Source organism: Bidens hawaiensis, unplaced genomic scaffold (assembly GCF_021521415.1).
Source record: "Bidens hawaiensis isolate Kalapana, Puna unplaced genomic scaffold, B.hawaiensis_p1.1 tig00018425_1, whole genome shotgun sequence".
Lineage (NCBI taxonomy): Eukaryota > Viridiplantae > Streptophyta > Magnoliopsida > Asterales > Asteraceae > Bidens > Bidens hawaiensis.
Window position 1 is genome coordinate 40267 of NW_027492783.1, and position 72089 is coordinate 112355.

Consider the following 72089-nt stretch of genomic DNA (forward strand, 5'->3'; position numbering starts at 1 on the left):
AAAAAGATAAAATTATACACAACAAAATACAAGAAGAAATAAGTACATGCAATAATAAATGCTTTAAAAGACTTGATCGTTAAAGTTAAAACAAGGGAATGCATGAAAGGGATTTTGTCGTGTAGGAAATTTCGACAGGTTTATTATGTTACATATTACAGCTGTCACAAAACAAAGAACACAAAGCCAGCAACACTTGTTGTTAACCGATTACCATTGTCCCAAGAACCAGTTGTCATGGCCGAATACAACACTACCGGTGGTGGAGCTGACATAGGACTGGTTCACCAGCGGTAGCGCCTCGACGGTGGCTGGAAGCAGCGGACTGGTGGCCGTGATTTCTATCAACAAGTATGACGTAACGACAGTGGCAGATCCAGAAATGTTTTCAATTGGTTCATGGTTCAGGTCAGTTTTAAGGTCCGGGCCGTTCCGACTGTTCGGATCGCTTCGATGGTTCGATTGATTAGACGTTTCTGGTCAATTCAGTGTAACAAGATTGAGATTTTGCTAAAGATTCTTTTAGAAAGGCTAGCTTATCGATCTCTCTTTCTATGTAATACATAATATTTAAATTTGCATGCTAGCTAGTTGCTACATATACTCATATAGCAATTATTCAAATTGTTTTTATTTTAGTTGACAAGATGTGACATAATTTTGTGCAAAGTAAACATAGTTTAACTAATCAAATGGATGTCACAACATTTGAACTTAGCCCAAGCATAAGATATTAAGATACAAGCACCAATTAAGCATCCAGTTATATATAAAAGATTATAGAAACTGCTACAAGTGGGAATTGAACCCGGGTTATCACAATAATAAAGCAAGGTGTTTACCATTAGACCAAGGTTCAACTTTGCTTATGGGTTCACTCGTAATTTTTATGTGGTTCACTCTCATATTTTATATAGGCATTCTTTATAAAATATTAAACTCAATGGTTCCGTGAACCCACACCCAATTGCCTAGATCCGCCCCTGGGTCATAATGTTGACGATGATTGGGAGCGCCAATTTAGGGTGAGCTATAAAGGCACTAAAGTAACGAAATAATGACACAGTTTAACTTTATTCGGTTTAATTTGACCAACTTCTGCATGTTGCAACTAGAGAATACTCCGTACTATTTATGATGTGAATGATTTACAAAAGCCGAAACATCTATATAAAACACCAGGATTAAGATTTCAAGGTTTCATACAAAAAAAATCAAAAACATGCCAACTTACCATTTAACCATGTCACGGTTTTGCGAAGCCTCTACCCAACATAATGGTGGAATATGCGAATAAATAGTGATACATGTTATTGTGTCATAGTTAATTATATCGGTGTATTTTTTTTTTGTTCGATTACTGTATCTAAAAAGTATGATTGACTTTTTATTAAAACAAACATACTTTTATCAGTTTATGGGACCTTTTGCTCTTTAACCGTATACTTATACTAAAATATGACCTAGAATGTGCTCCCTGAGTCTAGAGTACCCGAGCCACCATACGATTTTTAAATTGTTTGGAATTACCTCTAGTATCTTTGAAAGTCTTTCTAACTCTAAATGTTAACAGTTCATATTAATTCTAACATTACAGACCTAGTTCACACATAAATACTAGCAATGAGAAACTTAACCCACAATTAAAAAGAATTCTTCAAGTCAGAACTTAAACATGTAACCATAATAGCAAAGCCAATCTTTATTTTCAAGTTTTAAGATGGCCTTAAAGTTATAACCAATTTGTTAGCTATTTAGGGGGTGCTTTGGATTCCTTATGTTGCCTCCTTATAACTTTTCATTAAGTAAATAAGTTACAAAAGTGTAACTTATTGAACTTTTCATTTCATAATATAAACAATCCCAAACACCTTATTTATTTTTAAAAAGTTTATAAGTTATAAGTTAGTAAAAATAAGTAATTCCAAACACCCCCTTGAAGTCAACAAAAGACAATGACGTTTTAGACCATCCAACCAACCAAGTAGCTAGATAATATGAAAGAAAACATTTAAATATAGGTGGGGCCCACACGTCACTAGTTCTTGGTGGAAACGTGTCACCCCAGTGAGCCCAGTCGTTTAAAAAATTAGGTTGCCGATCGAACGGGAGATACTTTCCCATTTAGATATTAGAATCCAGTTCTATGATATAATAAACTATAAAAACTATATTATTGATGTGTATGTTATTTCTACTCAAGGATATGTTCCTAACTTGACTGCATTCTCCACTTAGGCTAAGGGGTGTGGGGGGCGCGAGAGGGGGCGCGAGTGGAGGCTCCAGCCAATAATATTGTGACGTGTGGCAGAGAAAGAAACTTGATAAGATGGGTGTTGGAGCCCCCGTTGGAGCCCCTGGCCCTGGTGTGGAGGGGCGCGAGCAGGGGCTCCAGCGGATTTTTTTTTTATTTTTTTATAAATGTATTAAAAAACGTATTATTAGAAAAGGTAAAGAAAAAAAGCTTGCTGTATAAGATAGCCCACATCGTTTCCATCACACACTCAACAAAACCCAACCACCAAATCTTGAAGGCCATGGCGACCGATCACCGGAAGAAGAACGCCACCGGTGCTTTCTTCTTCTTCATGGCCACTTTAATCATGTGGGCGGTCTCTGTTTTCTTCGAAATTTTATTCAACCAACGCACCGAGCTTCTCCCACTCCTATTCGGCTTCTGCTTTTACCAATTCGCCAACTGGGTTTGCCGGAAGTTTATTTCCAGAGACCCGCTTTTATTATATGTTATGCCTTTGTTTGTTGATTTGGATAATAAAGATGATTAACTTATTATTAATATAGGAAAAACTTCTCCAACGGCTCTATTTCACTTCCCAATACCCCTTTACGCCCATTTTCACCCGCTAGCCCTCTTGCGCCTGCCTGGATTTCCGCGCTCGCGCCCCTCTCGCGCCCCTCTCGCGCCTCGGTGGTGTGGTGCTCGCGCCCCGGGGCGCGAGCGGATGGGCTCACGCGCCCCCTCTCGCGCTCCACACCCCTCAGCCTTATAGTAATTACATTATTATTTTACATTCCTCTATCCCACGTGCCTTTCTTTCATTCAACCAAAACTAGAAACTATTTTGATAAATGTTCAAAATACATATATATGTTTGATGGTTTTAGAAATATTTTGGATAAAAATAAAAATATATTTCTTATAATCATAATATATACGGTTTCAATCGAATACAATTGGTAACCATGCTGCTAGTTTACAGGTAGCCTAATTTAATTACGTTACCTGTCTTTTTATAGTTTGATCGTAATTATGTTATACGTATAATTACCAAATTGTCGCCGCATAACTCTATCTTCTCGTTTCACACACTTTAAACGATTGTTTCAATTACACAGTAACACGTCTCTCTCTCTCTATACACACACACAAATAATTCTTTATATTATGTTATATCATGTGTTTTTACTTTTTATCGATAAAAGTCATTGGCTAAATAATCTGACAATTTTAATAACTTATCACAAATGGATCATACCAATTTCAAAAGAAAAAACTAACATTTTAAGATTGTGGATGATAAGTTGGTGACCACCAAGGAATTAACATCAAATTATTAAACAACTTACCCAATGCCAAAAGGACAAAACGGATAGATTTCAACAATCCGTTGGTGATACATAGGTCATGATCATTAACGGATCTTCGAATGACGTATACAGTATATACAATTAAACCTTCATTTCTTTTTAATCAAACATTACATAAAATAATAACGAAAATTTAAATTTGTGTGGATAATTCGTCAAGAACCTGTCTCGGGGATGATTGACATCCGTTTGTGAAGTCTTTACCCACGATCAAATTTTCCGTTCACCAACTGTTCAAATAACACAATGTAGCTAGTTCACATAGCTATCTTCTTGTTATATAATACAGTTTTGATTTGATGCATCAAATACATATTGATGTGATAATATATAGATTTGAGATATAATAAGAGTATTATTTCTTAAAGAAATATATAGCATCATCAAATAACCATCATTTTCTTCATTTTGGTTTTCACTCCACATCTTCAATACCTGCAAAAAAAAACTTTCAAATTATTAATCTAAAAAAAACATTTACAGATAATTAAATAAAGAAATATTATCTTTAAAATCATTTCTATCTACTGTTCCACCAACACATTACCTCTTTTGATATTAATTCATCCATCAACTTTATACAAATTAAAACATAACATAAAATACTGTATAATTAGTGTTGTAATTAACTGCAACTTAATTTACTAGTAACATATGTAAATATACATACAAATACATACATTTATACACAACAGATATATTTACCTGTTCGGATAACTGGTTTTGATCCGATTAATTCCGATTAATTCAACCTCCCCAAGCTCAAAGCAGCTTTGACATCAAGCCGCCATGCATACCCGCCTGAACCCATCTTCCAAACGTCACACGGGACCGTCATCTGCATCTTCTTCTTCTCAGACAAATCATACACCAGTCTCACTCTGCATGAGAAAGCTGGCCAATACTCGAAATCAATTTTTTCAACCTTTACATACAACCACACCGACACCTGAGGAGGCGGTGATCCGCCCTCAGGATTCAGATCCACCATCCTCCGGTAGGCCAGATTGACCCACCGGACCTCATCAAAACCATCAGATATGAAACATGGACAACTGTCCATCTCCATATCTGTATACCCCAACCCCCTCCCACCGTCATCACACGAGCCGATAACCGACTCCACCGTGATCCACGACTGACGTGAACTCAACACCGTCGATAGGTCTGCCTCATGCAGACCTATCGACAGTGTTATCCACCTACTCATAATATTGTTAACTTTACTGGTACTGGTACTGTTACTGATACTGTTTTTTCCTGACACGTCAAAACTAATCCACTCTGGTACTCTCTGTACCTGATTCGTAGCAAACTCGCTTCGATCCAAATTAGTATAATTATAATTATAATCTTCATTAATTTTCTTTTTTTTTTATTATTATTTTTTACGCGAACATATTTTCGCTTTACTCTCTTCTTCACAGGTACCAATCCGGCCGAACGCTCTACGGCTATAGTCCGTGGAGCGATCGGCCGAAATCTCAGCATCAGCTGATCAATAACCTTTTTGTTCTCCGGATCTATTCCACCTCCCATACTGGCTTCAGCCTCTCTCTATATAATAACACATTAATACTAACCGGAGATTGTGTGAATAATATGATGGGTTTATAGAGGGAGAAACGTGGTCGCCGGTGACTGGGACACGTGTCCAGGACAATTGATTTAAATGTAGAAGCATCAGCTATGGTGATTGGTTGTTTTAGATTAGACTGGGCCTACATAAAAAGCAGCGTATAATTTCCTGAAGCACTTCCGATAAAGAGGACACGTATATTATTATTATTATTATTATTATTATAAACGGTGACTTTTAAGAGATCGCACCCTGTAAATTTAAAGAGCGTCGTTAATTCACTCTTGTCAGACTATGTTGTTTTAACTGGGTTAACAGTTGGAGTTTGGCTTGAACGTTCTCAGAAAAATTATAACATCGGATGTCACTTGATAGTCTTTGCGCCGACACAAGAGCATAATTCTCTGGTGTAACACACGGTGAAATACAACTCGGGTGGGCTCGAGATTCGAACCGACATCTCAAGTCCTATCTCATATACTTTATTGTCATATTCCACTAAAGATAACACGAGAGAGATTCAAACTTGGGTATTTACCGAAAAACCCAAGCCTCCTACCTATTGTTGTAAAAATCGTTTGTCGCTAATTGGGCGATGGGATGGGACTATCGATTAATCAGATCAGACATTAATGTATATTTTCCAGTTTTATATATATACACACACATTTTTATATGTAATTTTCAGTTTTACACATATACAAACATATTTTGGCCGGAGTTTGATCGGAATCTCGCTGAAAACCGCTGATTTTTGCTGGAATATCACCGGGAACTGCTAATTTTGACCGGATTTGATCGTTTATTGATTAATTGACAACTTACCCAAAATTAATTTGTGAAGTGAGAACTAGCGTAATTAAATAGTCGAAATTTTTGCAACACTAAAACTACCACTATTATTATTATTATTATTATTATTTAATAATAGTAGTGATTATTATTTAATATTTTATTTTTAAAAAAAGGTGGTGAAGTGGTTGTTTGTCAGCTATTGAGACGCGTGTCCCTTGTAAAGTACTCGTATTTGAATCTGGTCACGCGCGTGTACGGGCACGTGAGATTGACCGCTAGGGTTTGTGAGCACCAATCAGTTTACAGGAATCATGTGTACACACTCTGGGCGGTAATTAAAAATTGGTAAATCTTTTTTTAATTTTTTATTATATTATATACATATTTGGAAAGAAAAAACAGACGAATATTCTTTTGAGTTTTATATGTATCGTGTATAATTAATCTTCGATGGTACCATATTAATTAAGGTGATGTTATTTAATAGTTTTTGGTAACGCCATTTATAGGCATATTTGACCTTTCAAGGTACCAAATAGATGACGATGTTCATATTAAAGTTCATAGATTCTTGTTTTTTTTAAACGATGATGAAATTTCAATATTTCCACAAGAAGCTGCTAGAATCAAAACAAATATAAGTGAATACTTAATAGAAGTGAAGCTCTACTATCTATAATGATTGGATTACCCATAAGAAGCATGACCCTTAATGTTTTCGCAATCTCTTGAAATTGATATATTGCTAGTATAGAATAACCAATCATCCGATAACCACAACCAGTTACGCTGTAGTTCATTACATTTATCTATGATTGGATATGAGTTGATAAACTCTTGGAATCTTAAATATATCATGTCGTTTAACGTTAATGGATTATCATTTATTGTCACGTGACAAAGAATATGATATGATATGACACACTTTGTATGTTTGTAGCTAATCAACCATATAAACTAATATATCAACCAAACCTTTCAGACTTTCTGAATACTCCTTATCATCCAGATGCCCATGTTAGAACCACGTATAACTCTACACTCATTTGTGAAACCATATTTCTATTGACAAAACTAATAAAATGAGAAAATATTTTCATAATAAGTTTAGTTAATTTTGAAGGTAAAAGAGAGATGTGATTAAAATGATGTGTTTTTCATATAAGCACGCACGTGCGTGAAAATACTGGTTCTTGACCTAAAGTGGACTAGGTTTTAAATCTAAGTTAAATTAATCTCGTATATAATTTTGTGAACTCGTGGTTTCTAACCACAATTGGTACTTCTTTTTTCCATAAGAAAATTAAACAAACTTACGTACACGTGACTTCACTTAGAAATGGAGTAAGAGCGCTCACATTGAAATTCCTAATTCCTATTTCCTTGTAGGCTTGCATATCTTAAACTTTGAGAAGTAACAATGCTTTCGATCAATCTTCTTCTCTTTCTACAAAAAGTTAAATAATACAAGACATATAAAAAAAGACAGGTATTAAACTATTTATTTCACAAATTAGAGGTTATGTGCTTTCTTTTTTGTATATACTAATAAAATTTATATCATAATGCATGTTAAATTGTTAAAAAAAAGAAGTAAAACTGGGTATTTCGTTTATATAACGAATACAAGTTACTTTAGAAAAAAATAAGAATAATTGTTAAATTAAAAATTATATAAAACAATTTTAGAAAACATATGCGTAAATGCCATTACGTAGTTGCCTTATTGAATCCACCATTTGTGGCTTAGTAATGGATATAATTATGTTTCTGGTGGAGACTCAGCTAGTTTGATCTTCACTTGTGTCGTTTTTTATGAATTATGACAATGAAAGATTTGAATAGGTCTTATGAGATTGTAAGTTCAAATCCCGAGCCCACCCGGGTTTTCATCCCACCATGTTGTTAAACGTGTCCAACACCAAATCAGATCAGAGACTCCTAGAATCTTGGAGAATATTTAATATAATAATTAGTTTATTATTATAAGATAAGTTAGTCTTATTTTATTTAATCATATATTTTTTGGATTCAAATTATGTATTTGAGTTAGTATAGGATTAGTCATGTATGTGCTCTATATAAGCCATACATTGTATCATAATTATTAAGTTTTTCACGTGTGTCGTTTTCTTAATAAAAGAGTTGATCGTGTGCTGATCAAATCTCGTGTTCGTGTTCTTGATTCACCCGCTCAAAGTTTAACAAGTGGTATTAGAGCCAAGGGATCGTATCGGGAAGCGTTTTGAAAATCGGGGCAGCCTCCACCGGCGAATGCGTCCGTCGGTGGAGGGTAGGCGTGAAAGAAAGACTTGGGTCACAACTAAAAGACTAACAATGACACAGGAGAAAGCGGCTGTGAGGTGTTTCACGTCAATCATTGTCGTGTGGTAGTGCCGCTTATGACGACACGGGTGACTGGTAATGAATATATGGTTTTCTTTTTCGTAGGTCGATTAATAAGAAAAGCTATTCGAGCGAACCGTGAGTCGGTACGCGTATGTTGCGTTGTTCTAGATACCCACTTCCAAGTTCAAGAAATCAATAATCAAGTTAAAAAGTATAAGGTGTGTCCAATCTAAAAGTTTTTTCCCATTAGTTGGTTTCCTTAATAAATCGTTCCAAGGTTATTTGTTTGTCAAATATTAATCAAGGTAATTGCTCCTGCCCCATCTGTTTATTTACTTCGTACAACAAGAAAAAGGAAGAAAAGGGACATAGTCTAGAAAAGCATTATCGGACTCTTTGTCTTGCAGTTCTTAATTATTAAACAAGTTGGTTCCTCTTTTTCGTCCAGAACGCTCTACGGTTTAACTTGTGAATCACTTGTTTGAGTTCGTCTTGATCGTCATCTTCACAAGGGATTGAAAAATATGTTTTCTTTCAATCGAACAGAAGGGGATACCATGTGATGGTTTATTAGTTTGGTTTAATAAAAACAGTAGCAGCCAAAGAATTATTTGATTTTCTTTTGGTTTGATTGAAAGAAAAAGAGAGTACTTGCAACCTTGTGTTCTCGTTTCGAGTTCGTTTTTTTTTGGAACCGAACCGACCACGGAAAGTTTCCAATCGAAGGTTGTCCGTGTTTCGATTGTGGTAGTTTCCGATCCAACAAAGGTGTGTCCCGGTTCTGATCGAGGTGAGTAAGTTTCAAATTTAAGGTGTGTCCTGGGTTCCGATCGTGAAAGAGTTGCGACCTGTTTGTTGGGTTAGTGATTGAACCGATCGAAGTCGACTGAAGCAAAGGTTGGCTGTTTTAGTTCGTTTAAAACAAAGAATCTGATCGAATGTGTGTCCATGTTCCGATCGCGGTGAGTTTCCGATCAAACCGATTGCGGTGAGTTGATGGTAGAACGATGGGGTGTTAGTGTTCCGATTGTCGTAAGTTTCCGATCGAACATGTCCAGGTTTAGTGGCGAACAAGTGATGGTGAGGTAGTTACAAGGTGGTAACGAGGTTGTGTGTCAACTTGGTTTTGGTGTTCATCGAGTTGAAGGTCTCGGTGATGATGTGCCATCACCGTGTGTCGGGATGGGTAAATCTCCGTGTGTCAGACATTAATGATTTGCCATGACAGTGTGTCGGGATGGTAAGATCCTCGTATGTCGAGATGATTAAATTTATGTGTGTCGGAGTAGCTTAGTAGGCTGAAACCGGGGATCAAGTGATACCAAGTACTAGTGGTTTTGTGCTGCCAATTAGGACCACAAATGGAGAACATGTTCGGTAAGATCGGTGGGATATCGGGGCTGATTCGACGTGTATGAACCATGTATTCATAGGAGGGCATCGAATATGATCAAGGAATGCGACAAGGCTGTTATTTGGAGGAGAGTTGGATATGTCTAGAATCTTGTGTGAATTAAGGAGTAACCGAACGAGACGCAACTTCGTGTGAAGGCATGTGACGAGTCCAAGAATTAAGTCCAAAGAGAACGAGTGTTGCGGGTTGTGAAAGACCCTAAGAACAAGTATGAATCTAGAGGGAGTGTTGGAATTCAACATTTAAGCCGATGTCGGAAAACGTGACCTGTTGTGTTGAGTCATGGGCTGTTTCGAGTCAAGGTGCTTCGTGTGTGTCACGGTTTGAAGAAGTTTGGTGTTGAGAGGGAGTGTTAAACGTGTCCAACACCAAATCAGATCAGAGACTCCTAGAATCTTGGAGAATATTTAATATAATAATTAGTTTATTATTATAAGATAAGTTAGTCTTATTTTATTTAATCATATTTTTTTTTGGATTCAAATTGTGTATTTGAGTTAGTATAGGATTAGTCATGTATGTGCTCTATATAAGCCATACATTGTATCATAATTATTAAGTTTTTCACGTGTGTCGTTTTCTTAATAAAAGAGTTGATCGTGTGCTGATCAAATCTCGTGTTCGTGTTCTTGATTCACCCGCTCAAAGTTTAACACATGTGTTACGCTAGATAGTTCTGCTCTTGTGACGGCACAACGATAATTAGGTGTGGCAGTCGGCGGTATGGTTTCTCAGAGGAATGACCAAGCCAAACTCTGAAGTTAGCATGAGCCCGGTTAAGATAACATTGTCTGAGCTGAGTGGGACAATACGACTCTTCAATTCAGAAAGTATGATAACCTAAAAAAATCACTCTGTTCATTGAATCTGAGTTGATACAAGTAAACATAAATGTAAGAATTCACTTTAGCTTTTCCTAAATATATATGAGGATATATTATGAGAAGTGGTATTTAACTATTTTTAGAATGAGATGGGAATAGGATGGTAGTTCTTGACACGATACAAAATAATTAAATAAAAAGTTTATATTCATATTATAAAGATGAAAAATATTAACATTTGAAGTAAGAATTTTAATTCATCTTCTTCTCTAATATTTCAAACATACATATTTTGCAAGTGAAGTATCCGTTCTCCAAGTTTGTAATCAAGAATGAGAGATAAGAAAACAAAAACAATTAACTAAACCACACAAACTACAAAAAAAATCAACTGAATCAGTGTAAATGTTTAAATTGTTACAGACTCGTTTGCAATTACTAAATAGTCACAAACAACATTACATGAGCCGACATAATTCATGACTTGAACACGACAAGATTTCAAATATATTGTTCTTGTTAGGGTTCAATAGTTTTAACCCGCCAACTTGAAGGCTGAAGCCCACCAGCATGAAATAGGGGCGAACAATAACCGAATCAAAAATTGACGATATTAACCGTAAGTTGAATTCATCGAAGATCATATATCTGTTATTTTTTGTACCCATGGTTGACGAAATTAACCGAACCAGATCATTCATACTATAATGTATTTTAGCTTTTATACCTCTATTTCATGTTTAATACCACTATTTCTTATAGTTATGCCTCTGTTTCATTTATTTAGATCTCGATTTCATGTATTAATCTAATCATCCACTTCATGTACTTGCAAGTAAATTTTTTAACCCAAGTTCGATTTTAGTCACTCAACAAAAATTTACATAACCGAACCTAAAATAAAAAAAAAAAACATACCAAATAAACCAAACCGATTAACCAAAAACCAATAAATGAATTCAGTTGTAACTAAAATGAACCGAACCAAACCTAACCGAACCGAGCAAACCATAACATGCAATACCACACTTGACCCCAAGCCCCAAAACATATCAACCAATATTCCCATCTGTAGCTCTCGATCTGGTAAGTTTTATTTTGTTTTACTCGATCTGATTCATCTACACCTGTACCATTTCAATTCGATTATTATGCTACAACATATCCATCATAATTGAAATTGATATATTATCTATAAGATCCAATCAACGTTAATTTTGAGTATGCCATATTATACGGTTTAATTCAATTGTGAGGTTAATATTAGGGTTCATTTCAGATTTATTATTATTATTATTTTGGCAATTGAGCATAATAATTAGTAGTAAACTATTAACTCATCGTCATCAACGTAGTCAGTAAATTGCACCAATAGCGAAACTATCATAGGGTCTGAGGAGGGAAAAATGTAGACAACCTTAACTCCTCTACCATGTAGGAATAGAGAGGCAGCTGCCGGTGAGACCCCGGCTCGATATTAGTTTTGCATCAAGCAGGATCGTCTCTGAGAATTTAAATACCTCGGTCGAGAAAAATAAAAAGGCACGTATGCCTTAACGAAAATTTTTATTCGCTAGCGTACATGGATAAAACTTTTATTGATTGGTATATTATGAGTAGAAACCATTTCGAGCTTGTACTTGTCTCAAAAACCATTGCAAATAACCTTATTTTTAACACCAAAAACATATATACGTAATATATATGAAAAAGTATGTGCCCCCGAACCTTATGTGCCCTAGCCGATGGTGCAACTCGCACACCCTTCGAGCCTCCCCTGGCATCAAGCATAGCACTCAACCATCGGGACACCGGCCAATTGGTGCATGCATGATTAACCTTCCGCCACTTTTAACGTTATTTTCACAAAATGAGTTAAGACTTAGGAGTGAGCAATAACCGAAACCGAATCGAAAACCGAATTAACCGAAATTAACCGAACCGCACCGAACTCTTCATTTTTTTTTCTTCATATTTTCAAAGCCATTTTCCCTCTATTTCATGTATTATATGTATTAACTGTTTAATACTATCATTTTCATGTATTTATATCACCATTTCATGTACTAATATTTCAATTTCATATATTTATACCGTCATTTCATGTATTTAAGCATTCATTTAATGTATTTTTACGCAAAATTTTAGCCCAAGTTTAATATTGGTTGTTAACCGAAATTAACCGAACCGAACCATGCACACCCCTAAGTTAAGTTACGTCAAAATTAGTGCAAATTCACTTTTGCCCAACGAGGGCCTACACACTCATACATTATATGTGCACACTGCAAGCAGGTAGTAAAATTATTAATGAAAGCATTTTAATGGTTTATATCATGAATAAAAATATGAATAAAATGTATATATCTTATTTACATATTTTCTCTTTTGATAGTAAATAAAAGATCAATAGTACACAATAATGGCGGACTATCACTTTGTGTACAAAGATGTTGAAGGATCAACAACTCAATGGGATGATATTCAAAGAAAGCTTGGAAATTTGCCACCGAAGCCGCCTGTGTTCAAGCCCGACCCGTTTACTCCTGCTGAAGATGAAGATTCCAAACCAAAAGACACGAATTGGATTGACAGCAAGACCGAAGAACAGCTTGAAGATCTTGAAGATGATCTTGATGACAATTGGTTTCTCGAAGAATACAGGTACGATTCTTAACGAACTGAATGTTTAGTGAACTGAACTGTTCGTTTATTTAATAAATGAACAAACATGAGCAGAGCTTTTTGTCCATTTTAGGGGTGTGCGTGGTGCAGTTCGGTGCGGTTTTTGGTTAAAACCGAACCGAAAGCCGAAACTTCGGTTTTAGTATTTGAAACCGTTCGGTTTCTTTTTTTTTTTTCCGTTTTGGTTTCGGTTTGGTTTCGGTTTTTTCTTTTTTTTTTTTAATTTGATCTTGAAAATTTTAGGTCAAAAGAAAGTTTTAAAAAAATAAATAATTTAGGTATAAATAATTATGTTAGTTGTAAAATAATAGACTATTAAACATTTTACCAACAATATTTAAGTTACATGTTTATTAAATTCTTATAAATTACTTAATATAAAATATAAAATAACAAATATTTAGGAATTCGGTTTTTATTATATAGCAAAACCAAAACCGAACCGTTAGTTCCTTTTTTACAAATAATAAAACCTAACCGTCGGTTTTTGTTTCGGTTCGGTTTTTTTGGTTTGTTTTTTTTTTGGTTTTTTCGGTTTCTTGCACACCCCTAGTCCATTTAGTTAAATGAACGATCATGAACACAAACACATGTGTCGTTCGTTTATGTTCGTGAACGTTTGTTTATTTAATAAGCGAATGAATGTGAACAAAACTTTTTGTCCATCTAGTTAAACAAACAAACATGTAGGGATGTATGCAACCTGTTAAGTTTCGGGATAAGGCCAGAGTTGACATCTGTTGTTTCTGCAATATGCATATAATCTATTAAAACTGTGATATCTAAAAAGTCGCATCACTGAATATAGAATTTCAAAACATTGTAAGACCGGGTGTAGTGGGCGTTTTGCCCACCCAAAAAGCCCCAAAGCGCCCGGGAACATCGCCCCCCGGGGCGCTTTGGGTTGAAGTTTGGTGATGGGCGTTGTGTGGGAAGCACTGGATGGGGGGAAGATGGGGGAATGTGATTGGTGGGTTTTTATTTGTTTTTTTTTATAATTAATAATAATAAAATAATAATAAGGTAATGACTGGTTAGGGCTCCATCCACTACACCCTTTTTTTTGAAAACGCCCCTATGGTGACGTGGCGCCACATGGCGCAAAACGCCCCCATAGGGGCTCCATCCACTACACACGGTCTAATAAAAAACATAAACGAAATAAGGTGAAGGAAGATTATAGAATCACAAAATGCGATGAAAAAAGTACTTGAGAGGTGAGAGGCGGGATGTTTGTGAGATATGATTAAAGGTTTGTGGGTTTTTAAGGCATGTTGAGGGGGGGGGGAAGAAATTCACCAGAAAAGTTTCGAACACGGGTCATGGCAGTTTAACAAGCAATAGATAAGCTACTAGGCCAGCACAAACTTTTGATTTATTCTACCCAACTTTGTTATTGGGTTCAGTGTTAAAAAACAATGGGTTCGCCTGAACCCGATATTATGAATGTTGCCCTGCCCCTGAATTTTGTGGACTTGCTACAATTTAGTCTTGTTTTTTTGTTTTTTCCCTCCCCAACAGATTGATGTCCATGTTTACTTTTAATAAGTGTTCACTCGCTTATGTTTGTACATCTATGTTTAGTTAGGTATTTTCGTTTGTGTTGTTTATGACTGCTCGTTTATACTATTAAGCATAGTTGTCAGTAGCGATGATAGCGGGCACTATAGTGCGCTACGTAGCGATGCGGCTGTAGGCCGCTATATATTAAATATCGGTCATTTGGCGTGATTATAGCGGTATTTAGGGTTTTTTTTTTAATTTTTATTTCATTTTTTAATATAAACAAAATGTAGAAACCTATTTTTTGGGCTTGTTTTTAGGCTTGTTTATCAACCAAACAGCTGCACCTTCCACAAGTTCCATCGTAAAAGCTTATTTTGTGAATATAAACCCTATTTATTTGCTTAAAAATTTTCTACTCCTTTATTGGTAAATATGAAATAGAGGTCACTATTTACCGCTATTCGCTACGCAGCATATAGGTGACCCGTCGCTATTTACCGCTATTCGCTATTGACAATTGTGCCATTAAGTAACAGGCGAACATGAACACACTTATTTTCTTAATGAACAAACAAGAAAACCTTGTTCGTTTATTGTTCATGGTTGATTGTTTGTTTGGTTAAGTAAAACCGTTTACAAGCCTAAATACAGGTGCTTAAAAATTATACAGTGTTCATTACCAAATTTCAAGCTTAAAAATTATATAATTATGGCTTTAAATTATTTGTTCTTATATTTATTTTCTTCTTAAAGGAGAAAGAGGTTAGCAGAGATGAAGAATAGGGTCAAAGTCCCAAAGTTCGGGTCAATCAAACCCGTTTCCGGGTCAGATTTTGTGCGTGAAGTGTCACAAGCCCCGTCAGATGTGTGGGTGGTTGTTATCTTATACAAAGACGGGTATCCTTATTTAACTCGTGTTTTAAACTTTTAGTTATATTGATTTTATTTTGTTTGTTATTAGTAGTTAATTAATATTTAAATAGGTACCCTGAATGCGGTGTCCTGTTGCAATGTATGGAAGAACTGGCAACAATGTACCCCGGAACAAAGTTTGTTAAAATAATATCAACCGACTGCATTCCTAATTACCCGGATCGTAATCTCCCAACAGTATTGGTTTATAATAATGGTGCTGTGAAGGCAAATTACGTTGGTTTATATACTTTTGGTAGAAGATGCACTCCTGAAGGTACATTTTCTTTTTGACAATTTGATATGTTATTCACAGTTATCAAATGCGCTAGGCGCACTCAAGGTGTGTAGGCCTTGCATGGGGCCTAGGTGCAAGGCGCCAAAAAAGTGAGGGCCTGAGAAAAAAAGAGCGCACTTAATTAAAAAAATTAAAAAGTATATTATGTATATGAAAAATAATACTACTATTCTTCAAAACAATTCAATGTTGTAAAACTCGCTAGGCGGTCCCTAGGCTGCCGACCCCCTTGTAGGGAGTACTCCTGGAGTACTCGGCTTGTACTCGGACATGATAAATATAACATAAAATGATTATTGGATATTATATATATGTTAAGACAAGCATAATTCATATGAAAAAAAAAACATAATTCAAAAAATTCATGTTTTGTTGTTATTTTTAATTTTTTATTAAAATTAAAAAATAAAAATTGGTGGCCGAGTTGACCTTGGAGGCCGAGTAATCCCGAACCGAGTTGGACCTTGGCGAGTAATGGTGGCCGACGGCAAGGTTGATGACCGAGGACCTTGGAATCGCCGATTCCTAGGCCTTGGAATCCGACTTTTACAAGTTCAAATACAGTAAACAAAAGCTATATAACATTTAATATCATTTATTTAGTACCAAAGTTTTTCCAAGATAGTCAAGGTTCAAATGTAATTATGCTATAACTTGAATAACAAAATGTTCAATGTAATTCCTTTGACCTCTTGCGTTTCTTTTGCTTGGCTTTTATCTTCTCATGTTCTTATCGTAGGCGCCGAAGCGCTCACCTAGGAACTACAAGCACATTTATTGCGTTTCTTTTGCTTGGCTTTTACAAGCGCTTTTAATAACTATAAATAATGTTATTATTTTATTGTCTTTAAATTGCTAAATTTATTGTGTATGTGTAGGTGTTGCTATGGTTCTGTGTCAGTCAGATCCTGTGCTTAATGATGGGCAAAGTGAAGGTGAAGCTTCTCGAGAAGCGGTTCTAGAAGGAGTTCGGAGGAGGTTTATTGAGAATGTGGTAGCACAACATGAAAATGATGATGATGGGTATTCAAGTGACTAGAATCTTGGTCTGTTTTTTTAGTTTTCGTGTTGAATCTTCGGTTGTTGGTACGATGTTTAAGGTTATTGTTATGTACTGGATTTTTGTTTGTTGTTTTGGAACTATGAACTTTTGCTTTCTGCATAAAGATGATATTTGCTAACCAGTTTCCTGTTTAACTAATATTTTTACTTGTTTGACACATCATCAAAATACAACCATTTTAAGGAATGACATACATTTGAAACTAATGATTCAAATAAACTCGCCAGCTGCAGGCGAAAGCTGATACATGATTTATGTTTGACGCAATTGAAGTACTTGTGTACGCTGTATGTGGCATCACAAATGGTTCAAGTAGCTTGTTGCCAAACAGGTACTCACGGCCTGAAAATTATTCTTAGTTTGCAATCTCCTGTAACAATATCACACCATACTCAACTACTGCATGTAAACTGATAATAATATGTGACCTCACCTGTAACATCCCGTTTTCTAGTTTTGGTTAATAAATGAAAATACAAGTTATTATGAGTCGGGCTAGTTGGGTAAACGGATATGGGTTATGGACTTGCGTTAGGAAAGAAAGAAGGAAAGACCATGGGCTTAAGCCCATGATCCATAAATATATAAACCATTAATCACCATTTAATCCTCATTCTCACATATTCCTTACACTACCAAAACACACACTTAAACTTCTCTCTAGCTCTCTCATTTCTCTCTAGCCGAAACCAAGAAAGAATCCGAGCACCGACCTGAGGTAATGATAGTATGTTGATGTTTTAGCTTAAACCCGTTAGATATAGCCACGAAACAACAATCCGACACCGACACCGTTAAACCGTTTAAGTCACGAGATCCGGGTGGAATCGGGTATAAACCGAACCTATGATGAGCTTAGGGGTCACCCTAGCTCAGATCTGGATCGAACGGGACGAAAAATGGTGAAAAAACGAGTTAAAACTCGTTTTTTCCGGCGAATCCGCGGTTTTCCGGCGGCTTTCCGGCAATGACGACGCCGGAAAAGTGTACGAGGATAATAATATGTCAGGGAATGTTCTCTACATTCCCTGACACTCTGACCTAACCCTAGTTCGCTATGGGAACTTAACGAATTGGAAGGTGATTCGTTAGTGGAGCACAACGAACTAGCTCTAGTTCGTCTCTGATTCGTTAGGGAAAAAGGGTAACGAATTACCCTTGATTCGTTGTGACCAGTTCGTTAAGGGAGATAACGAATTAGATGGACTAATTCGTTATATGGACTGGTTCGCTATGGAACTGATTCGTTAAGGAGTCCAGTTCGCTATAAGGTCCAATTCGTCATAAGGACCAGTTCGTTATGAGGCCTAATTCGTTACAAAGCCAGATTCGTTATAATAGTTAATTCGTTATGAACTCTCATTCGCTAAGGACTTAATAACGAATCAGAACTTTGAAAGAATGACAGAACAGTCCCTGGACTTAGAAAAGAATGAATTAATTACAATTAGACCCTTGAACTTTTGAGTTAGCGAATTAAATAATGATTCAAATTGTAATGGAAAATGTGTTACAACGGTTAATGGAAATAAATTTTTTTCAAGCTGACGTGGCAGCTCGACCCCAGCCAGGGGCTCTGCCCCTTGGACCTTGCTAGGGGCTGCCGCCCCTAGAACCCTGCTGCCAGGGGCACTGCCCCCCGGACCCCTGTTCGTTGTGGGTTATATTAACACTAGAAAGACGATATAAGTAGTGATATTTAATTGATACGTGTAATTGTTATACAGTTAGTCGTGCACAGCTCAAGAAAGGAATTACCATAAACGGTGAACGTAACCGCATTCAGGTGAGTTTCTAGCCCCATTCCTTGTTATGTTTTCGGGGCTGTGTGCATGCTCGATGTGATTAGTTAATACACTTATCCTAAGTGATAAGTGTATGCCATATATGTGTTATGTGAAACGTATGAATGGTTTCTTGCTAGTACATGAACGATCTTCGGAATTTCATGTATTGCCAGGAAATGGTTAATGTTATATGTATGTTGTAAGATAAAGAATGAATGATGTATGTATGAAACTTACAATTATGTATATAGAAAAGTATGTTAAAAATTTATGGAAGAAAGGGTACCGGACCCTAATAATATCCGAGGATGAAGGGCACCGGACCCTAATAATATCCGAGGATGGAGGGCACCGGACCCTAATAATATCCGAGGTATGTAGGGCGAATGCTCTTTATAACGTAAGGTTAGATATGTATGTGTATGAAAGATTGATGGACAGGTTAAGTATGTAATGCGTACCTACGGGCACGTGTATGTGTATGTAAAGTAAGTTGTGTGATTAACTAGAACTCACTCAGCGTAGCTGACTTTTAGTATGCACGCAGGCAAATAGGTTGAGGCAGCTAGCATGATTGAAGACACATGGCATGGAATCGAAGATACTGGCATCTCGAAGAGATGTTGTGATGTTTTAAAGACTATGTTTCATGTTTAAATAAATTTGAATGTTTGTTAAGACAAGATTTGACAGTTTTGTAAGATATTATGGTTGAAGTTTTATGTTCCGCGCAAAGTTTTAATTAACTCTGATACTTAGAACTGTGTTTATTAGTAAATCCAACACCAAATTAGGGCTACCGGTAACGGGCCTTACATCACCTCCTGAAACCACCTCGCATTCAAACCATTTTGAATTGGAAGGTTTAAAATAAGGAACCGTTCGACAACTTGGGGGCGTGCTTATGAATCCGGATTTCCATCTGTATTTACAAATGATGGTAAACAAATTCAGAATGGCAGCGGAAGTGATGGAATTGTACCTTAAGATTACCACTGAGTTGATCCTGACAATTTCCAACACCGGATCCGTTCCTACAATGTCAAAATAAAAGATCAAGAGATGCCAGAACAAGCTTCGATTCGCACCCGTGGGCTGTTCTTTACTGCATTATCGACGATGAACGGCCCGCACCTGTTTTACTTGCCTTCTGCATTGAAAGTTTGAAACGGGCCTCGACTTACCTATTGGTTTTATAAAGTTATTTGCTTATTAATTACTCGTAGTCAAAGTTATTTATAACGCGCAGAAATCATTTTTTTAACGTTATTTGTGAGCAAGAATCTTGTTTTACTCATATGGGAGTTAAAAGTCATGACAGCAGACGAAAACTGAAGTAACTAAACTTAAAAGACAAACTTACAACACGTCTGTAACGTTCAAGTCATTGTATGAAGTAGTCATCGCATTGCGTATATTGTACGTTTAATAACGGTATAAATGGTTGTAGGAAAGCTGTTTTTATTTGATATAACAGAATACTTCAAGATGAAGTATTTCATACTTTTATAATCCCATATCCATATCTATACATACAAAAGCTTTAGAGAAACAAATGCCAAATCTCTAATCATTTTTTCATACTCATGGCTTCTCTTGTCACAAGCTTTATCCCCCTAACCCACAACTTGGCAATTTCTAACCCGCCATCACAAACAAAATGCACCTCTTTGTTCTTCACCGTCACCACCCGAAACACCCCTGCCATGTCAGCACCACTCTTCTTCCTCCGACACCTCACAAAACCAACACTGGGTCCCACCTCCGCTTCTCGACAAACCACATTTCGACTACTCGACTCTCCCCATCTTAAAACACCTTCACTAGTCATTCTCAAATCCTTCCTATGCAACCCGCCTCTTCCTCCCTTCGTATATTTCAACACGCTCTCACCACGAAGAACTAGCGCCCTGGCAAGCTCGTTTAATATCACACACTCTGCGGTGTTCTCAGTGTGTTTTCTCGCAAGCGAGAGTGCGGTTTCCCCTTTCGAGTTCTTGTAACCACAAACCGATCCACACGAGATCAACACTTCACACATTTCACTATTGTTTTCCCTTGATGCTAACATTAGAGGCGTGTATCCGTCCCCATCGGGGACGTTTACATCATACCCTCTACTGGTCAACAGTTTGACCGCATGCACGTCACCATGACGTGCAGCATAATGCAGAGGGTAAAACCCTCTAGCGTTTTCGCTACCCTTTTCTAAAGTAAACTCAATCATTACTTTCTCAAACATATCCGAATTCTCGTTTATTTTCGATAAAGAAATCGCGGTCTCACCCATTTTATTCATTAGCTTAACGTCACACCCCGCGTAGATTAAAACCCTAAAGCTTTCTATATACCCTTTCATTGCAGTCACCATAACCGCGGAAAACCCCTTTTCGTCTTGCTCATCGAAATCAACATCGTCTCGGGAAACCAAAGCTTTTAAAGCGTGTACATCGCCCGAATGAGCGACATACATCAAAGGCGAAAACACTGATAAGTTACTAGACACGGGTACTGTACCCGATCTAGTAACATCCAACACGGCTTTTTGAAAGCCGAACGACCATCGGTTTGACTCGGCTATAGACCGAGCGGACTGCCCGGTCAAGTTAGTCAAACCGAGGTCCGCACCAGCTTTAGTCAACACTTGTAAACACTCTTCCTGTTTATATTTAGCACATATCATTAGAGAGGTGTTACCATTGTGTTTGGTTTTAGAATTAATATCACACCCAGAGTCTATTAACACTTGAATGATATTATTAAACCCAAGACGTGCAGCCAAGTGTACGGGTTGGGTTTCGTCTTTACGGGTGGTTTTGATCGGGTATTCTATGTGGGACCCACATTTTATTAAGGTTTTAACCGCTCCTATGTTGTTGCAAAGTACTGCGTGATGTAAGAGAGTTCTACTGTTGTGACACGTGTCTATGGACAAGTGTTGCAGTAACATTTGTAATATGGAACCAGTAGCTTCAAAGTACTCCACTGCACACCAGGTGATTGGATACGGGTCGGATAGTCCGGTTCCGACCCGTATTTCGTCACCTGATGTTGGATCCCAGGACCATGCTCCTAGTTGGACCTTGATGTTGACATTTACACCCATCTGAAAATAAATAAATAAATAAATAAATAAAATTAATAAAACATGCATGTGGCAGAAAAAGACAAAAGTATATTGTCGGTTGACTGGCTAAATGGACTGAATATATTTGTAGGGGTCAAGTTGGACTATTGTAAAATAATTTTTTTAAAGATTAATATACTATATATATATTTTCTCATAAATTGATGGTATGCAATATATGATTTAACAAAATGATGCAATTTCAATAATAGTCTAGTTTGGTTTTATGCATAAAATGCAGTTTTGAGTGATTTCAGCCCGTTTAAAATGTGTTTATGTTTGAAGGCTTGAAGCCAGGGAAACGTGTCGTGTTTTGTCAAACAGACGATGATGAAGTTAGTTATGAGAAATTTAACAAGTTCATTGAAGGCGGACACGACATGTTTAGTAAGAGTTACAAGACACATTTAGCATGATCAAATTTTACAAGTTCAAGAACATGATTAAATGTAAGTTCAATAACACAAAAACACGTTTAACACGGCTATTTAAACGAATTTAAAATAACTTTGAAAGACTTTATGGCAAGCAAATGCGACTAGAGTTAAAAATTAGAAAATATACTAAATTATATATATGTAAAACTTTGTGGTTTTAATACACTGGTCTTGAAACTATGTTGTTTTTAGTCTTTTATATACCGGTCTTCACACACTCCGACACCAACCACTTAACCCGTTTAACACAATTACTTACACGGGTTATGTGCGTCATAAACAGGTTAGGCCTATTTACATACAAGTGTCGGTATTGTGTCAGCCCATTTACCCATACCCATTTGGCCATTTAACTTCATCTGAATATAACCTGAATCAGATATATTCATAGGAAGATTGGTCAAAAATGTCCCAAGTCTAATAAATAATATAGGGCCCTAAATAATATCTCAATATCCAATTATTGCAGTCAATGCCAGCTGGAAATATTTTGTACATTCCGTATTTGCTTACTTTGTAAATAATATTTAGGAAGAACACTGACAGATTTAGTAGGGACATGGGTGACATGTTCTATAGTAGTGAAATAGAATAAGATCTACAGTGGTAATGGATAAGATGTATTATTATTATTATTATCCATTACTTGACAAATGCAGTTTCTGAATTTTTTGTGATATTTGCAAAACCATGATGATGCAAGTACCATATAATATAAACAAACATCATCAATGGCTACAAAACTCCAGCTGTTTAATAGTTGTTGTAACTTGTAACAAAGATACTAAATGGCCCAAGAATCTTGAAAAGATAGTGTCAAAAGGAGTTGTATCTAACAGTGGGGTAAACTTGGACTTGGTTTTCTCAATAATCCAAATATAAGTTAATGGTTTTATATGAAATTATTTAGCACTTTTTAATAAGATGTAATTGATTAGTGATTAGACTTTAGCCCCCCCAACTAGATTGAGAAGTGTTACCTGCAACAGCAGATTAACAACCGCAACTTGTCTACTAACAACGGCTGCAACGAGCGGCGTGCAGTTAGTATTTGTATGTAGTGAAGGCTTAGATGAGCAAAGCAGCACTCTAGCAGATGCATTTATATCCACACCACACTGTCATTACAAATCACAATCATATCATGTTAATGTTTGTTAATAACCAACCGACCGACATATTGATGTTTACGTACCTTTAAGAGAACATCAACCACATCGATAAATCCTCTGCAACATGCAATGACAAGAGCATGCACAGCAATATGGGGCCTTATAAGATCAGAAGCCATTAGCGACTCGATAAAACTGCCACCGCGCCCGTGACAGCTGGCTTCTAGTAGAGCTTCCTCACAACACGGTTGAGAGGCACCGGCTTTGAGTAAGATCTCAAAGATCTCAAGGTGGCCCTCTCTCACAGCCGCTGTCATTGAATATCCTCTAAAAAGCTTCTGATTCACATCGGCTCCTCGGCTCTATTATTACCAAAATAGCAACAAAAAAGTGTCATTTTGCAAAATGGACAAACAAAAAGCAAACTGAAACTTAGTATATAAAATTCTTTTTAATCATTCTTTATAAAGCAGATCAACAGTTACAAATCACAAGGATTTCCATGTAGTAAATTGAATGTTGTGAACACATTCTCATCAAGTTATCGGTCCTGTATTGCTTATTAAACTACAACTCCTTACTAGTTTAAATGTGTACTATTAAGCAATAAGTCAACTGTTGCATTAATAATATTTAATATCAAACTTTGAACTAATACAGGATTAATGTTATCAAAATATAAGCATATATCAACTCAAAACATCAATGAAACCATAAACCTACAGCAGGCATTGTTCTTCACAAGTCATAGAAACAGTTGATGCATAATAAGCATAATTTCCAGCCCTAAATCGACTTACTGGCCACAATTGTTCACATTTAGGAGTGAGCAATAACCGAACCGAACCAAAATTAACTGAACTGAAATGTTCACATTTCATATATTTCTAGCTTTTATACCTCCATTTCATGAATTTCATGTTTTATACCACCATTTCATGTTTTTAACAAACCAAACCGAAAACCGAAAAACTAACCAAATAAACCGAACCGATTGTTTAATTTGGTTGAGGCTAATAACCGAACGGTGGAATTAATTTTACATTATATACTCAACCGAAAACTGAAATTAACCGAACTGAACTACTCATATTTTCGTATATTTCCAGCATTTATACCTCCATTTCATGTATTTACACATTCTTTTTATTTATGCATCCATTTCACATATTAACCGGAATTAACCGAACCGAAAACCGAAAAATTACCCGAATAAACCGAACCGATTGATTAATTTAGTTGAGGCTAATAACAGCTAACAACTAAGTAATTGTACGTTATACTGATAGAACTAGTACGATATAATAACATTATATCTCTGATCAAAATTCAAAAGTGTAATTAACTTAATTATTTATTTAACAGCATTTAATGCAGAGTTTACAACTCCGTTCAAAATTCAAACTCTGGCGATCTGATAACAACCGTAATTACCGGAACTAAACTAAATAATAATAATAATAATAATAATAATAATAATAATAATAATAATAATAATAATAGTCAACAAATCAAATTCAAATTCTATACCAGTAACTTCCTCACGAGCTTCACATTTCCGGTATGTACAGCAACAAACAAAGCATAATAATAATAATAATAATAATAATAATAATAATAATAATAATAATAATAATAATCAACTACTCACATTCAAATTCAATACCAGCAACTTCCTGACGAGCTTCACATTTCCGGTGTGCACAGCAACGAACAAAGCAGTGACGTCAGACATAAACTCGTGGTACTCAAACCGCACCACATTCTCCGACTCATCAACGCAGATAACCTCCGGCGTACGGAGCTTGACGGAAACAGTACCGACGAAGTTAACGTCGACGTAAGGATCGTCGTTAATGACGTCAAATGCGGTTGTGAGATCGGTTGAGTTGGAGGCTATGGTTTCAATGAGGCGTTGCGAGACTTCGGCCTCGTAGTTGACCGGAAATATCTGTTGTTTTGTAATCATATCTGGAAATTTACACACGGTCACACTAGAGGTTGAGTAATATATGATATTAATATTAGATAGGTGTCCGCGCGATGCTGTGGAAAACACGGCTTTGATTATCACATTACATGTTTATGTGTGTTTATTATTAAAGTTTAAATTGTGAAACCAAACTGGAACCATGCTGTTAGTAATGATTCGGTATCAATTTTCAATTGTTGAGTTTGGTTTTGGACGACAAAAAATCAGCATTAACGGTTGGACTCGCAAGTTTAACTTAAAACCATCAAAACCGACACTGAACACTCCTACGTAATATATTAATTTATTTAAAATGAAAAAAATTACAACAATATCTTATCCAAATTAAAGAGAATAAAATGCTCGTTTTTATGGTGCAATTTGTTTATAAAAATATTAACTTATGAAGAGGCTATAGTCGTTTAAAAATCATGGGTGAGAAGTTAGTTTACAAGTTAAATTAAAAACATAATATGGTTAAAGATGAGGGACCAAACTTGTAAGTTGAATGAATTGTATTTATCCTTACTAACACATGTACATCATGCTTTAAGTGTTGTAAATTACTTAAAAATGAGTGTCTTAATTTGCCCTTGTTTGATGTATTATATATAGTATAGATATCTAATCTTCTTAAATGGATTATTATTATTATTATTTAATGGGAGGAAGGTTCTCCGGTTTTAAAGCACTAGCAGCATCTTTTTCTTCTTAAAAAAACAGATTTCTTTAATGTTTGATTAAACGAGTTTCAAACTAAATTTTACATCAACAGATCCGTATCCTTCTTCCAATAAAAAATCTTAAAACATTAACTTGAAATTTGGGGAAAATATTATAATGCCGTTAAGTTTTTTTTAACGGGGACATTGAGGGTCAGTTTTTTTAAATTTGGGACCGTCACTGTGATAAAATGAATATAGATTATTATCTGCCAATAACATTCGATAGAGATTATTAAAATCTAATTAACCTTTTTTTTCTTACATTTTTTTTTGTTTTTGATTTATAATAACTTTAAGTTATGATTTTTTTCTATTATTTTTAAAAATTTTTTAGGGGTTTTAGATCTTAACTGTAAACCTCTAAAAAAATTCAAAAAAAAAAAATTCAATAGATCATTACTCAAAGTATAAATCAATATATATATATATTGCATTTGTTGTCGTTGTTCATAAAAAAAAACCCTCGAAACCCATTCTGACCCAAACCAAAAAACCCTATTTTAATTGACTCATTCTGACTATAACCTGTTTTGACTTGTGACCGGTTTGAACCGACTCAACCCATTTGCCAACCCTACGCTTCAAGGTATTGTTTGTGTAACATGTATAGTTTAATATTTTAAGAATACTATAAATAAATTTTTTTATTATAAAATAACTTAGTTAAAACAACTAAATAAGTCCGGTTTGCTAACTATGGTAACCGATGTGTGAAAAAAAATAAAGAACAACTTAAATAAAGTTTGTATTGAAGCGTGGATAAACATATTGTTAGAACACTCATTTTATCAAAACTAATTATTATTCTTATTAATTTTATCTAACTTTTTAAGCTTGAGGACATGATTTAGGATTTAGAGCATTCACATGCTATCTACCAAATAGTGTGAGTGGGGTTCTTATAACGTATGCATTGGTATACGGTGTTCTGAGTAAGTAAAGAGAAAATGTAGTGATTTTTCAGCATATTTGAAAATAGATGTGTAAACTTTAACTTATTATGAAAGTTATATAAACCTTTACAATTCCAACATTGGTTTGTGGCTTGATTCATTCTCTGCCAATGGTGACACCTCCTTCTGCGCACATTTGGAATCACATTTCAAATTTCTACCATCGTTATATCACCAGTGAACACTGTAATAGTTTAGGGACCATTCATCCTTAAATTTGAAAAGACCCATCAAACAGTGAACAACGTAAACATTCCTCGTGTTCTCGTTATAACACCAATATCATCATGCGTGCATTCGAAAACTGTGTGCATCAGGGAGCTTACGAAGACCAAAGGTGACCTAATTACCATTTTAGGTATAAAAAGACAGAGAACTTACTCAACAATGCAATGAACACAAAACTAACTATTATGTCATCTTTTATTATTAAAAAACGAACGATTCATGTTTATTTGTGTAACACGTTGATAACTAAACCTACGTTTATCCAATCCTACAAAATAAAAACAACATTGTGTTAACAAAATGAATAAGTTTGTGAGAAATCTTGATCAACATTACATGTCTAAATTCTAATTACATGAAGTTTTATCAATCATATAATTCAATTATTCCAAAGAAAACGCAGTCCCTTATGACTTAGGTGCGATTTTGTTTTGGACCTTACTAGAATTATGGTCTATGGTATTAATTTAATATATCATATACATCTTGTTGCCTTCCAAAAAAGTGACAAAAGTTTTATACTTACATTGCAATATATATATATATATATATATATATATATATATATATATTATTCAAGGTCTAGTCAAACCTCTTGAACTACTAATAAGTTGTTAAAATCAAGATGTGGATCCTCTAAAAGTTTTAGGTATGAAGCGTACCATAATACTATGATGTTTCCGGGGATCTTGGCTTAGGCCATCTCAAGAGATCTTTATTCTTTAGTTTTCTATTACTAAGTTCCAAAAAGCGCATGCTAGAGGTACACAAGATTTGGTAGGACGATGAAATGTAAAAAATGTGTTTCGATGATACACGCGTTGAGGGTAAACATGCGATCAGTTTATCTCGAGATCCTAAAGTTGAGTGCAAAATAGTGATATGTTAATCATACATGTATGTGTGTATGTTATGAGTAACTACAATCAAACTAGCAACAAAAAGTGTTTGTCGCCTTTAAAGTTCAATAACTATGTTAAATATAAACAAGACTGGTAACCATATGGTGCAACTAGCGTTGTTCTTGTTCTTAGCAGTTTCTCAGCCATTCGAAGAACTCTATTCAATCCTTGTAAATCCTTTGATTCGATTTAGGTGTAGCAACAATATTAGAATGTAAACTTATGCAAGGAAGTACACGTATTCGTTAACAACGTCGTATACTTGTATTAAGGCATTGGAGCATGATTTCACGACAAAAATCGGATTATGTTACATTTTACTTTTATAAAATGTAATAAGTTCCCTTTGCATGGTAAAAAAATCCTAGAAATATAATGTTACATAGGTAGATTTAGATTAAGGGGGTGTTTGGGATTTCCTTATTTCACATCCTAATATCTTTTCCCATAAGTTAATAAGTTACAACTTTTTAACTTATTAACTTCTCTCCTCACAATAAATTACAATACCCTTTAACTTTTCCAAAAGTTAATAAGTCATAAGTTGCTCAGAATAAGCAATCCAAAACACCCCCTAAAACAACTTACGCTATTACATTTTTTTTTTATTTTTTTTTATAGAATACACGCCGGTATGTTACTAAGCAACTGGGCTCTATGGCATTTTTAAATTTGTTTAAATTATATAAGAATCGGTTTAAGACTTTAAGGTTGCTCCATCGGACTAGATATCAACACTCCTTTTCTTTTGGTCGAGTTATATATAGCTATATTTAATAAGACCTTAACTAAATATATAGATCTTGGGGAAAAGTGTATAAAAATATAAAAGCTATATGAGTGTATCCAAAGACAATCGTATGTTGTAAGATTGTTGGCATCAAAGTGCTTTGAAGTCAAATAGTCAAATGGTCAATACTTTGACCAGCCACAGTGCATGTTCAAGGGGTACCCCTACCACCTTTCCTGCTCTTATTTACTTTGTCACGTGATCTTTAACTTATTGACTTATTTCAGTCATGATTTAGGGTATCACGATATTTATTCACATAAAAGACCTATCCAATTAAATGAGTCAAATATTACAATTACAATGTACTATTATTACCAAACCTTACCACTCTAGAATTTGAGAAGGAATTTTTATTTTTTATTTTTTAACGAATTTTCATTAACCACCAAACTGTATAGTAAAATATCACCGGTTGATAGTTACATCCGAAACATAATACAATCAAATTACGTACCAATGTAAGCCACCACAAAAACAAACACGACCACTTACACACTGAATGTCATCCATTTCTCTATGTTATTGCCTCCTTATTTTATTGATTCCGAACCCATAAGTATCCCGACACTTTTATGCGATCCACCATACAACAATGGCTCGCTAGTTTCCCAACGAAAACCACATCGTTCCTTAATTGTAACGAGACAAATAACAAGGAATATTTTAGGCTTCCTCTTTGGGAATCTTGTAAACTTGTGCATATCCAATATATCACGAAAACCAAATGCATAAAAGGTCAAAGATTTACACCACCATTGTGATATCACCTACCAAGTTGTTTGGGCAAAGCTACAAGTCACAACAATATGCTCCGATGACTCTTCCATCTCGTCCCAAATCGAACAAAGGGTCAAGGAGACATTTACGTTTCATCCTGTTAACGACACCTAGGATGGTATTCATCTTTATAGTTGAGAACTTTCGCTAGAATAATATTGTGTTAATTTTTTTAAAATTCACTACTTAAAAGAATCAGAACATGTTAACTAATGATCAATTATTTTAGTACTTGCTTTTTGTAACAACATTTACCACTTAAAAGAAATTTTATATAAAACACATTATATTTTTATGAAAAAAGATATGACTTTGTTAACTGAATGCACGACATTTAACATATATTAAAGTACACGCATCAATATTATATAATTAGTATAAAACTTTCACGATTAGTTAATTTATTGAATCATCCCATCAAAGTCGCAATAACACTAATATATGTTCGAGATAGGTGTAATTATCTTTATTTTTATCTTTATTATATATAATACATCAAATAATAGCAAATTAAGACACTAACTTTTAAAGAATTTACAACACCCAAAGCGTTATGTACATCTCTAAGTAAGGATACATTTGTCTTTTACACCCATAAAACTAAAACTCATGTTAATTTGCTTTTTATCAAAATAGTTACAAGTATTGTACCTTAACTTTACTTAAATTTTGTTAATTAAGAAAATAGTTACAACTTTAATCCCTCATGATTACCCACTTTTTACTCAACTTTAATTTTTTTTGGTTTTCTTCATGTATGCCTTACAAAAATAAGATTAAAATTTTTTCGAACATACCTATTTAAACGTGCTTATTTTTGTTGACATTTTAGTATAAATTTTTATCAAAACAAATAAACGGTTTAAAATGTACAAGTCATTACCGCATGAAATTATGCATGAATGTACACATTTCTAAAGGATAAAATTTACAATTTCATGTTTCATTTAATTACATATCTAGCCCTTTATCTTTTTTATAAAAAACATAAACAAACTTATTACAATTCAAAGTTTAAGGAATACTTACAACTTTGAACCTTATTATTATCTAAATATTACTCAACTTTAAAAAATTTTCTTCCATGTGTTTTATAAATATAGATTAAAAGAACTTAAACTATATAAATATCAAAATAATCAAGACGGACTTGAGGTTGAGCTTGGATTGAAGTTTGAGTTGAGCTCAAGCTAGGCTTGGCTTGCTAACGACCTTTACGTATTGTTTCCCGCTGCATTGCGCAAGCACCAAATTAGTAATTTTAAAAGGACTACATAACTCAGACTTAGAAATGGGCCACGACCATATGTGCATCATGTTTTACTTTGAATAGGCCTGCTATAGTTTGATTATGGGCGTTTGTAAAGTCCAAATCTAAAACTGTTGGAATAAAATGGCCCAAAAAGTAATTCATTATAATTTTTGTAAACTTGTTAGAATCTTAGGTGGCTTCAATCTCTTTTTTCTTCTTACCATTTTCCAACATCTTAAATTCCATGGTTTTTTTAACGACACTTGAACACACGTTTATAATCAATGATATTCATAACTAAATAGTGTGATTCAACTCTCGTGTTGCGTAACAATGCATTCTTGAGTTTTTTTATTTAAACGATTAGAAAAGAAAAGATAGGAAAATTTTTCATTTTTCATTCTTGAGTTTTTTTTATTATAAGAAAAGAAATAGAATGGAAAGAAAACTTAGACCTTTTTTCTTCAAAACTTTCCGGCTAAATATGGCATGATTGTGAAGGAAAGTATATAACTCATTACAATATTACTAATTTATCCTATATTAATTCTTTTTTCCATGTTGTTATGAGAACATAATTGTAAAGTTACAAATTTTTCCCTAACTTTTCATTCCGATCTAACTTAAGAATGTAATTAACATTTTCTTTTCTTTATTTTAACTCGAGAATTCCTTTTAAGTATATAATTTCTTTTCCTTTCTTCCCCTATCCAATCTTATCATTTTTTTTCCTTGTATTCTAAACCCGCGAATGCAGTAAGGGACGCCGTGAGAATTCGTAGGATTCAGTTATAAGGGTGGCGGGAGTGGGCATGAACATAGAAGCCGATACTGATTGGTATGAGCAGGAACATCGCCCCGCCTTCTGTGTTACGAGAAAATGAAGTCGTCACGGAGATTAGTTTCCGGATAGCATGCCGAACAAAGACGAAAATGGAGCAACAGGAAGGGAGATCAGGATGGAGGTTGGATTTTTGGTCGGGAAAGAGGAGGCACACCACCCCGCCCATCTAGGTACCGGGGTGCAGGATGGCTCCTTTTACCCTAAAGGAAACGGTATAACTATGATATCTATTAGAAGTTTTGAAGAGGTATGAATATATTCCAATTCATCACTATTTTAATTTTTAAAGTAACTTAAAAGTCTGGATGAAATATTATACACTTGGAAAATAAAATCATACAAAGAGTTGACAAGGAACACAAGTCCCTAATTTAATGTACTTTAATTAATAAACTTGGTTTTGGCCAAATAATAGTTTTATTGGCCAACGGTATATTAACTGATTGTTTAATAAATCAACTAAAAGCAAATCATATCCCACAAGTTATGTGCTTGACATAAAAGAAAACTTTTTTACGTCATAAAATCAATTTTTATAAACATTTCACGTCAATCTATCAAGTTATATGATGATTATTTTGAACTATGGTATGAAGATTTATTTGATTTAACTAAAATTAAACAACGGTTATTTTAATTATACTTAAATAAAAAAAATCGGTTAAACATGTCACTGTTATAAAACTTTGTTAACTTAAAAAAAGTTTAACCCACCACTGGATTTGCTAGTCCCGACCACCTACTTGATGCAACCAGCACCACCACCACCACCACCAACGATCGTTTTTGTCTCATAAACCACCCACCCGACACCATCTGTTGCCGCCACCATGGTCGTTGTCAATACCATGTGGTGTTGTTGCTTCTGCCTCCACTGCTGTCATCCGCCACAACCACCCCAATCACCTCCTCGTCACTGCTGCCATAACCCCGTCACATCCGACAGTCGTGGCTATTTTTTTTTCTTTTTAGACAAAAATATAGGGCATAAATTTATTTTGCTATTTTTTTTACTAGAATGACACATTTTATACCGAGTGTATTTTTGTCATGATATACTCCTTATGTGCACATTTAATAGATGCACCATTATTTTTTTCTTTATTACGTATGCTTCCTTCGTGTATAGAGAAAAATCTAGAAGGCAGGCTAAATTAAAGGTCGTATATTATACAGGAAAAAAGATCGACGACTAACTCATTGCGTACCATAGTCCATTTAACGTATAATTTAAGATAATCATAGATAAAGAATATCATCCTTTTATTTAATTAAACAGTAGGAAGAAAAATCAAATAATTATCATATTCGTAATTCATAAATAATTGTATCTTCCCTTTGTTTTCAGCAAATAATTAATTATCAGAATTTATTTTATCACCTATATTACGGGGGTCGTTTTATATTATTCGTTTTTAATATTTATCTATTTTTTGATTTTTTTTTTATTTTATGAAAGTTAATAATATACTTATGGTTTGATATTAAATTGTTTTATAAATAAATGAGATTTTATAACCCGGATTAAAAGCTATATGAGTTTGATTGGACCCAAGACTCGTTTAATATTTTTACTATAAAATTGGTTTTTTAATTATAAATAACATATATCTTTTTTTAAATAAATCAGATATTAAATTTTAGTATATATTTTATAGGATTTTTCTATCAAATATTTGGTGAGATTAGTTTTTAATTTAATGAGATGTTATAACTCGTTTAGAAAATATATGGGTTTGATAAGACCCATACCCGTGAATTCGGGTGAAATGCATGAGAAGCCTCAATTTAAAAATCAAGCAAGTCTGGTGACTCCAAAAAAAGGGAGAGCGACCACATCGCGACACGTAGGATTTTTATGTTTATATTATAGATTAATTAGCCGACACATGAAGGTGGTCCACAGTGACTCACAGAGCCCGAGGAAACTAGAGATTGATATCTAGTAGAAAAAGTTTTGCGATTCAAAAGGGGATAGCGGCGCAGCTTGTTGCTTGCTTACCTATTATCTAGTTGTAGCTTGGTTTGTGTTAAATGTTAATAAAAAAAATTCCACTTGGTTATAATAATAATAATAATAATAATAATAATAATAATAAACTTATTAGACTTTTCTTCCGATATTATTAGTAAACTAAATAAAATATTGTTACTCTTTAAGAACCTTAAAGAGTGAGGAAGATTCATGTCGACAAATGCGAAAAGGCGGCACAATCTTGTCCATAGACATTCGTTGCTCAAGTGGACAATTGGTAGCTAGGATATTTGACCAATTTATGAAACCTAAATGCTGGTTAAGAATATGATTGTAGTTATATTGTACTTTAGTAAAGAAATAACATGTGGATAATAAATATATAAAAATAATCACTAGAAGTTTGTAATTTTTGTTGAGCGTCAAACTAATAATGAACTGTTTGAAATTTCGTTTTACAACTTGAACTTGGCTATTGATTCTTTTTTTTGAAAGGCCAAATTTTATAAAAAGCCAAGAAAGAATCACTAAATAGAAAATTAACTAAATTGAAAACGCCACAACTTCTCCCAGTCAAACCCAATCTCTTGTTCCGATTACACACCCAAAGGAATGACATAATCAATGACATAATCTTGATGTCATTTATTACCATCACCATCGAAAACGTCTTCTTATTAAATAACATATTTAACCAAATTTCTCAATACGTAACCGAAACAAATGCTTGATGATTGATAGACCAATAACTTACAACAAAGTCAAAATGCTTTAAAAAAAGATAAATTATTGACGGCTAAAATTTATAAAACATAAAAGACGTCATTTTATCCGTCTTTAAATGATTTTGACAAATACTAGGTCGATGGTCATGGTTTTAATGATACAAGTAACATATTTATTTATTTATTATTTTGGATAATAACTTAAAACACCATGTAGTTAATAAATATAAGCAACTAATACTAGGTCGTTGTTGAACTTTTGCTTCTTATAAGTGGCCCATTTTCCTTCTTTAATATTATTGGTCAATAAAAAAAAGAGTTGATAAATATAAGCAACTAATCTCTATTTGTGGTCTAGTGATAAGATGTTTGGGTTCTTTAGTAGAGACCCAAATTTTAATTCTGTGTATATCACTTTTGGTGGATTATGACAATGAAGAATTTGAACTAGGTATTGCGAGGTTATCAGTTCGAATCCCGAGTTCACCGGGGTTTTAGTCCAGTGTGTGTCACGACAGATAGTTATGTTCTTGTGGCGTCACAACGATTGTCAAGTGACAGCTGGTGATATGGTTTCCTAGGGAACACCAAAACCAAACTCTAAAACCAATGTGGGCCCATTAATACAACATAGTATGACCAACGTGAGACAACGAGACTTTCCAAATTTAAGGAGTACAATGACCTAACACAAAAAGTCGTCGTTTTAAAAACTATAACTTATTAAAATTTAGGATAATATACATATATACCCACGTGTCAATTTTAATGTCACGAGTTGCACTATTGTACTTCTATTTGATGTCGGTGTCTCTTTCGAAGATGTTTCCTTTAGTCTAATCTTCTTAAAATTCCAAGTCAATACACAACCCGTGTACAAAACGCGGGTGACATATATACATACATCATATACAACTCTATATATATCTTAATGCACCATCATTTCATGCAACTTCACTTCTTAAAATTCTTCACTAGAACACTTATGAACATGGATAAACAACAACAATTTAAACGCGTATTTGGACACATTGACATAAACGGAGACGGGAAAATATCCCCACCCGAGCTACAGACTTGCATAGGAAAGATTGGGGGTGAGTTGTCAATTGAGGAAGTGGAGATGGCAGCAGAGTTGATGGATTCAGACGGTGACGGGTTGTTGAGCATGGAAGATTTGGTTAGAGTTGTGGAAAGTGCGAATGAGGAGGAAACGATTAATGATTTGAAGATGGCTTATAAGATGTATGGAGAAACCGAGGGGAGCGGGTGCATAACACCCAAAAGCTTGAGAAGGATGCTTAGCAAGTTGGGCGAGTCGAGAACCGTTGATGATTGTAAGATGATGATTGCTAAGTTTGATGTCAATGGTGATGGTGTCCTCAGTTTTGAGGAATTTCGGGAAATGATGGTGTTGTAGTTACATATATATATTTGTTGATCTGATTATGGTGTGTACATATTGTTTTTATTCTTTGATTGGTATATACTAGCAAACTTTACTCTATACATAGTACTTTATAGTGTGTCAAATCAATTTTGATAGTGTATATAAATCATAATCTGATTCATTTGTAACGAAACATTCATTTTATTTATTTTATTGTCATTTGCACAATTGTTTGTATGAGTTTGTGTAGACTTCAGGATGGTACTTTCCTTTCTCATGTATGATGTATGAAGCAAAACAAGCTAATACTCATTCTATAATATTTATGCAACAAGCAACTAAATGTCACAAACAAAATAACTAAAAATCATTTACATCTTTTATTGGAAACGGCTGTGCTACAAGCGGCCTGCAAGAACTTTCTCGTACGACCACTTGCTCCTCCCTCTCTGCCACCAACTCCGACAACTTCACCACCACATCTACGGCATTTGGCCGCTTAAGCGGGTCCTCATCCACACATGCTCTAGCAAGGTTCGCCAACACCATCACTACATCAAACGAGTAACTCTCACCCAATGCAGTATCCATCCATTCCTTTAGCTTATCTTCAACGTTACAAGATTCAAGTATAACCTTGATTTCATCAGATAAACGAGATTCACCGTCGTTATTGTCGGATTTAACCCACCTAATTGGTGGCTTTCCCGATAATATTTCAAGCAAAACAATTCCATATGCGTAAATATCCATACTTGGGGTACTAGTAGCATATGGACTTGAATGTTCAAGTTCAGGTGCTATGTACCCTTTATCCCACATAATGGGATAACTGGATTTTAAGTTTCCCGAGAAAGGTACTTTCTCTGGATGAATTTCATCCTTGACACACACGTCCATACCAAAGTTACCAACTTTGGCATGGAATTCTTCGTCTAGGAAAATATTCCGACTCTTGATGTTTTTATGAACGTAACTCGGATTAATTATTTGTTGCATGTATTGTAAGGCAGTGGCAACATCTAAACATATCTTTAGTCTTTGGTTCCATGTCAAGAAACAAGAACATGAGGCAATGAAATGGCTTTTCATTGCTAAACCTCCATGAATCCAATCTTTTAAAGATCCATTTTTCGCAAACTCGAATACCAAGAATAAATCACTAGTTGTGGTGATTGATCCATGGTTATCCGTACCCGAACAAACACCCAAGAGTCTGATTATATTCGGGTGAAAACGGGTCATGCCTTGGAGGAGCTCAAACCGGATCTTGGAAATGGTCTCATGATCTGTGAACTTGACCGCCATGTTTTTCCCTTTGAGGCGGCCATGATATACTGATCCCTCGATAAGGTTGGTGGATGAGAAATCAGCAGTGGCTATGTTTATCTCATCCACCGTGTAACTCTCCACCACCCCTGCAGCAGGCTTATTCGCTGCAGGGGTGGTGGGGAGGACATGATCATCTAAAGATTCTATCTGGGATTCGAAAGAAACTTTCTTCTCGCTTGCGGTTCTCACACTTAAATTCAATTGTTGAAGCTCCAAATTGACACTTTTATTGCATGATGAATAACCTTCCTTTGTGCTCTTCTTCCTCTTCATGCACACGATAACATAAAATGCCGATGCTACAACCAAAATGCATATACCTAATGCAGCCAGACTAACTGCGATATAAACTCGAATCTCATGCTTTCTCGATTTGGAATGACTCATTTCGAAATGGTATACGCGACTCGAAAGTAAAGAAAAACTTAGTAGAAAGGTGAAAACTTTGTATCTACTTAATATAAGTGAGTTTGAAGGCACTTGCAATGTTATGTATGTAATAAGAATATAGTGTGAAACCCTAATCCCAAGTTTTAGAGGGCCAAGAACTAGATCAAGATTGATCATGGGTTTTGTTTTCCATAAAGATTTAAGATAGATAGAACGGATGAATGAACTAGTATATGGTGACACCGGCCAAACCATTTGAATTGAAAAAAGTGATGAATAATCCACATGCAAAGCATTTTGATTGATAAGTGGAATCCAGAGAAAAAGTTGGAATTTGGGACCAAATGAGATGTGTAATTCATTTGAAAATTATGCTAGAGATTTGTATGATGTTAATTTGACACTAATGGTATAAATATAAAAAATGTGTATTGGTTTTTATTAATGCTAATTATCGTTTTTTGGTCGCTGACGGTCTCAGTTAAAAAATTGGCTACTGATGGTCACACTTTTAACGTATTTGTGCCCAACGGTGTGCGGCTAACGAAATCTTAATGTCATTTCCTGCAGGACGCTGGAAATACGTTTTTTTACCGGAAAACTCACATTTTTTCCAGAAAACTCAACATTTTTTGTCTCAAACATCTTTGTAACCTTAGATCGGATCGATCCTTAGGAACTCTTGTTTAGTAAAAGCCCCAATTATTTAGGTCGCCGGAACCCTAGAATCATTGTCGAAATCGATTGGTGGTGGTTGGTTGGTCATGAGTCAGTTGGTGATGGTGTTCAAGTTGAGTATACCGGCAAAAATGTGCCTTTTCTGGCCAAAATCGTTTTTCCGGTGACCTACAAGTAGCAGCGTTAGGATTCTGTTAGTCACAAGCCGTCGGGAACAAATACATTAAAAGTTGGGACCGTCAGCAGCCAATTCCTTAATTTGGACCGACATCGACCACAAAATAATAGTTAAATTAATAAAAATCAATACACCTATAAAAACAATTAAAAGTATCGAATAAGTGTGTCCAAATCTATAAGTGTCACTAAACATAAGATATAATATTGTTCTATTTTTTTATTTTTTTAATGTTTAAGTTTATATTTATCTCCATGTATAATAAAGATATATATTGTATGCTATAATAAGAGATAAATGTAAAATAATATACAAGTCATGTATAAAAAAAGTTTGGCTCATATCTCAACACTTAAGTTTGTGAATGGACAAACATCCGAGGTTGGTGGGTGTTTGAATCTGCACGTGACTACACATGCTGCACATTGATCTGGCTTAAAGCTAACTGATCCCAAAAACAAGTACATGAGAGAACTATAAAGAAAACGCTAATACTTTTAAGAATATGTTTGTAAACTACAAATGCAAAATATAACTTCTTAGAAAGTGTTATCCTTAAAAACTGTTTACTAAATACTAAGGACTGAACGAGTGGATCAATCGAGCCGGCCGGCCTCAAACTTGATGTATGTTAAGGCATTGGGTACGTCAAGTAAGTCTTGGTGACCGAGTTGGGTCGGTCATATATAATTGTTCTACAACTATCAGGGAACCCATATTTTCAAGGGCGGCATTACATGTTAATATATCATGGAGATATGTATCAACCTAAGATATGAAGGGAAGTGTATGGCATAAATAAGAGTGCACATTTGTTTTTACTAAATTGGTTTGGGTTGAAACCGGTTTGAATTGTGTCAACAAACTTCAAATCCAGGTTTTGGTGAACTAATTCTGATTAGAAATCGGTTTGTAAAGTGAATAAAAACCTAATTTATCCTAACCGCTTAGGTTTGGAACCGATTTTTATATAACTTGCAGTGCTTCCCGATTTCAAGATTTGCAATATCAACCTAACTCCTAAACTTGCTTATACACTTCTATAATACATGAGGCGAGATCATATCCATCACTGGCAAACATACCCTTGACCTGGTGGTTTTATGGTATATATGGCGTATGTTTCTCAAAATGTAAGATGGTGGCTTCAAATCCTTGAAGTACAAGGTTTTAGCATTTTAGGTGGAAAATTTTGTTGTTAAAAAATGGACTGGCAATCTCATTTATAACCTTCCTTTAATGCATGCTTTTAACAACTTCTTATGTTCTTTAATAACCATCATACTAGAAACTCTTAACTTAATGATCGTACTCGCCTATGCTTGTTAATTAACTACAAAAAGCATTAATATTATAATAAGTATATTATTTTTAGTTGTTTTAGTATTTGTAGGTTGAAAAGTAAAATGATCTAAAGATGGATTTACATTAAGTTGAATTGCTTTCAAAGAAATCAGATGATAAATTGAGTCCGGACGTAAGGATAATTAATTCAGGAAGCATGATCAAAGTTAATAATTAAAATGGAGAATTATTAATTGTTTTGAGTTAAGTAGTATGGGCTAAGAATAAAAAATCTAAACTGGACTAATCCATATGTGTATTTTAATTAGCCATTATAAAGGAAAAGATTATTGGGCTAAATGAAATAGGCTACTAAGTTAAATGATCATGGGCCCAACAAGCAAGAAATAGTGGTTGCAAGTCTAATTATAAGAATCGGTGGTCTAGTGGGAGAGAGAGAGAGAGAGAGAGAGAGAGAGAGAGAGAGAGAATGTATTCAAAGGTTCCGTGTTCGAGTCATGTGAAGTAAAAAAAATTTATTGTTTAAAAAATGGGTGTTCGCAAGAGAGAATTCCAAATCGTTACAGTTTCTAATCTTTTGTACTAGTGATCAATTCAAATATATTCATGTGTTTAATATAACTGTATGTTGAGCGACAAATTATTTTAAACACATCATTACAATGTTTCTGCTATTTGGTCTTTATCATTAGAGAACAATGTGTTTCGATTAATAGCGGGATAATGAATTAATGGCTAGTAACTAGTAAGTACCCCATCATACAACTTAAATTATTCCGGTCTAGAATCGTTTAAAGATCTTATATTTGAGTGAAGCATTCTTCGGTTGTCATCATTCAAGTATGCTAAACAATGTTATGCCTATGCATCTTACAAGGTGGAATATCATTATGCACACATCTTAATACGGTTAAGTTACAAACCAAGTTTACTAATAAAGTGTTTGTTTACTGTTATAAGTTAATTAAAATTTTAAAGTAATCTGAATTGTTATAGAAGTTAATTTGGTGATTAAAAACAAAATGTAAAAGATATATTGATTTGAAAATGGAATAATATTTGTGAAAAGATGTAATATGGGATGTAAAAGTGTGTTTTTGAAATATTGATGGACATATAATGTGAAAGCTAATCTTTTGTAATGTGAATGCTCTTATTAAAAATTAAATAAGCCATTTATAAACTCTAATGTCAAAAACTAATGATTAGTACTTTCGGTTGTTGTTAGCTAGCAGTCTAGCACGTCTTGAGCGATTTGTATGATGTTTAGATTTAATTTAGATTCGTTTATGAGCTTTTATATCATTTATTTGATTTTCCATATCATATTATTTCCACTCTTTTTATTTCATTCTCTACCCGAAAACGTGTCATATTATATGAGCTTTTTTTAACGACGATTTTTTTTATTAATTTATGTTGTCTGTGAGACTTGAATCCAATACTTCTCCCTCCCAAACTCAGGTGTGACACATACTTTTAAATATTGTCGTACTATAGCATATAACTTTTATTAAAATATTTAAATTTATTTTTCTACAAAAGAACAAAAGGAGTTACTTGTGAAGTATTGTTTTCAGAAGACGACTGGTCTTATTATAACTCATTTTTGACTCATTTTGATTTGTAGTTACTTCGACTACTATTTTTTTTTGTATCATTATTTTGAGACGTCTGACATGTGCTAGTTGGTTTAGATTTCATTAGTTGAAAGTCTCGCATTTAACCCGTTGGATAACTTAGATTTACCAACTTCTGTATGATCTTTTAAGTTGAAATATTGAATAAGTAAATTGTTGTTTGCTAGCCAAATTATATTAATGTACAAACAATAACGTGATTAGTACTTCTAATAGTTGTCGGTAGCAACATGATAATGATTAAAGAAAAATAGCATTACTTATAATCCAACAAAATTTGATTCATTTATGACCCTATTTTTTAATTTGATTTCATAGTATTATTTCCATGATTTTTATTCTCTACCTGAAAACGTGTCATGTTAAAATAACTACACCTTTCATTTTTTTATCTTTTTATTTTTATTTTGGAACGACCAACTAAATAAAGCCGGGTACTCCGTACGCGACCCCATTGGCTAAAGGTAGTCCGAGCCGGCCACGAGTCCGGACGGACGGAGCCCATAGTGGTTCACCTATTGAAGGATTCCCCGAATAAAACCTGACCCCACGCCCGCCAAACGACACGACAGCGAGGAGTCGGTAAACCAGGTGAGATGAGGACTCGAAACCTGGCAAGCTAGGATCGCCCTCATATCTCTCATATAAATTGGTGATAGTGAGTTCTGAACCTTCTACCTCTCATTAGTAAAGTGAGTAGTACTCTACACCTTTAAGTTACCTTCAATTTCTTTATTTCAGAATTATTTATCAGATAAACATGGCTACTTTTTTTTATTTTTTAATAAAAATTTACTTGTAATTCGATTAGTCATAGAGTCAAGACAAGTAACTTTCGATAGGAGTTAAGTGGGGGGCAAGTTAGCATAAGGCTATCTTAAGTCTACTTGTTTCCGCCACCTGATGGAAAACGTTACAATTTATTTGATCTCGTTGGGTATTTGTGGTGTTTGTTCCGCACGACATTTAATGGAGAGGAAAGATTATGTGTCACGGTAGATACGTGCATTGTTGGAGTATTGGGTGCCAATGGAAATAAACTATTCATGGTTGAACAACTTTAAATAAGATACCTTTAAAGAAGGCTCTCTCAAGACGCAGCATAATTAAATCAAACCCGGGTTGCATGATATCTATTGCGCCATGAAGTCTACTGATCACCTTCTTGTGAGTTGCCTTTTGCGGACTTCATTTGGCCGTCTATATGCTGGAGGTGCTATTCAAAGCAAGCTAGCGTCAAAACTTTTTGTCAGTTTGCCTTCCATTAAACACTATTCTCTAACGAACGATATTAAAAAGGGCCTTAGATCAACTTGGAAGTCAACAAAAAAGGGTTGCACTGCATTTTTTTCTAGCCATTGTTTGGTTCATATGGAGAACTCAAAACAACAAAGCTAGCTTTCTAAAACCGACCTAGCTCTCAAGATAAAGTGATGGAGGGGATCAAATCTTGCACATTTTCATGGATAAAAAATATGAGAATTTCATCATTAGATTCGTCGAGTTAGTGCAATTTTATGTATTCTAATTTCCCATTATAACTATATTTGCTTTGCTCTAGCCACTGACTATTTCTTTTATTATTTGTATTTGCTATGGTTAAGAAAAGAGGTTTTTAGGGGCACCTCCATTTTTTTTAAAAAAAAACCATTAATACGCCCTGTATACGGTTATACGGGGCGTTAGCCCCCCCATATATGCTGCGTATAGCCATATATTGGCCGTATATGCCTCGTATAGCCCCCCCTATAGCCCTATACAGGGCGTATAGGGAGGAGGTGTCCTTAGTAGGACCCTAAAAAAATCTATCATACTTTATTAACTTTATATATTTATTGTTAAAGACAATTTATTAACAAAGTAGTCCAGTTTTCAAAAAAGACCCAACTTGTCAAACCGGTCATACTAGTGATTATGTAAGACGACCAATTTAAACGCCAACCTTTTTATAAAAGTACTAGTTTGTTTGCTATACTTTTCTATAGAGAATGGATGTTTTGGTCCATGTGTGTTGTTGATTTTAACTACTTTTTGTCCAATCGCAAAACCCTTAACAAGATGGATGAAAATAACCTTCACGTGGAGGCTTTAACGAATAAGTTGGATGACATTTGTCGGTTGAACTAAAATCGTTACAAATTGAAAGTTTAAAACTGTCAAATCTTTGACCATCACCACCACCATTAAATTTGACCACCAACTAGAAAGCGATTTAGGGGCCTTACGACATCCCGGGGGGTTAGAAATCGTTTACGGGCGAAATATGTTTTTCTAAAGAAGAGTTCCTACGAACCAATAGCTTTCTGAAGACCTACGTTATTCAATCACGATTTCCGACGATCTGGAGAGCTTTCCAGCGAAATCGTGCATTTCCGGCGAGCCAATCCTGATAGTGATACAACTTCATGCGAGACTCGTTTTGTGGATGTAACGCCCCCAAATTGGTTTGCAGGAATGGTGATGATGGTTGTGGGGGGGGGGGGTATCTGAGTGGACAAGAATACCCCTTACGCGTGGCGTACGTGGGGGGTTTTAACGGAGAACTTGGATGGCGTTTGTCAGTTAGACTAAAATTATTACAGATTGAAACTTTAGAAACTCAAATTGTTAAGGGTTTGACGGTTAGACCAAACTAGTTAAAATCAAAAACCACATAGACCAAAATAGTGATTCTTACATTTTCTTTTATGAAATGGAATCTACGCTACTACTCACCAATTCGAAATTCTAAACTACACTTTACCAACCATGATCGAACCTGGGTTTACACCAAATATTGGTTAGCAGAATATTTGCGGAATTCTGTTAATTTTCGCCTCTCTTTTTTTATAAAAGTATTAAAATATAAAAATAAACAAACAAATAAAATATTTTAATAATAAATACTTGTCATGCACAACATGTCGGTATGACATTCCAATTAGTGGCTATAATTCAATAGTAGTAGTTATGATTCGAGGGGAATATATATCGATCAATGAGGTTTTCATGATTACAAATATCATTATCATTATTAACTCAAACCATTTATTATTAAAACCATATAAACCGTCCAAGTTTTTGCTGTGTACGTGGAAGAAGAATCACTGTCCAATGGGTGCATGCATTTCAGTTCATGATCATAAAGCTACTAATTCTGCTAATGCTATGAAGGTTCAAGTTTCATTTGATCATAAGCCGGTGATTCATTCGACTTATAGTAACCGAAAACTTTCGGTCATGGATGGTCTTGTTGCTGTTAAACCTCAATTGCCTCCTGCTTCTCAATCACTGCCTACTTATTCTGATTATGGTATGAGTTTTATGTTTCTTTTGATGTTGTTTGATTCATAGCTTTTGTTAACTTTATGTGCTTTGGATTTGTCGGTTCGATTGTTTGGTTTCTTATTCATTTGATTGTTTTACTACAATGGTGTGGAGTAAGTGGTTTCTCTAGAAGCAGTCTTTCTATCCTCTAGAATAGAGGTACTCCTCATACCTACCAGTAGTTTTGCTTTGGGTGGGATTTACTAGGCATGGTGATTGTTGACTACAAGAAGCTTGTTTTGACTCATCGATCCTATCCTGACGAAATAGGTGTCGTTGATCAGCATAAAAACCCTTTTTTTCTTATATATATTTCTTTCATGTTTGAATTAATTATATTCTAAGGTATTTTTTTCATATATTAATTTGGGGAATGTTAACGTACAAATGAAATTAACATGCTAAACGTGAAAATCAAGTAGAGTAATTATGTAATTACATCATAGAGTAATTATCATAGAGTAATTGTTTTCATAATAAAAGAACTATCAAAGATTTCTTTTATTTCACTCTTGATTAAAAAACGATTACAACAAGATCTCTTTATAAGGATACAAAACTAGAAATAAAAGGAAACCATAATCACCCCAAAAAACAATTGATTTCATTAATTATGGAAGGATAATATTTGACATATTCAACACTCCCCCTCAAGTTGTGTAGTGGGATCTCCAATACCCAACTTGCACAAAACTGAATTGAAACCCTTCCCTGGAATGGCCTTGGTCAGGATATCAGCAAGTTGATCCGCAGATTTTATATAGGGAAGCTTCGCAGTCCCGTCTTCAATTTTCTCTTTTATGAAATGTCGATCTACTTCCACATGTTTTGTTCTGTTGTGTTGAACAGGATTCTCTGAAATGCTTATGGCAGTCATATTATCACAGAATAGTTTAGACGAAAGTTTTATAGGAAAACCAATTCATCAGTTTCTTTAGCCATAAAATCTCTGTAATCCCTTTAACAATTCCTCTGAACTCTGATTCTGCACTAGATAGTGAGACCACCTTTTGTTTCTTACTTCTCCAAGTGACTAGATTGTCTCCTAGCAAGGCAAAAAATCCAGAGGTTCACCTCCTTCCATTCGGGTTACTCGCCCAATCTGCATTAGTAAATACCTCCACATTTAAATGTCCACATTTCTTAAACACGATGCCCCTACCAGGAGTGCCCTTAAGATACTGGATTATCCTCATGACTACTTCCATATGTTCCTTTTGTGGTTGATGCATAAATTCACTAACCACTCCAATCGCATAGGCAATATCAGGTCTGGTATGGGCTAAATAAATTAATTTACCTACCAACCTCTGGTACCTTTCTTTGTTCGCTGGCTTGTCTCCTTCATTAAACTTGAGATTATGGTTGACTATCATAGGAGTATCAACAGGCTTGCAATCAACCATTCCAGTCTCAACCAGCAAATCTAGAATGTATTTCTTTTGAGAGATAAGAATTCTTTCTTTTGATCGAAGAACTTCAATCCCTAAGAAATATTTTAGCCCTCCAAGATCCTTCATTTCAAAACCTTTAAAAAGATTTTCCTGTAATTAAGCTATCTCTTCTATATCACTTCCTGTAATAATCATATCAACAACATAAATGATCAAACATGTGACTAATTCTCCCCTTCTTTTGAAAAATAGAGTATGGTCAGCATTGCTTTGTTTATACCCATATTTCTTCATAGCCATTGTAAATTTCCCAAACCAAGCTCGTGGAGACTGTTTCAAGCCATACAATGCTTTCTTAAGCCTACAAACTTCATTCTTATTGAAGTCTTTTGAGAAACCAGGTGGAGCCGCCATATATACTTCCTCCTTTAAATCTCCATGGAGAAATGCATTTTTCACATCAAACTGATGAAGAGGCCAATCTTTATTCGCAGCTATTGATAATAACACCCTGATGGTATCAATCTTCGCTACAGGAGAAAAAGTTTCTGAGTAGTCAATACCATATGTTTGTGTATATCCTTTTGCTACAAGTCTTGCTTTGTATCGTTCAACGGTTCCATCAACTTTATATTTGATGGTAAACACCCACCTGCACCGCACTGGTTTCTTGCCTTTTGGTAACACACATTTTTCCCACGAGTTGTTTTCTTCGAGGGCTTTCATCTCTGTACTCATAGCCTCTCGCCATTCACGTTTCTCGCTTGCTTCTTGAGCAGTTTTCGGAATATTTTCCGAAAGGAGAGTGACAAAGAAGGCTTTTTGCGGCTTCACCCACTCTCCCCCTATCTCCATCAATTGGATACTTAGATTCACGTTTCTTGTGTTCTGGGGAGAATCGATTTGGTGGTACTCCTCTATTTTTTCTTGGAGGTAATACACGACCTTCTGATTCTGGCTCTGGTTCTTCGTGTTCTGGTTCTTCACATGGTTTTGGTTCTGGTTCTTGAATGGAATTAGTAGCATGTAAAGTAGTATTATCAAATTGAGATTCAATTATTACCTCTTGTTGGACATCTTCTGAGGTTGATTCACTGGACATATGGACTGGTTCGTCAGCCTCTCCTATGCCTGTTGAGGAAGACTCGGTGGCTCCATCTACCTGCTCTGGTGGAACAGCCTCAGAACAACTCAACCAATCTAGAGATTCACTTACTCTCTCCCCCTGAATTCTAGGTTGGTTAAGAAGTAGAACTCTGACTCTAAGAAGTCGCAATCCATGGTGACATGAATGCGACAAGAGACCGGATTATAACACCGATATCCCATCTGATGTGGATCATATCCAACAAAAACACATTTTTCTGCACATGGGCCCAACTTGTCTCTATGAGCTTTTGGAACGTGAATGAATACAGAACTACCAAAAATACGTGGAAGTAAGGTTAAGACAGATGGGATGGTCACTTGGCTTTCTAGGACCTTTAAAAGAGTTTGATGTCCCAGAATATGAGTAGGAAGACGATTCAGGAGGTAAACAGATGCGGCAACGGCTTCAGGCCAAAAAGATTGAGGGACTAGAGATTCAATCATCATTGCCCGAGTCTTTTCTAGAACAATTCTGTTTCTTCGTTCCACCACACCATTTTGTTGAGGTGTGTTAGGACATGAGGTTTGATGAATGAGACCATTTTCTTGGATAAATTTTTGCATGGTCTGGTTTACAAATTCTCCACCATTGTCGGAGCGAAGAATCTTAATGTTTTTACTGAATTGAGTTTGAATCATTTTATAAAACATAAAAAATTTCTCCGGCGCCTCTAATTTATGTTTCATAAAATACACCCATGTCATACGAGAAAAATCATCAACAAATAATATGAAATATTTAAAACTATTTTTGTTGGAATTCGGAGCAGGCCCCAAACATCGGAATGAACTAATGAGAACGCAAAATCAACTCTCGTATTACTTGGAATGAAAGACACTCTATGGTTTTTAGCAAGAACACAAGTTTCACACTTCATACTAGTAGAGTTATTAAAAAACAAACTTGGAAATAACATCTTAAGATAACCAAATGAAGGGTGACCTAGACGACGGTGCCATAACCAAAGTTGTCTATCAGCCGTTCCATGAGCAAGCATGGCATGTCACTGGTGAGTCACCTCATCAACATAGTAAAGGCCTCCTCGCTCAGTACCACGCCCAATTATCTCCCTAGTAAGAATGTCCTGCAACACGCAAAAATTTGGATACATTAGAACCACACAACTTAGTTCCTTCGTAACTTGGCTAATGGACAAAAGTTTCGAGGGTAAAGATGGAATATAAAGACAACTTTTCAGCTTCATGTTACTCGAGAATTCAATGGCACCTCCACCTTTAACCTCGACATGTTCCCCACTCGCAGTTTCAATATACGTTTTTGACGATGATCCCAAGTGTAAAAAATCATTCGGATCATACGTCATTGTATCAGTCGCTCCACAGTCAAAAATCCAGTCATTTGTTTTTCTGAGACTGGGAGTAGGCGATTGAGCTTTATAGCCTTTGGGTACATTCTTCTCAATATCAAAGCAACAAGGTTTAAAATATTTAGTATTAATAATAGAAGGGCTTGGAGTGAAACTTCCAATCCCTTTACCTGTTCCTTTGACACCTCCAAATCCGGCAGAAGAACCTGTCGGTTTCTCATCAGCAGCCGAAGACGACGCCAGCAGCTCCTTTGCCTTGTCGTCCTGGTTTTTCCCACCAATCTAAAACACGTGTGTTTCTTCATGTTGCAATTGGTACAAAACAGTTTTGACTTATCCTCCTTCTCCCTCTTTTGTGGTTTTGATTCCGGTTGGAAGAGATCGTTAATGTTAAGCATTGCAATTTCCCTTCGTAACGCGGTTTCTACAGAAGGAAGGGGATCTCGCTTCAAAATATCTCTCTTGATTGGTTGGTTCAAGTTTTTCGTCTATGGCCATCAACAATTGGTACAGTCTTTGTTCTTGAACTTTCTTATTGTATATCTTTAGGGTCCTTCCCTTACCTCAATGAGTTGGCCTTTTTATGAAGGTCGAAGATCTGTAGAGAATCAGTTCCTGACCCGTATGTCACCGCTAGCCCATCCCAAAGAGCTTTAGCGGTGGGGTATTGCGACACATTGTTAACAAGATTTGATTCAATATTTTGAATCAACCATGTGAATACACATTGGTCATCTTGCTCCCAGCGTGCATAATTTTGATCTGTTTTTAACGGAGGTGATGGTTCTCCCGTAAGGTGAGAGCCTCTTCCCCTCCCACCAACCGCTTTCTTCATGAGAGTAGCCCATAAAGAATAATTGTCTCCACTCAACTTTATCCCGATGGATAAGTTTTCAGAATTCAATGTTGTAGGTTGTGCTCCAAGGCCGCCCAGGCCGTTTCTTAGCAAGGCTGCAATCTGCAGCGTTAGGTCATCCGATATGGTGACACTTTTGTTTGTGTTATCATCACCCATTTTGAGATCAAGAAAATCGGAATTTTGAGCACTCGATTAATCTCCCAGAATTATGAATTCATGGCTTTGATACCATGTTTTCATAATAAAAGAACTATCAAAGATTTCTTTTATTTCACTCTTGATTAAAAAACGATTACAACAATATCTCTTTATAAGGATACAAAACTAGAAATAAAAGGAAACCATAATCACCCCAAAAAACAATTGATTTCGTTAATTATGGAAGGATAATATTTGACATATTCAACAGTAATTACATAATTACTCTACTTGTATATATGATTACACTACTTGATTCTCACGTTTAGCACGTTAATTTTGATTTGTACTTGATCCAGACTCTATTTATTTTTAAATATTTAATTTTGAAAAATAGTCTGACGCATCTTTTAACGACCACATGTCATTGCTATAGACTAGAGTTTAGCAACGAGAATTTGACCTAATGTGTCCAGATTCTGGGAGGAAATTTCGCGGGGAAAGGATATACCGACGGCATGTCTTTATTTTGTTGCTTTTGCTCAACCAAATATTTTGATTTGTTGAAGTTTGATTATGAGTTATTAAAAAAATATTATGAATCTTTTGATTACATGAGCTGCTTTGTTTGTGCCTGATTTGACATGTTGTACGTGTTATGTTTTTCATGTTAACATGTTATAGGGGTTTTTCTAAAAGATTAGGGGTGTTTTGATATGGTAGTATGATACTTCACTTTACTTGTATTATATTAAAGTAGCTAAGTATGATTTCATAATTTAAGATTTTTTATTGAATTAACTACTTTAAGAATGGATAAATGATAATTCGAGATGACAACAAAAGTCGAGTCCATCAGGTATATTTGAAATTCAAAACATTCGGGACGTGTTTCCTGATGTATATTGGGCCAAGCATTAGATTAGTTATAATATTTTCTACGGGTATGGGATCCCATACCCGACGAGTGATTACCTGATAGGTATTGGGTAAGGTACGAGACACAATTTTACAATCAAGAATCAATGATAATCTAATTTAGAACTTTCAATTTATATTAATGGATATGGAAATTGTATATCTAAATACAAAGTTTGGAGATTAAAGTGGCTACGATTTTACCAAAGGAGCAGTGTTTTAGTGATGCCCCTGTGACTTTCTCTGGAGGAGGTCACCGCTTTGAATCTTGTTCGTGACCAAAATGTCGGGCACAAGACAAAGTTTTACCACATTCAGCCTTCGGATGGTAGGTTTCTCTCGGAATTGGTGGCTAGCTGAGACAATGATGTCTGCGATTGTGGGCGTGAGTGAATAAGAACCTATGATTCTTCATGTCTAATACATTAAGTAAATTTAAAGTTCAGTTTTGTGTTCAAAACTACATTTACCTCACATAATTATTCTACCATAAAAGGAAAGCATGAGACATGTGGGTTGAAACATGAATCTTAAATTTATTAGGACATCATGATGTACTTTTTCACATGGTCTTCATGTGTATATGCTAAATTGCTTGATTTCTTTTAAATTTTGTTTTCATCTAGGACATACATTCATACAATAGGTAGGTAGGTGTGTGATGCTTTGCTGGCTTTGTTTTTTGGTTTTGAAGTACTTTGCTAGCAAACAATAAAACACACATGTGAACATATATATGACACATGAAGAATGAAAAACTGGCATAGTGACCATAAATTAATTTGTGAAATGAGTAACATTTTATGCTACATTGCTACTCATATACATACAAAACTGCAAGAACCGTATGAGTATTTGTATGTACTCAAAACATTATGTACACGTGTTTATATGATTCTGATGTGTCGTTTTACATTACAGGTAGTAAAGAGGAGACTTTTTATGATTCCCAAGCATGGTTAGATTCTGATTATGAAGATGAGTTTATGAGCGTTAATGGCGGTAAGAAACATCGTCGCTTTCTTTTTCTTTTTTTTTTTTTGAAAAGCAAGCTTGAATAAAACACACACACACACGGTTAGAAAAGCCTAACCGGGGGGGGGGGGGGGCAAGAACAAAATTACATGATAAGTAACGGGTTTTTAAGCCACGTTATCCGGTTCAAACAAAAATTACAATTACGAGATGAGTACTACAAATAAGAAACCGACACAATCGAATCAAACAGAGAATCTTTGTATTCGATTTGTGAGCCAAAAATCGGCTCATTCCGAGCTCTCCAAATAATCCACCACTAGTAAAAATGATCGCCTCAACAACCTCATTTTTCTTCTTCACCCATATAGTCAAATCCAGTCAATTAATAATATTCTTAGGACCTTTATTAATCAGGAGCTCCACATCCAACCAACGACTTATCAGTTTCCAAATGTTAGAAGCCAAATAATAACCTCCAAAAACATGATCCAAAACTTCCACCGAAGAAGAACATAAAGGGCATAGAATAGAAGGAACATCTATACCTTTATAACTTAAGTTAAATCTTGTCGGATTACGATCCAAAAGCAACCTCCAGCTTAAAATATTAACCTTAATAGGCATATATTTGTTCCATCTCGTAGCAGAAGAAGTTCCCATTAACATCGTCACTTTCTTGTTCTTGAGTTTTGATTCTTATTATGACAAGTCAAATAAAAACCAAAAATATGTGTTTATATATTTTTGTTAGAATTTACTCCATCAAGAAGCAATACACCAGTGCACCATAGTTTGATTCCATTAAGAGCCAATGGTTTGGTTCAGCCACTACCAACTCCAATAGTGAAGAGGAAAAAACTTTTGGAACTTTTTAAAGAAAGCATAAGAGAGAACCATGGTTCTTCTAATTATGATGAACCACTTAACAAATGTGGTGATGAAATGAGCTCAATCAAAGATGGGTTGAGCCTCAAGAAGGAGAGGCCCACGGGTTCTATGCACGGTTGTTTTACGAGTTTGCTTTATGTTCGTGGCACGGGAAGTCAGAAAAAGAGCTCGGTTGGGTGTTCATAAGGTAGCTCGTCTTTGACTTCGTTCGTGACCAAAGAGACACATTTTGTGGATGATATGTATGGAAACTTGTCTTTGGTCTATGAATATGATTGGATTGTGTAAGAAGTTTATGATTTCCAAATATCAGTTTTCTTTTGCAATATTATAAATCTGTTAATCATATTGGTCAGCTAATATATCTTATCAATGGAAAGGTAATTTGGAAAGAACCTAAAATAGTTAGGATGTATTTGAGGATGTAATCTCGTTTGAGTGAGCTTGATATATGACTTTTTATACAACCCAAATTCAGTTGTAGATAGTAGATGGTTGTAGGTTTGCAGTTGATCTTCTGATCCAATGACGTGGTTGTGATCGTAATTAAGACTTAATTGAGATTTTACAGTCTCATGTTTAAAATGTGACTCGATTAAGTTTTTCAAAGTATCGGGTTTTTTTCTTAATGATGTTTCTGGGTGAATCAGGCTTTGAACATCAAAATGTTTTCTTCATTGTCTCAAGCCACTCCCTTCTTAGGGCGGACGGGCGGTGCGTGGTGGCCTCCCCGTCACGCGTGATGAGAAAAGCCACACCGCCACCTGTCCTATGGTCACGCGAAAATGGGTATTTTGCGTGATGGCCATCACGCTTGGTGGGGGTGATTTCCAAGAAGGAATGTAGCCGTTGGGTGGGGATCTAGCCGTTGGGGGGGGGGGGTTAAATAAAAAAAAACCAATATAAAACCAAAACAAAAACATAACCAAATCAAACTCAAAAACACTCTCAAACTTCCCCTTCATTCACAACAAAAAAATATGGAATTTCCGAAACATTCGATGCCCTTAGACACCGATAGCTCTTCGTCTTCGGACGATGACATTCTCGAATGGTTCCCGTTGCTATACTGTCACACCCTCAAAATCCACTAACGGAGTTTTACCGTCAAAGGGTGTGAACTAACAGGATCGGAATCATCAGTTATAATCAAACCATAAAACAAAGTTTCAAAACCATGAAAACGTTTATGAGTAATTAAATGCGGAAGCGTAAAAACCTTTAACCAAAAGTTGTGTCACGCAGGACGACTTAAAACCAATGATAACCGTTAAAATTAAGTTTGCATAACAAAAGCGTTTTCAAGCAATGCATGTTCCTAAACCGCGCGCCCGCCTCGGCTACCTGAGAATAACATACTAAAAGTGTCAACACAAGGTTAGTGAGTTCACAAGTTATATAAAAATAAATCGTTTAGCGTTTGCGTTCAGCGTTACAGCGTTTTGCGTTAAGCGTTAAGCGTTGTGCGTAACCACGTTACGGCGTTTTGCGTTACCAGATAGTGTTATGTCAAGTTATATATCGATATGTAGCTAGTCTATACAACAAGTATTACTAAGTGTTCGACACCGAAGCTGACTCGTTTAATAAGTGCCTTGTCACCGGGTCCTCCAGACCATGGTACGTGTTAGCCAAAATTACACCCGCTCGACCTCCAGTCGAGTTTAGCGTTGGGTGGGGTTTGTCAAACCCAGTAGTACCACTCAACAGTGACTCGCTATTCTAAATATTAACCGGTTCGATGTGTAGGACTTCAAATGTTTCGTTTGCCACTTAGCCTTTACAAGTGATATATAATTTATAACAAAATCTTAAATGCGTTGTGGAGTATGTTATCTCCCCCAAGTGAAAAGCGTTTGAAAACAGTTTAAAGAGGGGAAAGTGAAACTCACTGTTTGCGAAGAATTTCCCAAAATAAATCACCAAGATGCGCGTCACCGAAAAACTCTCTCTAACGTTCTAAAACAACAAAGAGATTTTTCTAAGTGTCGGAATATTATCGAGTCTCTAGACCCGGCACATAATACCTATGCACATAACATGTTTCGTGTTTCGTTCGTGAATCGTGTGTGACTTTAACAAGTGTTTTTGTGACACATCACATGTGTAAGCAACCATATACGTGTTATGTATTCACAACGTACATTACTAGCAATTATTCCCCATAAGGGCATTTTAGTCAAATTATGACAATCAATTAGCAGTTATTCCGCGCAAGGGCATTTTAGTCAAAACACGACAATTATCTTGCAATCATTCCCCTCAAGGGCAATTTGGTCAAAACACGATAATAAATTAGCAAGTACCATATTTCATGCATTTTTACAAAACTCAGCAGCTAGTTTCACCGAGACAGAAATCCTACTAGAAAGATTGTACTACTTCACTGATCATAGCATCTCAATTAATTTACCGAAAATCATCACAGAAGCACATACGTCTTAGGTTTCCAGAACATATTTTATTACATTTTTATTCCTCATAGTTTTCTCACAATCATCAATCATTACAGCAAACTCATAACAGTCAGATTCATGCGCAACAGAATGTTATTTGAAATTCCCGTTAAACGAAAAATCCAATAAATGCAAGACCACTTGGGTTAGGTTCCTAACTCAATAAGTCAACTTCCAGAAGTGGAACCAACCCAATTGGTCTCGTAGTTCATGAGATATAATATTTACAAAACAACCTAACAGAAGGTCTGACAGCTCAGCTTTGCACAACGTTCTTGTAAAATCATAAAAGTTAACTTCTACTTGTCAAAAAATTACAAGTTTATACTCTATAGAAACTAGACTCAACCTAGTTTACTGTAGTACCAATAATCTCAACCAATTTTCAACTTTACACCTCGTTACAGTTAATTTAACATCACTAACACATTCTGTCCAGAAACTGTTTGCATCCAAACTCAACATATTAACTATCTATGAACCATCATGCATTCATATAACACTCTAGACTCCATAAACACCATCCATGCACATCAATTACACATTACATGCATGATTAGGGTTTTTGTTTTGAACTCAAATCAAAGACACAACAATTAACATGTAACAATATTCATTCTAGTTATCATATCATCAACAAATCAATCAACAATCATATTAACACAACACCATATCAAAATCGGCACCTAGGGTTTGTAATTAACCCAACAAACATCAAAATCAAGTATAAAGGATGCATAGGATAATCGATTATACCTTCCTAGTACCTAATTCTTCAATCGTTTGCGTCAACTCGTTTGCGTTTCGGTGCAAATCCCGAAAGACTACACATGTAGTGAGAGTTAAGCGTCATTTAAACCCTAATTTAAATGTAATGAAGTGTGCGTTATAGATTCAGTGATCTTAAGTTTGAATTGACGGAGTTGAGTTAACGGAGTTAACCTGAAATTGACGATTGTCACATCATTCCATGTTAAAGAATTTTCGTCCCGAAAATTTGAGTCAAGTCGTGATGAGTGTCTGAAAAAGTAAGAAAAATTTTCAGTTTGTCATATCATCCCCTAGTAGAAAGAAATTTCGTCCCGAAATTTAATTCATACCTCCGGTGATTTCTGACGGTTTGCCGGGTTTCGCGGTTTTCTGTGTTTGGTCAGCCCTTCAAAAAGGTGAGGATACTTTTTCATCATTTGATCCTCGCGTTCCCATGTGAACTCCGGTCCACGTCTCGAGTTCCAACGAACCTTAACGATTGGAATTTTGCTGTGCTTGAGCGTTTTGGTTTCCCAATCCAAAACTTCGACTGGTTCTTCAATGAAACGTAAATGTTCATCAACTTGCAGTTCATCCAAAGGGACTACTTGGGTTTCATCGGATAAGCATTTCTTCAAATTGGATACGTGGAATACATTGTGTACGCCACTTAGTTCCGTTGGTAGGTCCAGTCGGTACGCCACCGGACCAATGCGCTCAGTTATTCGATAGGGACCAACATATCGTGGGTTGAGTTTGTTTCGCTTACCAAAGCGAACCACACCTTTCCAAGGTGAGACTTTGAGTAACACTCGATCGTTCACTTGAAATTCGAGAGGTTTTCGGCGCTTGTCGGCGTAACTCTTTTGGCGATCTCGTTCTGCTGCCGTGCGATTTTGGATTTGAACAATCTTTTCCGAAGTTTCGAGGTACCAGTTCCGGACCAGTGATTTGGCTGTCACCCACCTCTGCCCAGCAGAGTGGTGATCGACACTTCCGTCCGTACAGCGCTTCAAACGACGCTGCTTTAATACTTGCGTGGTAGCTGTTATTATACGAAAACTCTACCAAAGGTAAGTGAGGTTCCCAACTTTTTCGGAAATCCAGTACGCAGGCACGCAACATATCCTCCAGGGTCTGTATAGTTCGTTCACTTTGCACATCCGTCAGAGGATGGTATGCTGTGCTCATATCAAGACGGGTGCCTAGTGCGCTTTGCAGCGACTTCCAAAAGTGCGAAGTGAAACGAGAATCTCGATCAGAAATGATTGAGACATGCACTCCGTGTCTAGACACTACTTCCTTCATGTAAACACGAGTCAGTCTTTCTATTTTGTCCGTTTCTTTAATTGCTAGGAAGTGTGCCGATTTAGTCAACCGGTCAACGATCACCCAGATGGTATCGCATCCCGTCGGTGTCTTAGGTAAACCCGTAATAAAATCCATTGAGATGTGTTCCCATTTCCATATTGGGAGTTCCGGCTGTTGCAGTAGACCAGATGGTTTCTGGTATTCTATCTTAACTCTGGCACAAGTCAAGCATTTGCTCACGTAGGTGGCAATGTCGGCTTTCATGTTCGGCCACCAGTAAAGTGCCTTTAAATCACGATACATTTTATCTGAGCCAGGGTGGATAGAATATCGGGACTTGTGAGCTTCGTCCATCACTAGAGTTCTCAACTCTCCGTAACGTGGAACCCAAATCCGGTTATCAAAATATCGGACCCCGTCCGATTTGGTTTCAAGTTGCTTGTTCATGCCCCGCATGAGTTACGATGGAAGATTGTCATCTTTCAAAGCTTCAAGTTGCGCATCGCGAATCTGATCGGGTAAGCTGGCATGAATCGTGAGTTGCAATGCTCTCACTCGTCTGGGTTTATCTGTTTCTTTTCTACTGAGGACATCGGCCACTACATTGGCCTTGCCAGGGTGGTACTTGATGGCACAATCGTAATCTTTAAGCAGCTCGACCCAACGGCGCTGTCGCATGTTCAGCTCCTTCTGATCGTAGATATGTTGGAGACTCTTGTGGTCGGTGTAAATGGTAAACTTGGTACCGTACAAGTAATGCCTCCATATCTTAAGAGCAAACACCACAGCTCCGAGTTCCAAATCGTGGGTCGTGTAGTTCTTCTCGTGAACCCGTAGTTGTCGAGAGGCGTAGGCTATAACGTTCTCGAGTTGCATCAGCACACAACCGAGACCTTGTATAGATGCGTCACAGTGTACCTCAAAATTTTCCGTTCCCTCGGGGAGGGCTAGAATAGGGGCGCTACAAAGCTTGGTTTTCAACAGTTGAAAAGCGGATTCTTGCGCGTCACCCCAATTGTACTTAGTGCCCTTGTGAGTCAAAGCGGTGAGGGGTTGAGCAATCTTTGAAAATCCCTCGATGAAACGCCGGTAGTAGCCGGCCAGTCCTAGGAATTGTCGCACCACAGTCGGAGTCTTAGGTGCTTCCCAGTTTTTGATGGCCTCTACCTTACCGGGATCGACATGGATACCATACTCGTTGATCACATGTCCTAAAAAGTGAACCTCGCGAAGCCAAAATTCACATTTCGAGAGTTTAGCATACAGTTGTTCCTTCTTCAATAGTTCCAGAATTACCCTTAAGTGCTCTTCGTGGTCAGTCTCGTTCTTAGAGTAGACGAGAATATCATCGATGAAAACAATCACAAACTTGTCGAGGTACGCCTTGCATACTCGATTCATGAGATCCATAAATACGGCTGGTGCGTTGGTTAGTCCAAAAGGCATAACCGAAAACTCGTAGTGACCATACCGTGTTCTGAAAGCCGTCTTTGAGATATCTTCTTCGCGCACTCTTAGCTGATGGTAACCGGATCGCAGATCGATCTTCGAGTAGTAACTCGATCCTTGAAGCTGGTCAAACAAATCATCAATTCGGAGTAAAGGATAACGGTTCTTGACCGTCACCTTGTTCAACTCCCGGTAGTCGATACACATGCGGAAAGTCCCGTCCTTCTTTCGGACAAACAAGACAGGGGCTCCCCATGGCGATGAGCTAGGTCGGATAAAACTCTTATCCAACAAATCTTGCAACTGAGTGGACAGTTCCTGAAGCTCTGCCGGTGCGAGCCGATACGGGGCTTGTGCTATGGGCGCTGCACCGGGTGTCAACTCGATTTGGAATTCGACTTGACGAATAGGAGGGAGTCTAGACAAATCCTCCGGGAAAACTTCCGGAAAATCTCGCACAATCGGTATATCTTCAATTCGCTTCTCCTCCGCGGGTTTCTCAACAATCTGCGCCAAAATTGCCGGATGGCCCTTTCGTAGATACTTTTGCGCCTTCATGAGGGTAATGACGCTGGTGGTCATGCCGCTTCTCTCGCCCCGGATCGAAATGATCTCGCTGGAAGGGGTAGTAATGTGAACTATCTTGTCGTGACATAAAATCTCTGCTCAGTTCTCGGATAACCAGTCCATGCTGACAACGACATCGAAACTACTAAGCGAAAAAGGAATAAGGTCGATATCAAGGACATGACCTGACAGTTTTAACTTACATCCCGCAAGTACATGAGTCGTTACTATAGTCTTACCGTCAGCTAATTCAACAGGAAACTTAGCATCTAACGGAGTTGGAGTTAAGTCTAAGAGTTGGCTAAAGGCTTTCGACACAAAACTCCTATCAGCTCCAGTGTCAAACAATACAGAAGCAAAACAATCGTTCACAGGGAACTTACCAGTCACTACGTACGGATCATTGCGGGCTTGACCCAACCCAATTACAAAAGCTCTTCCTTTGCCATTGCTTCCACCACTACTGCCACTTCCATTACCTCCGTTGTTGTCGTTCTGTTTCAGCTGGGGACAATCTTTCCTGAAATGACCTTCCTGCCCACATTCGAAACATCCCTTCGTCGTCATAGGTGGCTTAGGAGCACCCTTTGCCGCAAGGTCTCCTCTACATCTCTGACACTTGGCACGGTCACACTGGCCAACATGATGATAGTTGCACCTGTTGCACTTTGGATATTTCCCAGCATATCCGCTCGAAACCTGCCCGCTACCGTTGTTGTTGTTGTGATTCTGAGTGTTAAAGCTCCGAGTGAATTCGGGCTTACGGTAGTGTTGTTGCGGTGGGAGGTTCGAGGATGAAGATCTGGTGTTGTCAAACTTCCTCTTCCCGCTGTTCGGGTTGCTGTTGCTGTTATTGTCGTTACTCTGGTTGTCACGGGCTTTAACGGTCGAACCCCTAGGTGGTAACGCACCTTGGGTCACAGCCTGATCCGTCAGTTTGTGAGCTAAACGGATCGCTTGTTGGATCGTGTCTGGTCTGGAAGACGTCACCATGCCCTGAATCTGCGGTGCTAATCCATCAATGTACATTTCTATCCTCTTGCTCGGCGGATCCACCATCCGCGGACACATCACAGCCAACTCGTGCGAACGGGTAGTGTAGGCTTCGATTTCCGAACCCACCATCTTCAGTGACCAAAATTCTTACTCTAACTTCGAAATCTCCTCTCTCGGACAGTACTCCTCTCGCATCATATTTTTGAACTCCTCCCAGTTCATCGCATTTGCCAGTTCCAATCCAAGGATCTGGACGTTCGAATTCCACCAAGTGAGGGCGGAATCCTCAAGTGTCCCAGCAGCGAATTTGACCCTACTGGCAGGGGGACAATTACACATCTCAACGGCCGACTCGGCCTTCTCAGCCCAACGCAGGAAGCCTATAGCTCCCTCAGTGCCCTTTAAACGTACTGGGCTTGCAGTCAAGGTAGTTCTTGAAGGTACACGTTCCACTCGGACCTCCAGCTTGGTTCTGAACATGTGCGGCTAAAGCGGCCGCTGCATGGTCGTTCAGCAGAGTTTGGAGTTCAGCTGCAGTCAAGTTGATGTTACCACGTCCGTGTCCAGCGTTTCTTCCAGCCATCTAGGTATTATCATCCCGAGATGTCGTCGCCTGAGGACACGTCCGAGTGTGCCTCTGGCTCAGCCGGTTCTTCCTCCGGTTCCTCCTCGGGATTTTCCTCGGTTTCCCCTTCAGGCTCTGCCTCAGGTTCCGCTGCGTTATGAGCAATTTGCGTTTGTAAGACATCGCAACGCTTTAAAGCTATCTCGGTTCGGGTCCTTGCTACCTGGAGTTGCTCTTGCAAGTCTATCATCTCGGCTTGCATCTTTCTCATAATTTTCATCTGTTGATCACCAGCCTCTTGCATTTCCTTCATTGCCGCTGCCATGCGGGCAATCTCCTCCTTAGTCTCGGTTCCGTCTTTTAACAGTCCGGAAACGTTCGCTCTCGTATAGCGCATGTAACCCACATCATGCTCCAAACATGAAACAACAGCTGCGAGAACTCGCTCTACAGGTTCGGTTATGGGTGGTAGGGTGTTGAGATAAGCAGGGTGGTTCGGATGAGGTAACGGGGGAACTTGCTCGCGATAGACCATACGTTTAATCATGTTAGGGTACAAATCCCAGCTAACGTCGTTTTCGTATATGCCTCCGGATAGGCGGTACCTCTTCGGTGCGGGAGCTTCGAGTTCCGGGACTACTCGGGGGTGGCGATGCGGTAGGTAACTGCGGTTCCTTCCCGTGAGCATGAGTCATCGGATCAGATGGTGATGAGGATGGCGGCGTCGACATTCCTACAGGTAAGCCGTGTATGCGCGCGCGTATGAGTGAAAGAGGTAAAGAGATAAGATTACAAGACCACACAAACCTATGCAGTGCGTATAATTATAACTAATGGGTCGCCGCGGTTATAGTCTAGTATGCATGCAGCTTCTAGTTCGCTATAACCAATGGCTCTGATACCAATCTGTCACACCCTCAAAATCCACTAACGGAGTTTTACCGTCAGAGGGTGTGAACTAACAGGATCGGAATCATCAGTTATAATCAAACCATAAAACAAAGTTTCAAAACCATGAAAACGTTTACGAGTAATTAAATGCGGAAGCGTAAAAACCTTTAACCAAAAGTTGCGTCACGCAGGACGACTTAAAACCAATGATAACCGTTAAAATTAAGTTTGCATAACAAAAGCGTTTTCAAGCAATGCATGTTCCTAAACCGCGCGCCCGCCTCGGCTACCTGAGAATAACATACTAAAAGTGTCAACACAAGGTTGGTGAGTTCACAAGTTATATAAAAATAAATCGTTTAGCGTTTGCGTTCAGCGTTACAGCGTTTTGCGTTAAGCGTTAAGCGTTGTGCGTAACCACGTTACGGCGTTTTGCGTTACCAGATAGTGTTATGTCAAATTATATATCGATATGTAGCTAGTCTATACAACAAGTATTACTAAGTGTTCGACACCGAAGCTGACTCGTTTAATAAGTGCCTTGTCACCGGGTCCTCCAGACCATGGTACGTGTTAGCCAAAATTACACCCGCTCGACCTCCAGTCGAGTTTAGCGTTGGGTGGGGTTTGTCAAACCCAGTAGTACCACTCAACAGTGACTCGCTATTCTAAATATTAACCGGTTCGATGTGTAGGACTTCAAATGTTTCGTTTGCCACTTAGCCTTTACAAGTGATATATAATTTTAAACAAAATCTTAAATGCGTTGTGGAGTATGTTATCTCCCCCAAGTGAAAAACGTTTGAAAACAGTTTAAAGAGGGGAAAGTGAAACTCACTGTTTGCGAAGATTTCCCAAAATAAATCACCAAGATGCGCGTCACCGAAAAACTCTCTCTAACGTTCTAAAACAACAAAGAGATTTTTCTAAGTGTCGGAATATTATCGAGTCTCTAGACCCGGCACATAATACCTATGCACATAACATGTTTCGTGTTTCGTTCGTGAATCGTGTGTGACTTTAACAAGTGTTTTTGTGACACATCACATGTGTAAGCAACCATATACGTGTTATGTATTCACAACGTACATTACTAGCAATTATTCCCCATAAGGGCATTTTGGTCAAATTATGACAATCAATTAGCAGTTATTCCCCGCAAGGGCATTTTAGTCAAAACACGACAATTATCTTGCAATCATTCCCCTCAAGGGCAATTTGGTCAAAACACGATAATAAATTAGCAAGTACCATATTTCATGCATTTTTACAAAACTCAGCAGCTAGTTTCACCGAGACAGAAATCCTACTAGAAAGATTGTACTACTTCACCGATCATACCATCTCAATTAATTTACCGAAAATCATCACAGAAGCACATACGTCTTAGGTTTCCAGAACATATTTTATTACATTTTTATTCCTCATAGTTTTCTCACAATCATCAAATCATTACAGCAAACTCATAACAGTCAGATTCATGCGCAACAGAATGTTATTTGAAATTCCCGTTAAACGAAAAATCCAATAAATGCAAGACCACTTGGGTTAGGTTCCTAACTCAATAAGTCAACTTCCAGAAGTGGAACCAACCCAATTGGTCTCGTAGTTCATGAGATATAATATTTACAAAACAACCTAACAGCAGGTCTGACAGCTCAGCTTTGCACAACGTTCTTGTAAAATCATAAAAGTTAACTTCTACTTGTCAAAAAATTACAAGTTTATACTCTATAGAAACTAGACTCAACCTAGTTTACTGTAGTACCAATAATCTCAACCAATTTTCAACTTTACACCTCGTTACAGTTAATTTAACATCACTAACACATTCTGTCCAGAAACTGTTTGCATCCAAACTCAACATATTAACTATCTATGAACCATCATGCATTCATATAACACTCTAGACTTCATAAACACCATCCATGCACATCAATTACACATTACATGCATGATTAGGGTTTTTGTTTGAACTCAAATCAAAGACACAACAATTAACATGTAACAATATTCATTCTAGTTATCATATCATCAACAAATCAATCAACAATCATATTAACACAACACCATATCAAAATCGGCACCTAGGGTTTGTAATTAACCCAACAAACATCAAAATCAAGTATAAAGGATGCATAGGATAATCGATTATACCTTCCTAGCACCTAATTCTTCAATCAAAAGCTTGAAATCCTAGCTGTATGTGTGTGTATAGGTGACGGCAGCCAAGGGTGATGGAGGGTGAGTTTCCGATCGGGGTAGGAGGAAAAGAAAAGAAAAAGTGTGTTAGGGTTTATTATTAGTATTATTTATAAACATAATATGTTACATTCAAGTCTCTCAACTTCTAAGTATTACTTATCTAGCCTAATTTAACTAGTTTGCATCTTGAGTTAGCGTTTATAACCATGTTATCACATAACACATAAGTCTAACACATAATTATCACATAATTACTGTTTTGACGTTTTTCGTTTATTCATCAATCGTTTGCGTCAACTCGTTTGCGTTTCGGTACAAATCCCGAAAGACTACACATGTAGTGAGTGTTAAGCGTCATTTAAACCCTAGTTTAAATGTAATGAAGTGTGCGTTATAGATTCAGTGATCTTAAGTTTGAATTGACGGAGTTGAGTTAACGGAGTTAACCTGAAATTGACGATTGTCACATATACAAAGAACTTGAAGGCCCGAGCCGTCCAAAGAAAAAGGTGGTGGAGCGTCAAATGATTTATGGATTTGGCATTCTTATTTTGGTGTTCCCGGCTCAAACAACGACATCACTGTTCTGTACACATCACCGTTGTTTCAGGGCGTAACAGATGGCACCACACATTTCTGTCCGTACTTTGTCAATGAGAGATATTACAGACGTGGCTACTATCTTGTCGACGGTATCTACCCGCAATGGTCTGTTTTTGTGAAAGCCTTTTCGTTTCCTGTCGAGACCAATGAAAAGGCGTTCAAGAAGTTGCAAGAATCGGCAAGAAAATATGTCGAGAGAGCTTTCGGTGTTTTAAAGGGTAGATGGTGCATACTCGGTCGACCGGTTCGTGCAATGAAAAACCCCACGATCTATAGCTACGTGTATGCATGCATCATATTACACAATATGTTAATAAAAGAAGATGGAAATGCAATTTCTCCAGATTGGGTACCGGATCCTCCGACTTATGTTCCCGTTCCCGATGATGTCCAATTAGACTTGCGGGATGAAGATATTCATCATCGGTTGAGATGGGATCTTGTTGCGCATATAGGTTCTTTAGGTTTAGAATTTCCGGATTCAGACGAGGAGTAGACGTTCGTTGTAACTTTTATTTTTTATTTCTAAATTTTAAGTTGAATTATGTTCTATTAAAATATTGTTTTTATTTTTAAGTTATATTAAATATTGTTTTAATTTTTAAAGTTACAAAAAAAATAAAAAATAAAAAATCCATCACACCACACCACCACCCCTAGTAAAAAACCATCACATGTGATGGAATTTGGGTTGGTGATGTGGCACAATATAATTGGGTGTGGTGTGTGATGAGTGATCACACCACATCCACCCCCCTCCCCTAGAGACTGTACGTGAGACTTCCGCATCAAAGGGCTCCATCCCAAGCTTCGTCATTGGCCTTGTAAATGATTTGCAAATTAATAACAATTATAACTAACTCTTAATTAATGGGAATTGGACTTAGTATGTATATTTTCTTATATACATAGAGATTGAGGTCCTGGTTATTTAATGAACTTATGAACATAGAATAACTATTAATGTGCGTGTTCTCATCTCGAGCAGCCTACTATGTATTAAAGCGTACTAAATGCTAATGTAGAGGTTTGTATTTTTATATTTTATCCTTAATGTATTATAAATTCTAAATTTTAGAAACGGATATTATTAATTATATATAAAATGCATCTCTATACATAAGAAAGATACAAAAGCTAAAGGATCACCATGTGCATTCCCCTATAATATATATATATATACTAGTTTTTATTCTCGTATTACGGAGGCTGTTTTACATTACTCGTTTTTAATATTTATATACTTTTCTGGGTTTAATTTTATTTATTGCAATGAAATTTATATATAATATACTTAGAGTTTGATGATAAAAAGGTTTCACAAATAACTAAGATGTTATACCCGGTTTAAAAGTTATCTAGGTTTGGTAATACCCAAGACCCTCTTATTTTTTTTACAATAAAATTGTTTATTAATTATAAATAATACTTTTTTGAAAAAAAATCATATAATAATTTTTAGTATATCATAATTTATAGGATTTTCACATCAATAATTTGGTGAGAATAATTTTTAATTTAATGAGATTTTATAACCCGTTTAAGGAATATCTAGTGTAACATCCCGAAATTTCTAAGAATATTATAATTAAATAAATTAATATCAGTGGGAAAGTTTACTCGGGTTAGTCGGAAAAAAATTAATAGAGTAGAAGCTAGTATGGGTCGGGCTAGTGTTGGGTAATGGATATGGGTTATGGACTTGGGAAGGAAGGAAGAGGCCATGGGCTTAAGCCCATGATCCATAATTATATAAACCTTAATCCCCATTTTCCATTCATTTCACACATAATCCATACACCACCAAAACACACACTTAGCTCTCTCTCATCCTACTCTCTCTCTCTAGCCGAAATCAAGAGGAAGAAGAAGGATAATCGATTTCTGACCTGAGGTAATGATAGTTTAATATTGTACGAGCCTAAAACGTTAGTTATAGTCGCGTAAAGACGAGCCGACACCGTTAAACCGTTTAAATCACAAGATCCGGGTGGAATCGGGTATAAACCGGACCTAAGATGAGTTTAAGGATCACCCTAGCTCAAATCTGGATCAAACGGGACGAAAAACGATGAAAACGGTGGAAGAACGAGTGAGATCTCGTTTTTCCGGCAAAAACGCGGTTTTCCGGCGATGACGGCGCCGGAAAGGCGGCGCCGGAAAAGATAAAGGTGTCAGGGAATGTTCCCTGACCTAACCCTAGTTCGCTAAGGAAACTTAGCGAATCAGAGGGTGATTCTTTAGCTAGTTCGCTAAGAAAACTTAGAGAACTAGAGGGTGATTCGCTAGCTAGTTCGCTAAGGAAACTTAGAGAACTAGAGGGTGATTCGTTAGCTAGTTCGCTAAGGAAACTTAGAGAACTAGAGGGTGATTCTTTAGCTAGTTCGCTAAGGAAACTTAGAGAACTAGAGGGTGATTCGTTAGCTAGTTTGTTATGGGAGCTTAGCGAATCAGAGGGTGATTCGTTAGCTAGTTCGTTATGGGAGCTTAGCGAATCAGAGGGTGATTCGTTAGCTAGTTCGTTATGGGAGCTTAGCGAATCAGAGGGTGATTCGTTAGCTAGTTCGTTATTGGAGCTTAGCGAATCAGAGGATGATTCTTTACCCAATTCGTTAAGGGCAAAGTAAAGAACTAGGAGTTTAATATAAAGACAGAATGGTCCCTGGACTTAGAAAGGAATGAGATAATTACATAGTAGCCCTTGGACTTTGATAATTTATTAAAGATGCCCTTAAAGGATTAACGAGTAACGATTAACTAACCGGGTAATGATTCAATGAAGTAAAATCGGCTTAGACACGTAAGACTAATTTATAGTAATGAGGATGGCTAGAGTAGTATTTGATATTCAATTATTAAACAGTTAGACGCGCACAGCTTGAGAAGGAATAATCAGTAGCCGAAGAAGTAACCAAGTTCAGGTGAGTTTCTAGCCCCATTCCTTGTTATGTTTTCGGGGCTGTATGCATACTCGATGTGTTGTTAATACATTTATCCTAAGTGATAAGTGTATGCCATATATGATATATGTGATAGATATGAATGATTGCTTGTCGGTACACGAACGATCTTCGGATATTGCGCGTACTGTCAGGTTATAAATAAAGGTACGAATATTATATATGGAAGATGCATGAACATTACAAATGAACACTTGTCGGGGCATGAACGATCTTCGGATATTGCACGTATAGACAAGGGGTATGGTTGTTAAATGAATGATGTAAAGAACGCCTAGAGTGTTCTTATGCTATAATGTAATTATTGTATATGTGAAGTATGTGTATACAGGTACACTAATGGTATGTGAGTCCTACGTTCGACATAGTAAGTTAGAATGGCGAATCCCTCTAACTTCTGTTGGAAATAGACTTGGCAGGTGATGGCGTAGTTAAGGACTGCGGGCCTTATACGTGATGTAGATGATAGATGTAAACGTAGATAGGGACGGTGGGCCTTATACGTGTTATAGGAGATAGACGCCAACGTAGATAAGGACTGCGGACCTTATACGTAATGTAGATAGGCGTCAGCACAGGAAAGGACTGTGGACCTTATACGTGCTATATTTGTGTTGTGGTAGCATAGGGGAGGACTGCGGACTTCGTACGTGCTATGGTTTAGGTTGCAACATAGGGAAGGACTGAGGACCTTGTACATGTTGTCAATATAGGATGGTATAGGGAAGGACTGCGGACCTTGCACGTACCATAACTGGTGAACATAGGTAAGGACTGCGGACCTTTTTCGTGTTCACGATCTTGAGTACAGGTATAGACAGCGGACTATGAACGTACTCTCGGTAGACTGAGGTTAGTGATTGTAGATATGTATGCATGTATGGTAGTAGGGTAACGGATTAAGTATGGATATGTATCTTCGGATATGTATGTATGTGTATGTATTGTATGGCGTCTGATTAACTAGAACTCACTCAGCGTAGCTGACTTTTAGTATGCACGCAGGTGAACTGATTATTGAGTTATCATGAGGACGGCACATGGCATGGATTGAACGGCTGGCATCTGAAGATGGAAGAAACGATGTTTTAAATATGATATTTTATGTTATGGTTTTAAAGAAAAGATTAATTGTTTTGTAATAAACGGTTAAAGTTTTATATTCCGCGAAAGTTTAATAAACTCTGATTTGTAGAACTGTGTTTATGAGTAAATCCGACGCTAAAGTAGGACTACCGGGTTCGGGGCCTTACATCTAGTTTTGGTAAGACTCGTACCCTTGAATTCGGGTCAAATGCATGAGAAGCCTCCATTTAAAAATCAAGCAAATCTGATAACTCCAAAAAAAGGGGAAGCGACCATATCGCGACACATAGGATTTTTATGTTTTCGTTTATATATATATATATATTACTAGTTTTTATCCCCCGTATTACGGGGGTTGTTTTATATTATTTGTTCTAATACTTATTTATTTTTTGCATTTATATTTTTTTATTGTATGATAGTTAATAATATACTTATTGTTTGATGATAAATTGTTTGACAAATAAATGAGATGCTATAACCCGATTTAAAAGCTATATGGTTTTAATGAGATCCAAGACTCGTTTATTTCTTTTACTATAAATTGTTTTTTTAATTATAAATAATATATATGAAAGTTAATAATATACTATTTTTTTTAATATCAAAATGGTTTTTTAATTTAAATAATATATATATATATATATATATATATATATATATATCTTTTAAAATAAATAAGATATTAATTTTTAGTATATCCTATTTTATAGGATTTTTACATCAATAATTTGGTGAGAATAATTTTTAATTTAATGAGATGTTATAACCCGTTTAAGGAATATCTGGGTTTGGTAAGACCCATACCCCATGAATTCTGGTCAAATGCATGAGAAGCCTCCATTTAAAAATCAAGCAAATCTGGTGACTCCAAAAAAGAGGGGAGCGACCACATCGCGACAGATAGGATTTTTATGTCTTCGTTTATATATATTCCAATTTCAAAATGTTTAAACTTCAATAATTTGATGATAATGTTAAAAATGTAGATTTTCATTTTACATACTCTAGTTAGTAATTTTCTAATTAGTTTTCTTTTTATATTATGTTGTAAAAGGTTAAAAAAAGTTGAGGGTTTTTTTTGTATAGTTGAGGAGCTCAGGGGTCGGGCTACTTGTAGATCATTCTGATTTTTATATCATGAGTTTTGTCATATTTTTAGTTATGGTTTGGTTGAAATAAAGGTTTATTTGAGTCTCTTTGCAATAGATCCCAAACACATAATGTAACATAGACCAATCCATGTGGCTTTAAGTTAGGAGTCACATACTGAAAGATCCTTTAAAAGTATGAATAATAACCACAAGACTTATGTGATGACAATACACCATTGAATTATATATAAAGCCTACCATAAGTGAAAATTCACATCTTCTCGAATGTCATAAGGTGCGTGGGGCGTCAAACTTACGACCTATCACATGTTTTGTCTCTAGGTCACATCAACAAATTGTAAGCAATGGCGTGGACACTCAGGATAAAAGTTTTCTTACGAAAAATGATGATTTATAACGAAAAAAACGTACATGTTGTGATTTAGTATGCACATGTGTAATACTTAAATATCAGAGCTAACTCAACTAAATTTATTTTATTTTCTTATACAAAAATAGAATTGATGCCGACATGTTAGTTATTTGGAATTATGCAAACTAGACAAAAATACATACTATTGAAAAGAACATAAACAAAGATGTTACATGACAAGAATAACATGAGATTGAGAAATTTCAAACTATAAAACTAACAATAAATAAATAAATAGTAATAATAATAATATAAATAATATTATATAAAACTAATAATAATATAATATAAATACTATATGTATATTCACATGATGACCCAAAAAGACAAAATTCACACACAAGTGTTGAACAATTGACTTTCTAAACTTAAACTTGTACTTCCATGTCAAATCTCAATCTTCTTATCTTGCCACGTGTCACCACTGTCGCCGCCGGACAAACACCTTAAACCCACCGTACATACGCGCCGTCAAAGCCGGTAAGTACACCGCCTCACCGGAACCCACCGGTCTAACCTCGTACCTCTTCAAAATCGAACTCACAACATAACTCATTTGTAGATTAGCCATACCCTTCCCTAAACAAACCCTCGGACCGGCTTGAAAAACCGGGTTCTTGTAAACCGACACATCCTTCAACAAACCGGTTTTATCCTCAAACCACCGATCCGGTCTAAACTCAAACCGGTCCGACCCCATATACTCTCCATCCTCCCCATACCGTACGGGAAATAAGTCACCCTATCACCCGCAGTCACCCGGGTCCCGTCAGGCAACACTCGTTTACCGCGTGCTTCGAGTCCCAAGAAACCGAAGGGTATAACCTCATGGTTTCACATAGACAAGCTTGTAAGTACTTATTTCCTTAAAGTCATCAAACTCATTGTCCTTAAATAGTAACCCTACTTCATTAACAAGTGTTTCCTCCACGTGGTGGTTTTGGGTTAGTGCATAAAAGAGCCACGTCATCGCCGCGGAGATAGTGTCTCTTCTAATAAAACTTATCATCATATGTCTTATTAACTCATCACTCATCCCGTCCATTATCATTTTACTTAACAAATCTTTGTTTTGATTAGATTTATTATTATTGTTATTATCAATATTAATATTAATATTATTATCAATATTAATATTAGTCAATTTCTTCTTTCTTTCATGAATAACTTGCATTACATATTCATGAATCTCCTTAACACAATCTTTCAACACTTTCTCGGATCCAACTCCAAAAAATTTCTTCAACTTCCACACTGCGGAGACACGCGCAGCAGCACGTCTAGCGCTTATCTCCGCCGCGCTATCAAACGCTTTCAAAATCGATACTTCACCTAACAAAGAGTATTGATCTCCCAAACAAAATGGATCAAACCCTAATGCCAACTTACACACAATATCAAACCCTAGCCTTCTCAACACCTCTTGTAAATCCACAACCATGTTACCCTCATTCGCAAACGAATCAAGCAATGGAAACAACTTCGATTTCACCACTTTCTTCACATTGATCTCCACATGTTGTTTCAATAACCTAGAAGTAAGTTGATGGCTAGCTAGCTTCCTTTGAGCATGCCATAACTCTCCATCAACATTAAATATCCCAAACCCTAAAAAATCATTTAAAATCTCGGTAAAAGGTTTCCCTTTAGGGAAATTAATAAAATTGATCTTGAGCATGTATTCCACATTTTGTGGGTTGGCTGTAATAATGGTTTTACGTGCACCGAGCCGTCGAATGACCACCGTTTGAGTTGGTGATGTCGAGAGTAGCTCGGTGTACCACGAAAGCAACCGATGGCGGTTTTTGTAGAAGGAGATCAAGCAGCCAATGAAGGGGTAAGTAGGTGGCGCGTTATCGGCCGGAAAAAGGATTATTAGCCGGAATTTGTTGTGTAGAATGGCCGTAATAATAATAATAATAATAATAATAATAATAATAATAATAGATAGTAACAAGATATAAAATAATAAGAGTAATGGTTCCGTTTTGGTATTATGGTATGACATAGAAGACTAGAAGAGGTCAAGGAGACTAAATATAGTGTATTTTATTTGAAGAATAATGTATGTTTAATGCTACATGCAATATAATATTAATATAAGCTTTGTTCAAAGATGTACCATAGTGGATATTTAAATATCTATCTATAACATATATCAACGAAAACCCAAAAATTTTAAGTGTCGTGATGTAATCGCTCCTCTTTT

The 72089-nt window shown here is 36.3% G+C and overlaps 4 protein-coding genes and 2 pseudogenes across 5 annotated transcripts; 2 read left to right on the top strand and 4 right to left on the bottom strand.

Annotated features, from left to right (window-relative positions):
• Positions 1–4351: 4351 nt before the first annotated feature.
• Positions 4352–4819, bottom strand: LOC143556031 (uncharacterized). Its single transcript, XM_077045467.1, has one exon. It carries the CDS (start codon positions 4817–4819, stop codon positions 4352–4354), a length of 468 nt encoding a protein of 155 aa, XP_076901582.1.
• Positions 4820–12948: 8129 nt separating this feature from the next.
• On the top strand, positions 12949–17131 carry LOC143556026 (uncharacterized). Its single transcript, XM_077045462.1, has 4 exons — positions 12949–13234; positions 15515–15658; positions 15745–15950; positions 16850–17131. Exons 1-4 carry the CDS (start codon positions 12993–12995, stop codon positions 17008–17010), a joined length of 753 nt encoding a protein of 250 aa, XP_076901577.1. The 5' UTR covers positions 12949–12992; the 3' UTR covers positions 17011–17131.
• Positions 17132–20248: 3117 nt separating this feature from the next.
• LOC143556035 (uncharacterized) lies at positions 20249–25480 on the bottom strand. Of its 2 annotated transcripts, none has more exons than XM_077045471.1 (4): positions 25164–25480; positions 23581–23859; positions 23366–23503; positions 20249–21927 (listed from the first exon to the last, which is right to left on the bottom strand). In XM_077045471.1, exons 1-4 carry the CDS (start codon positions 25464–25466, stop codon positions 20392–20394), a joined length of 2256 nt encoding a protein of 751 aa, XP_076901586.1. In that variant the 5' UTR covers positions 25467–25480; the 3' UTR covers positions 20249–20391. The 2 variants fall into 2 exon arrangements, with proteins under 2 accessions (XP_076901586.1, XP_076901587.1); XM_077045472.1 differs by lacking the exon at positions 25164–25480 and adding an exon at positions 25028–25060.
• A 10154-nt stretch (positions 25481–35634) lies between these two features.
• LOC143556041 (calcium-binding protein CML38 pseudogene) lies at positions 35635–36063 on the top strand (annotated as a pseudogene).
• A 265-nt stretch (positions 36064–36328) lies between these two features.
• On the bottom strand, positions 36329–37760 carry LOC143556027 (protein LYK2-like). The gene has a single exon (XM_077045463.1). It carries the CDS (start codon positions 37750–37752, stop codon positions 36394–36396), a length of 1359 nt encoding a protein of 452 aa, XP_076901578.1. The 5' UTR covers positions 37753–37760; the 3' UTR covers positions 36329–36393.
• Positions 37761–70172: 32412 nt separating this feature from the next.
• On the bottom strand, positions 70173–71888 carry LOC143556043 (cytochrome P450 94B3 pseudogene; annotated as a pseudogene).
• Between the last annotated feature and the right edge of the window lie 201 nt (positions 71889–72089).

What these genes read in the sequence shown, in the direction of transcription:
- LOC143556026 (XM_077045462.1), top strand. Translation starts at nt 12,993, where the DNA reads ATGGCGGACTATCACTTTGTGTACAAAGATGTTGAAGGATCAACAACT. An exon ending in TGGTTTCTCGAAGAATACAG is followed by an intron (nt 13,235 to 15,514) that starts GTACGATTCTTA and finishes TTCTTCTTAAAG; the next exon opens with GAGAAAGAGGTTAGCAGAGA. An exon ending in GTTATCTTATACAAAGACGG is followed by an intron (nt 15,659 to 15,744) that starts GTATCCTTATTT and finishes ATATTTAAATAG; the next exon opens with GTACCCTGAATGCGGTGTCC.
- LOC143556035 (XM_077045471.1), bottom strand. Translation starts at nt 25,466, where the DNA reads ATGATTACAAAACAACAGATATTTCCGGTCAACTACGAGGCCGAAGTC. An exon ending in TGGTTGATGTTCTCTTAAAG is followed by an intron (nt 23,504 to 23,580) that starts GTACGTAAACAT and finishes TTGTAATGACAG; the next exon opens with TGTGGTGTGGATATAAATGC. An exon ending in TTGTTAATCTGCTGTTGCAG is followed by an intron (nt 21,928 to 23,365) that starts GTAACACTTCTC and finishes ATTTATTTTCAG; the next exon opens with ATGGGTGTAAATGTCAACAT.
- LOC143556031 (XM_077045467.1), bottom strand. Translation starts at nt 4,819, where the DNA reads ATGAGTAGGTGGATAACACTGTCGATAGGTCTGCATGAGGCAGACCTA.
- LOC143556027 (XM_077045463.1), bottom strand. Translation starts at nt 37,752, where the DNA reads ATGAGTCATTCCAAATCGAGAAAGCATGAGATTCGAGTTTATATCGCA.